The 72,089-nt window shown below is 39.2% G+C and overlaps 3 protein-coding genes across 6 annotated transcripts; 2 read left to right on the top strand and 1 right to left on the bottom strand.

The window, feature by feature from the left end:
• The first annotated feature begins 38,829 nt into the window (after positions 1–38,829).
• LOC138897489 (uncharacterized) lies at positions 38,830–40,482 on the top strand. The gene is made up of 3 exons (XM_070183463.1): positions 38,830–39,065; positions 39,174–39,519; positions 39,826–40,482. Exons 1-3 carry the CDS (start codon positions 38,830–38,832, stop codon positions 40,480–40,482), a joined length of 1,239 nt encoding a protein of 412 aa, XP_070039564.1.
• Positions 40,483–53,222: 12,740 nt separating this feature from the next.
• LOC138897488 (uncharacterized) lies at positions 53,223–53,690 on the bottom strand. The gene is made up of 2 exons (XM_070183462.1): positions 53,568–53,690; positions 53,223–53,525 (listed from the first exon to the last, which is right to left on the bottom strand). Exons 1-2 carry the CDS (start codon positions 53,688–53,690, stop codon positions 53,223–53,225), a joined length of 426 nt encoding a protein of 141 aa, XP_070039563.1.
• A 5,898-nt stretch (positions 53,691–59,588) lies between these two features.
• On the top strand, positions 59,589–61,590 carry LOC104116565 (protein RGF1 INDUCIBLE TRANSCRIPTION FACTOR 1-like). Of its 4 annotated transcripts, none has more exons than XR_011410346.1 (5): positions 59,608–59,784; positions 59,858–60,055; positions 60,157–60,372; positions 60,492–60,607; positions 60,985–61,103. XR_011410346.1 is itself a non-coding variant. In XM_070182350.1 (4 exons), exons 1-4 carry the CDS (start codon positions 59,782–59,784, stop codon positions 61,219–61,221), a joined length of 672 nt encoding a protein of 223 aa, XP_070038451.1. In that variant the 5' UTR covers positions 59,589–59,781; the 3' UTR covers positions 61,222–61,590. The 4 variants fall into 4 exon arrangements, 2 of the variants coding, with proteins under 2 accessions (XP_070038451.1, XP_009625749.1); XR_011410345.1 differs by having other exon boundaries at positions 60,967–61,103; XM_070182350.1 differs by lacking the exon at positions 60,492–60,607 and having other exon boundaries at positions 59,589–59,784; positions 60,967–61,590.
• Positions 61,591–72,089: the final 10,499 nt, after the last annotated feature.

The following is a 72,089-nucleotide window of genomic DNA, read 5'->3' as shown; positions in this document are numbered from 1 at the left end:
AGCATATGACACAGGTCCAGTAAAATGGCCATAACTTTCTGTAAAAATATCCAAATGACAAACGGTTTATTGCGTTAGAAACTAGACTCAAAGGGATTTAATTTGATAGATAGATAACCACCTATGTTATTATATTGAGGGAGTTAAATTCATTTTAAGTCGGGTCTTGTGCCAATTAAAACATCCTTTCCACTTAATGTGTCCAACTTGTTCCACACAAGTTCTTGCCATTCCCAAAACTCCTTAGCATATTCCAACACACCTTAAACATACATTATCAATTACATGATGTGGCTCTATCTCATAGGTCTCCTTTAATACTCAAATACGTTATTCCCAAATACCGTTGGCGCACTTTAAAATCTTAAATCATTAGAAAATATTTACGGGGCCTTACAAGCATAAGCTTTTATAAAAGAATCTGTAAGCATTTCAAAAGAATCAATGGAATGCTCAGGCAAAAGAGAATACTAAGTTAAAGCACCCTTCGTCGGGGTTTTGCCAAATTTCTTCAACAAGACAGATTCAATCTCGTGTTGGTCCAAGTCATTTCCCTTTTAGTGTAAGTCATGATATGCTCATGTGGATCCGAAGTCCCATCATACTTCATAATATTCGGCACCTTAAACATTTTCGGAATCAACTCAGGGGCCACACTTGGTTTGAACGGCAGTTGCATATATTTTTGAATCTGGTCCCTTCAACACTGATAGCACTCTCGGGATCTAATCCATCCAAGCATGGAATTCTTTAGCATTTTAGTCCATTCGCTCATTCATTTCCCTCATGAATCTCATGAGCTCGATTTTAAAAGGGTCGTTAGCATTGTTGTCATTCCCGGATCCACTACCGGTACGACCTGCCTCGTTAAAACCAAACTCCTCCCTTGGAGCATCATTTTTGGTTCTTTGAACTTTTTGATTTGCAGGGACAATGGGAGGAATCTGAACTCCTCCGTTAGAATTATTGGAAGCAACCGAAAGCACCTACTTTAATTCTGTCATCACCAGATCTTTTCTTGAGAGATGATTCATAATTTTTCTTTGTTGCTCTCTCAAGATTTTGACCGTTTTAACAACGTGTTCGTCATCCGCATCATCGAGAGTTGGACTTCTCACATGACGAGAATTTTGACTATGCAAACTAGAGTTGTTTCATCTCATTTATTGCGGGTTTCGCTAGTTAAATCATCACGTTGGTACACATCCTCACGTTCGTTGTGTGCTCTAACATTATAGGAATTGTTCACATCATTAGTTGACATATCTGACTTTTTCTTTTGCTAAGAAAGGAATCAAAATTTATTAGTAACAGATGAATGGATCAAAGCAATTACACAATTGTCTATGCCCCACGGTGGACGCCAAATTAATTACCTGTAAAACGGTACAGTTAAATTTGTAACGTAGTTATAGACACGTAAATTAATTTGATCCAAAAATATGAAATAAATAAGAATGAAATCAAGAATATAAAAATAACTTAGAGAAATACAAGCCTTGTTCTTCTCCGGAAGCAATAATATGAACAATATTAAGAACAAAAACAAGCGAGAAATTTTAGTATGAGAGCAAATTAGAGCCTTTGAGTGCAGATGATTTTTCGTGTCTTGCAATGGATAATAATTCTCCTATTTATAACTTTATTTAGGGAGACAATATCTCCAAATCAAGCTCCTCTTGAATGAGAATAAAACTATCATTTAAGACCGCATAACGGTTAGCTATAAATATAGAATTTTTTTGTAACGGCTGCTCATTTAATGATGTCTTTCCCAACCGACGTCTCTCTTTCAAATCTTTGTTCTCGGTTTTAATGCCTTCGGAATTCACTCAGTATCGGTCACATGCTTGTATATGGTGCCAACTATTTGCTGATTCACATCATACATGTCTTCAGTTCCACATGTCATCTCATCATTCATCCAACTGTCACTAACCAATTTTACCCCATACAAATTCCTTCAACGATTTTTTTTCTTGACTATCATAACCGATGAATATGTCATTCCTGACCCAAAAAAAAAAAAGAAACCCAAAATTCATTTTCCGTTTCTTATTTGCTTTTAAATTAATTGCTGCCTATGATGTTGGAAAATGCATGCACATCTTACTTTTATAATCGCATTCTTGCCAAATTGTTCAGTTTGTTGAATATATTTTTTACACTAATAGAGTAAAAATGTTAATGTTTTTACATAAAAGATAAGTATAAGCTTTGTCGTCAATAAGTGAGTTTACTAACCTTAAATATAAGGTAAGTAAATTACTAGTTTACAATAAGTTAAAATAAATTAATAGTATATGAAATCATTTCACTGTCAGTTATACAAGAATATGTTGGGGTTTATTTGTATCACCATAATTTGTTCCCCTAGGGTTCGATTTATTACTATAATATACTAATATATATTATATATCTATAACCCAGCCTAGAAGTGCTGGAACAGTAGAATATTGGTGTAGGAAAAGAAGGTATAATTAAAGCTGATTCCTGTCTATTGTTCTCTTTGCAAAAATGACATGTACATCGAAAAAGGATTCTCATGCTTTCTTGAGTAAATTACATTTTCTAAGATACTTATATCATTCTAAGCTATTTTACTTGATTCCCCTGTAACGATAACATTCCTTCTAAATGTTATTCCTTCTCTTCTCTTATTATCTTTTCCCCTTTAGTTAGACATAATACACCTGAGTTTTTCTAGGGCTGGATTCTTGAAAGGACATATTTATTATATCAAATCAAAGACAAAACATAATTCGACAAGTTACAGATTGCGATGAATCAAATGTCTTATTATCGAGAAGAACCTTTTTTCCTTACATTTGGAATTATATCAAGATAGTGCTTCATTAGCCTAATGCTCACAATAAAGAGAAAACAATAATTTTTGGAATCTTGGCATTCCACACTTTTTCTTATACTTTTTCTAAAACAAAATTATTTTGTACTATTAATTATTGAAAGTACATATTGACGCATCGCTGGTTTTGTAGTTGAGTTCAAATCCCGGAACTCTGGCCCTCCACTTTTCTCATGTTTCTTATATTTTCTTAAATATTTTTGTTTACCCGAAATTCGGATAGAGTTGAATTTATACACAGTTCCGAGGATATGTGGCGTAACTTAACACAAAATGTAATGATAAATAGAAATGTAAATATAGATTGCAGAGAATGCGAAATAGATAAGGTTATCAGGAACAATGAATCTTAGGATTCAACAAATATAATTAATCTAAGAAATCTGAAAGAACGATTCTTTACTGTAGAAGAATATAGCGCTTTTATTACAATGTAAGCCTGAGAAAAAACTTGTTTTACAGAAATGGTAACCAAGCCCTTTTATAGTGGAGAGATTTGGCTCTAAGCATAAGAAAATAAATATTCAGTGGGAGACCCATGATAAGTCAGCTTTTTCACAATTTCTGCCAAGATTCTCTCTAGTGGGATTGCAACGGCTTTTGTCTGCGAACTCGATCTTGCTTAGAACCCTCGATTTTGGTTTGAGCTTGATTTCGACTCGAGCTCGTGATCTTGGTTCGAGCCTGATCCTGGCTCGAGGCCTCGAATTGATTCGAGATCAATGTTGGTTGGTCTCTAGATTATCAGCATGATAGATCTACCCTGCATCATGGTTCGATTTCGATTCGAGCTTGATAATGATATCGAATTCGACACAGATCGGCATCCCCGGGTTCGAAGTTAATTTGTTCCACCTTCAGGATCTTACTTCGATAGATCATCGTTCGAACTCGATCGGACGTGCTAAGGCCGAAATTTATTTTGACCGTATACAGATAGTCCCCTCGTTTCTCAGAAAGAATGTGGCGAGAAGCGATATAATTTCTTAACGGCTCGATCGGATTATAACCTGACGTTTCCATCGGGTTTGACCATGACGCATCTGGTAGCTATCCCGTCGGTTTAGTCTTTCAAGGCATTTAATGCATGTCAGGCGGTGGTCGGCCACCGCTGATACTGAACCGCCATCGCTTGAACCTATAAATAACCCTTTCTTTTATCTTTTACCACTTTTACATCTTCTATCTTCCAAATTTCCCAAGTTCTTCTTCGTACTCTCCAACTTACCAGTAAATCTGTTATTTCTTTCTGCAAAAGCCCCTCTTCAATTCTACCAAATCTTTGTCACTTTCTTCTATTCCTCACCTTTGAATTCAAAAAAGGCGAAAACATCACAAACCATTCCTCAAAAAGAGAAGGCTTCATCTTCACAGTGTGCTGCCGATGAGACACCGGCAGAACCACGGCCTGAGGAGTGTATGTTCCCGGGGCGTGTGTTCTTACTTCAGATTTTAAGGTCGATAAAGGTTCATCGGTCCTTGGCCGGTGTGAGCCGGTATCGAGGTACATGTATTCGATAACCGAGAATCACCTCAAACAACTAAAGAAGGATTGCAATTGGGGTGAAAAAGAAATAATAATTCCTACCCCTGACGAAGATATCACTTCTTACGTGAAAGGGTTTTTGAATGTGTATACTTACCCTTTCACTTTAGGTCTCCTCGATTTCATTAATATTGACTTCTGTCGTCAATACCAGGTAACCCTAGGCCTGGTCCATCCTTCTTTGTGGCGGATCGTTATCCTGATCTGATATTTTGTGAGCAAAATCGAGGGGATGCCGTTCACCCTCGACCATCTTATCCGATTGTACCATCCTCGACTTTTTCGAGGAGGGTTAATAAAACTTCAACGTCGGGCTACCAAGGCTCTATTCTCGAGTATTGACGAGGACTGGGACCAGGGTTGGATGGGCAGGTTCGTTCGAGTAAGGACTTCGGACCTGATTCCGGCTGAAAAGATGCCCTTTCCCGAGGAGTGGAATATGAAACGTAAGTGTGATCTTGCTGTTACTTATACTTTGTTCTTTCATTTATTCTATCATAGACACTCCTCTTTTGGTGATGTAGCGGTTCCCTGGATGCCCGGAGCAGTTTCCGATCTCAAGAACTGGTACGAGCCCTTGTTTCGACCTCCACATACGCCGAGCGCTCATGGCGTGATTTGTCAAATGGTCGGTGGGAGGCCAAAAATCACGGTAACCTCATTTCTCGCACTCTTTGATGATGCGAACGAGGTGGTTTTCAAAATATTTTATTAAGGTTTTCCATATGCAGGTTTGGGTAAAGACGCGGTTTTGAGGCCCTTGTCCAATGAGGAGGAAATTTCGGCCTCTATCCTAAAGTCGGTGAAGGAAAATAAAAGGAAAAGAGCCTCCGTTCCCGAAGATCCAAAATCGAAGAAGTGGATGGCTCGTAAGCCGAACAAGAATGTCATTCCTTTGATCGTGGAATCTGTTCTGCACCTAAGTGATGAAGAAGAAGAAGAAGAAGAAAATGATGAGTCTGCGCTGGCGGTCCGAATGAAAAGAACCACCGATGCCTCATCGGCGGCTGGATCGATGATGCTCCATGAGGCTCTGCCTCGAACTGAGAATATACCGGAGAAAGATTCGGGTAGACTCCCCGAACTATCGGATATCGAAGACGCATCTCATCGGAGTCAACAGGCAGGGGATACGACCGAAGAGGCCCTCAAACCCCTTCAAACCGAGGAGAATGCTCCAGGCAATTCATTTGGGGCAGCAGCAATCAAGGATTCGCCTACCTTTCCCGCTTTTTTCGCAGGGGTGACTCGGGAAGCTCAAGCTCTGGGAGCCCTCGATCTAGACAGGCCTCACGATTACGAAGATCCCTTTCGTGACCTGTTTACCTGCATTGAGGACGTTGCCGGTGCTGGTGATGAATCGAATCTTTTTCACGAATTGCGGCAGGCTTTGAATCAGGTGAGCTTTTAAAATTATTTTGTCGGTACTATCTTTATGTTCATTTTTCGTTAACTTCGCTTCTTGTTTCTTTGTAGGCAGCGGCAGTTCATTAAGAACAATGTTCTCGATCCCAAAATGAGCTGCATCAATATGAGGCCGACCTACAACGAGCTACTGACGAGAGGAGCTCCCTTAGACTTTCCTTAGGGCAGAGAGAAGAGGAAATGAAAGACCTCCGAGCTGAGCTGGCCAAGGCTTATCGAGATCAGACCGATTTGTCTGAGCAGGTAATGATGTTTTTGAAAGCCTATAGGCTTGATACCGGAATGATAGCTAACATTTCGGTCTCACAGATGCAGCAAAAAATCGAGATAATCAGGAAGCTTCGTGAGGAGGTCGACATGATAAGAACGGAGTCTTTGCGGTGGAAAGAAGGTATGGACCGCTTTGCTGCAGAAAAAGAGGCTGCTCGAGCCCAATTATCATCGTCCGAAACCCAACTTCAGAAAATGAAGGAAAAAGGCCTGGTTCAAGCAAGAAGAATTGAGGAGCTTGAGGCTCGGTTGGCCTCTGTACTTGCCAAGGCCGAATCTGATGCCGAAAAGGCAAAGGCCGATGCGGATGCGATCGTGGCCATTTATCGGGACGATACTGAAGCTGCCCAAGTCCAGGAAAGAGAAGCAGCCGAGTCCGCCGATACTCGAGCACATTGGGTCGCCGAACTTGCTAAGTGCCGATCCCGAAGGGAAACTCTCGAGGAGATCCATGCTCGTGGTTTCGATCTCACTGAAGAGATAAAAAGGGCCAAAGAACTAGAAGCCGATGCTGAAGCTCTGGTTTCTGACGGCGATGATGATGATGATGATGATGATGATGGGAGCAAGAGCAGATCCGAAAATGGGGGGGAACCTGATAAAGAGGAGACCGCTCCGGACCGAGAAGTTTAGTTCTTAGTTTTTACGTTGTAATCACCCATGCAGATAAATTTGTATATAGATATATCTCCTTTTTTGCCGACTTGGTTCTGTTTTTGTTTCCTCTCTTGTGAGGACTTTATTCATGCCCTATGAATGTTTTCACAATGATTTAAATAACTTAATCAAATTTGGACTTCGTAGCCTCTGTAACCGAGCGAGCGCTTAATCAAACTTGGAGCGATGTAGCCCTTAGGCTTATTAGTTGAGTCAATGATTCAATCTTGAAGAAATATAGCTTGTAGGTGTAATGGTCGAGTGAGTGCTTGCTCGAACTCGAAATAAAAGTAGTCTGTAGGCTTAGTAGTCGAGTGAATGATTCGAACTCAAAGTAATGTAGCCCATAGACGTAATGATCGAGTGAGCGTTTGCTCGAACTCGAAATAAAAGTAGCCCGTAGGCTTATTCGAGTGAATGATTCGAACTCGAAGCAATGTAGCCCGTAGGCGTAATGGTCGAGTGAGTGTTTTCTCGAACTCGAAATAAAAGTAGCCCGTAGGCTTAGTCGAGTGAATGATTCGAACTCGAAGTAATATAGCTCGTAGGCGTAATGATCGAGAGAGCGTTTGCTCGAACTCGAAAAGTAGCCCGTAGGCTTAGTCAAGTGAATGATTCGAACTCGAAGCAATATAGTCGTAGGCGTAATGGTCGAGTGAGTGTTTGCTCGAACTCAAAATAAAAGTAGCCCGTAGGCTTAATGGTCGAGTGAGTGTTTGCTCGAACTCGAAATAAAAGTAGCCCGTAGGCTTAGTCGAGTGAATGATTCGAACTGGAAGCAATGTAGCTCGTAGGCGTAATGGTAGAGTAAGTGTTTGCTCGAACTCGAAATAAAAGTAGCTCGTAGGCTTAGTCGAGTGAATAATTCGAACTCGAAGTAATGTAGCCCATAGGCATAATGGTCGAGTAAATGTTTGCTCGAACTCGAAATAAAAGTAGTCTGTAGGCTTAGTCGAGTGAATAATTCGAACTCGAAGTAATGTAGCCCGTAGGCGTAATGGTCGAGTGAGTGTTTGCTCGAACTCGAAATAAAAGTAGCCCATAGGCTTAGTCGAGTGAATGATTCGAACTCGAAGTAATGTAGCCCGTAGGCGCAATGGTCGAGTGAGTGTTTGCTCGAACTCGAGATAAAAAGTAGCCCGTAGGCTTAGTGGTCGAGTTTATCTTAATTCTGATTGCATAATAAATCTCAAAACAGAGGAATTTTCCTTGGATATAAGATGCCGATAAAGAAGAGAACTTTCTTCGCACGTTATTACATGCCTGGGTTCGGGCCAATCTATATGAGCATGGTTCGCTTCGACCATTTGGCTCTTATAATTTTTCCTATTGGAACCCTATTGTAGTGAAATAACTCTCTTGCGAGGCCTTGGATATTGTTGTAAATGCTACACGATCAATGGTTGCCTCATTAAAAACCTTGCCGAAAAACCCATTTGGGATAAACTGGTCTAAGGGAAAAAGAGTGCAACGCGTGCTTTCAAGCGAGAGATCCATCTTAGCCCTTGTTCGGACTTCTGCTGTGTCAATTTTGAAATATAAACGAATATAGAAAGGTCGTACCTTAGCAGTAGTACCGTTTTAGATGTGATACATTCTAGCTACTTGATAGTTGTTTGCCGTTTATAATGCCGAGCCTGTACGATCCCTTTCCGATTTTCTCGAGCACCTGATATGGTCCTTCCCAATTCGGTCCTAGTTTTCCTTCGTTTGGATTTCGGGTATTGATGGTAATTTTTCTCGCCACTAAGTCCCCAGGCCTGAAATGGCGGAGCTTGGTTCTTCGATTATAATATCTTTTGATACGCTGCTTTTGGGCGGCCAATTGGACGAGAGCAACTTCTCGTCTTTCGCCCGATAGTTCGAGGCTGGCATTTGTTGCCTCGTTATTTGATTCTTCCATTGCGAATCTAAATCTGGCATTGGGTTCACCAACTTCGACGGGTATCAATGCTTCGGACCCATATACTAAGGAGAATGGGGTCGCCCCCTACTGGATTTTGACGTCGTCCGATATGCCCAAAGGACTTCGGGCAGGATTTCTCTCCATTTCCCTTTAGCGTCGTTCAACCTCTTCTTTAAGTTTTGAATGACAGTTTTGTTCGTTGATTCGGCCTGTCCATTCCCACTGGGGTGGTATGGCATCAATAGTATCCTTCTTATCTTGTGGTCTTCGAGGAATCTTGTTACTTTGCTGCCAACGAATTGTTTTCCATTGTCACACACTATTTCGGCGGGTATCCCGAATCAGCATATGATATGATCCCAAATAAAGTCTATAACTTCTTTCTCTCTTATTTTCTCGAACGCCTGCGCTTCAACCCATTTAGAAAAATAGTCAGTCATAAATAAAATGAATTTGGCTTTACCTGGGGTCGATGGCAGAGGGCCGACGATATCCATTCCCCACTTCATGAACGGCCATGGGGATAGGACTGAGTGGAGTTGCTCTCCGGGTTGGTGGATCATCGGTGCAAACCTTTAACATTTGTCATATTTACGAACAAATTCCTTCGCATCTTTGCCCATATAGATCCAATAATACCCTGTTCTGATTATTTTTCGAACTAGTGTATCGTCTCCAGAGTGATTCCCGCAAGTACCCTTGTGCACTTCCCGTAGGATGTAATCGGTATCTCCCGGACCCAAGCATACTGCCAACGGTCCATCGAATGTTCTTCGGTACAGCGTTCCGTCCGAAGCCAACGTGAATCGATGAGCTTTAGTCCGTAGGGTTCTGGAATCTTTAGGGTCCGATGGGAGTTTTCCGCTCTTCAAGTATTCAATATACTTGTTTCTCCAATCCCAGGTTAAGCTTGTAGAATTTATTTCGGAGTGACCTTCTTCGATTACCGATCTCGAAAGTTGAACAACATTCCCCGAGCCCGAGTCATCTACCTCGACCGACGACCCTAAATTTGCAAGCACATCGGCCTCATTATTCTGTTCCCGTGGTACATGCCATAAAGTCCATTGTTTGAAATGGTGCAAAGTGACAAGAAGTTTATCTAAATACCTTTGCATACTACCTTCTCGAACTTCGAAAGTTTTGTTTACTTGACTCACCACCAGCAAGGAGTCGCAATTGGCTTCAATGACTTCTGCTCCCAAGTTTCTAGCTAGCTCGAGACCTGCAATCATGGCTTCATACTCGGCCTCGTTGTTAGTCAACCTGATAGTTTTAATAGATTTCCTAATAGTGTTACCCGTGGGTGGTTTTAAAACTATGCCCAGCCCGGACCCTTTCACGTTCGAAGCCCCGTCCGTAAAAAGGATCCATATCCCCCGATGATGTGCCTGATTTCAACAGGAGTTCTTTTTCGACTTCGGGTACGAGGGTTGGCGTGAAATCGGCCACGAAGTCTGCTAAAATTTGAGACTTGATGGCCGTACGGGGTTGATATTTGATATCGTACCCACTAAGTTCGACAGCCCATTTGGCCAGTCGGCCTGATAACTCGGGTTTGTGCAAAATATTACAAAGCGGGTAAGTGGTTAACACACATATGGGATGACATTGAAAGTACAGCCTTAACTTTCTTGAGGCGCTTATTAGTACAAGTGCCAATTTTTCTAGGAGCGGATATCTAGTTTCCTCTTCTCCTAAGGTTTGACTCGTATAATAAATGGGGAATTGCGTACCTTGCTCTTCTCGAACTAGGACACCGCTTACAGCGACTTTCGATACTGCCAAGTACAAACAAACTTTTTCGTCTATTTTTGGAGTGTGAAGTAGTGGTGGGCTTGATAGATATCGCTTTAGTTCCTCTAATGCTTGTTGGCACTCCGGGGTCCAAGCAAAATTGTTCTTCTTTTTTATTAGAGAGAAAAATTTGTGACTTTGGTCAGATGATCTTGAAATGAACCGGCCTAAGGCTGCAATCCGACCCGTTAGCCTTTGTACGGCCTTCACGCTGTCCACGACGATGATGTCTTCGATGGCCTTGATTTAATCGGGGTTAATCTCTATTCCCCGATGTGACACCATGAAGCCGAGGAACTTGCCCGAACCGACCCCGAAAGCACATTTTTCGGGATTGAGCTTTATGTTGTATTTCCTCAAAATTTTGAACGTTTCCTGCAAATGGGTAAAATGGTCCTCTGCGCGCAGGGATTTAACTAGCATGTCATCAATATAAACTTCCATTGATTTTCCCATTTGTTCTTCAAACATTTTATTTACTAGGCGTTGGTAAGTAGCCCCTGCATTTTTTAGCCCGAAGGACATCACATTATAACAATACGTTCCATATTTGGTGACAAATGAAGTCTTTTCCTGGTCCTCCGGGTTCATCTGGATTTGATTATACCCGGAATAGGCATTGAGAAAAGTGAGGATCTCGTGGCCGGCCGTGGCATCGATCATGCGATCGATGTTGGGTAGCGGAAAGGAATCATTGGGGCATGCTTTGTTCAAATCCTTATAGTCCACACATATTCTAAGTTTGTTCCCTTTTTTAGGGACTACAACTACGTTGGCTAGCCATTCGGGATATTTTACCTCCTGAATGGACCCTACTTTGAGAAGCTTGGTTACCTCGTCCTTTATGAATGCGTGCTTTCTCTCGGACTAGGGTCTTCTCTTTTGCTTCACCGGTCTGAACCTGGGGTCCAAACTTAGTTGATGCGTCGTTATGTCCGGCGGGATACCTGTTATATCTAAATGGGACCAGGCAGAACAATCGATGTTATCGATAAGAAATTGAACGAGTTTCTTCCTGAGTTTGGGGCTTAACTCCGTTCCCAAGTATACCTTTCGCTCGGGCCAGTGCTCGATTAATATGACTTGCTCTAGCTCCTTGATTGTTGATTTGGTGGCGTCAGAGTCATCGGTAATCACGAAAGATCGAGGGACCCTTTGATCATCATCCTCTTTGATTTTTTGGTTGTCTGGCTGGGTTGAAGCCGATGTTTGTGATTGCTATTTGGTGTCCCGTTCTCCTTCCGGGCCCGATCCTTTTATCGGCGAAAGTGAGGATATTGATTTAGTTTCGTCGACGGCGAACATTTCCTTTGCGGCTGGTTGTTCTCCGTACACCGTTTTGACACCTCTCGATGTCGGGAATTTGAGGGCCTGGTGTAGGGTCGAAGGTACAGCTCTCATGTTGTGGATCCATGACCTTCCAAAAAGGGCGTTGTATCTCATATCGCCTTCGATCACGTGAAACTTTATTTCCTGGATGGTTCCAGCCACGTTTATTGGTAGGATTATCTCACCTTTGGTGGTTTCACATGCAATATTGAACCCGTTTAGAACCAGAGTTGCGGGTACGATCTGATCCTGTAGGCCGAGCTACTCTACTACCTTCAATCGAATGATGTTGGCCGAGCTACCTGGATCGATTAACACACGCTTAATTTTAGTTTTATTCATGAGTACGGATATTACCAGTGCATCATTGTGAGGTTGGATGACCCCTTCTGCATCTTCATCATCAAAGGACAAAGTCTTCATGGGTGCGTAATCTTGAGTCCGAGATCGCTTTTCCCTCACCATCGATGTTTTAGTGCATTTAAGCACTGGTCCCTGAGGGGTATCGATGCCACAGATGATCATGTGGATGATGTGCTGCGGTTCTTCGTGCTCGTTTTGCTTGCTGAAATCCCTGTTTTTAAAATGGTTCTTTGCCCTATCACTCAGAAATTCCCGAAGGTGCCCTTTGTTAAATAAGCGAGCTATTTCCTCTCTTAGTTGCTTGCAATCTTCCGTTCTGTGGCCATGGGTACCATGATATTCGCACGTTTGATTGGGATTTCTTCGGGTAGGATCGGTCTGCATGGGTCGAGGCCATTTAGTGTCTTTGATGTGTTCGATGGCTGACACGATAGCGTATGCACCAACGCTGAAGTTATATTCTGATAATCGAGGTGCTTCTATAGGATCGGTATATTTTTCGAAGCCGCTCTTACTCATAAGCCCCCGAGAATTTTGTCCTCGATCAATCCTTCGATTGTTTCGAACTGCATTGTGTGCTGAACCATTGTTTACCCGATCTGCAACGTACGGTCGATATCGGTCTATGTTCATCCTTTGTTCTCTATCGATCTCCTTTTGGTTTTTAGTAATTGTCTTGTTCTGATGAACGGGTCCTTACGGAGCCCCCAACTGATCATCCTCGACACTAATTTTCGATTGGTATCGGTTGTGTACATCTTCCCAAGTTATCGCTGGATACTCGATCAAATTTTGTTTCAGCCGATGTGATGCTATCGAACTTAGCTCGTTCAACCCTTGGGTGAAAGCTTGTACGGCCCAATCATCTTTGACCGGGGGTAATTCCATGCGTTCCATTTGAAATCGGGATACGAATTCCCTTAGCATGTCATTCTCCCTTTGCTTTACTTTGAAGAGGTCTTATTTCCTTGTTACAACCTTTATGGCACTAGCATGTGCCTTTACGAACGAATCTGCTAACATGGCAAAAGAATCGATGGAATTCGGCGGTAAATTGTGGTACCAGATCATCGCTCCCTTCGAGAGGGTCTCCCCGAACTTTTTCAACAACACAGATTCGATCTCATCGTCCTCCAAATCGTTGCCTTTTATGGCACATGTGTAAGAGGTGACATGTTCGTTAGGATTGGTCGTACCATTATATTTGGGAATTTTGGGCATACGGAATTTTTTGGGGATTGGCTTCGGCTCCGCACTCGACGGAAAAGGCTTTTGTATGAGTTTTTTCGAATCAAGCCCCTTTATCATTGGTGGAGCGCCCGGGATTTGATCGACCCTAGCATTGTACGTTTCCACCTACTTGTCGTTGGCTTCGACTCGTTTTGTGAGTTGCTCGAGCAATTTAGTAATTCCGGGAGTAGTCCCCGATTCTTGCTCGTTAGACTTCACTATGGCAGGCTCTGTTCTGGGGGTGACTTCTCGAAGTGGATTGGAATCCGACCTGCTTTGTGCACGAGTTTGGCTCTGTAGCTGAGCTATCGCTACTTGTTGGGCTTGTAGCATCTCGAAGATCATACGTAAGCTGGCCCCGATTTTCCCTGTGTTTTGGGTGTCTCGGGCTACGGATCGAGTACCGCCCTGAATGCTTCTTTCCGGGTCGGAACACAAATTCGCCTCCAAAGCTATTTGTGAATTGACATCCAATGGTATTTCGGCTCGAATTTTGGGTACTTCGATTCGAGCCTCGGTGCCATTGTTAATTGGCCTTCCGGCCCCGGGTGCCAAGTTGTTGGTTTTATCTTGAAGGCCGGCTTCGTTATCGATCGGTGAAGCCATTTGATTGGTGGTTATTCGTAGCTGATCCGAAATTCAAGATGTTTTTGGAAATAAGCGCAAAGCACAATGGCGTGTTTTTTTCAGATTTGTATCAAATAACCACTGTTATCCTCGGCCCCACGGTGGGCGCCAAACTGTTTACCCGAAATTCGGATAAAGTTGAATTTATACGCAGTTCCGAGGATATGTGGCGTAACTTAACACAAAATGTAATGATAAATAGAATTGTAAATATAGATTGCAGAGAATTCGAAATAGATAAGGTAATTAGGAACAATGAATCTTAGGATTCAACAAATAGAATCAATCTAAGAAATCTGAAAGAACGATTCTTTACTGTAGAAGAATATAGCGCTTTTATTACAATGTAAGCCTGAGAAAAAATTTATTTTACAGAAATGGTAATAAAGCCCTTTTATAGTGGAGGGATTTGGCTCTAAGCATAATAAAATAAACATTCAGTGGGAGACCCATGATAAGTCACCTTTTCCACAATTTCTGCCAAGATTCTCTCTAGTAGGATTGCAACGGCTTTTGTCTGTGAGCTTGATCTTGCTTAGAACCCTCGATTTTGGTTTGAGCTTGATTTCAACTCGAGCTCGTGATCTTGGTTCGAGCCCGATCCTGGCTCGAGGCCTCGAATTGATTCGAGGTCAATGTTGGTTGGTCTCTAGATTATCAGTATGACTGATAGATCTACCCTGCATCATAGTTCGATTTCGATTTGAGCTTGATAATGATATCGAACTCGACACGAATCGGCATCCCCGGGTTCGAAGTTAATTTGTTCCACCTTCGGGATCTTACTTCGATAGATCATCCTTCGAACTCGATCGGACGTGCTAAGGCCGAAATCTATTTCAACCGTATACAATTTTGTTAATATTAATTAATATATAATATATGTGATATAACATAAATTTAAGGAATATCAGTACAAAATAGTCCAAGCCTTAACTTTAATTATTCGCGTGACTTGCATCTAATACTCCATTAAAGAGCGCAGGATGCCACATTACTGTGGGTGAGCCCATCCAAAATTAGGTTATGGCTTAATATATGCGAGCAAATGTTGGAATACACTTTAAGTACTTTAATTTGTCATTTTTTATAAAAACGTAAGTGTTTAGGTTTATTATTTGGTACAACAGGAGTTCATGGCGGGATACTAATAATTGTTGGACAAGGCATAGTCTAGCAGTCAATGTTATTGAATGGAAATTATAAAAGACTAGGATCTAAATTTTATTAAAAACAAAAAACAATAAGTGATTTTTTTGCTAACCCGACTATAAAAACCAATAATAGTACTGCAGGCATGTTTTACTTCAATGGAACCATGAAAACAGAAACCATGCTCATTTTTTCTTTGGGGGTAATATTCTAATATAAACTTTTCATCATGATTATTGAGCATGATCCTTTTAACTTTGAAGTCAATTGCTTTTCTTATTTTTCGTTAAACCATTAGAAAACCAAGGTTAAATAACTACAATGCTCGTTTCTTTGGTTCAATTATAATTAAATCACCTACTAAGGGTGGAAGCTTGGACCATGCCACTAGCTTATCTAAATCTCCAGAAGAAAATAATATCAATAACAATAATATCTTCAAATGTCTAAATTGGCCCCACAAGTTATTAGACATAAAGCTTATAGGAGGTGGATTAACTTGTCAACACTTATTATAATAGGAAATCATATGTTTTAAGGAAAAATTACGCGAAACAACAAATATATATATTGTATTTATCATTCGTATAGCTATACTTTTAGAAAATTACTATTCATAATTATATTTGAATTTTATAGCAAATCCACTTGAAAGTATTGAAATAAGAGATCAATTGTTTTGAACTGAAACAAGAGAGCAACAAGCTCTCGTAGCTCAGTTGGTTAGACCACCCGCTTAGTAAACGGAGGTCTTGAGAATTTGACTCTCAACGGGAACATTCTATGTTTCTGTATTTCGCATTGGTTGTTTCTGTTGCACAAACGAGTACAGTCGATACAGGCTGTATCCTTTGTATATATCCCTGCATTTCGCCTTGATTGTATCTGTTGCACGATGAATACAATTGATACAAGTTGTATACAGTTGTGGGAATGAATACAGTTGATATAGGTTGTATTCGTCGTGCGAACGAACACTACTAAAAATCTGCTAAAAAACGACCAACTATTTCCGACCAACGTTGGTCGGTCAAAAAAAGCGACCAAAAACCGTCCAGGTTGGACGGAAACTGGGGAAAAAAAATATTTACATTTTTTTTAAACTAAATACCAACCAACGTTGGTCGATAAATTGGTCAACGAATTGACCAAGCTGGTCAGACAAGAAAATTTTGGATTACCGACCAACGTTGGTCGGTAATCTGGATCCAATTTTTTAAATTTTAATAATTATTTTATTATTTAAAATATTTTATAATATTTAAGAATTTATATTTAAAATTACCGACCAACGTTGGTCGGTTAATGTAGGGAAAGCATTTACCGATCAACTTTGGTCGGTAATTGTTATTTTCTGCAAAATAACCGACCAAAGTTGGTCGGTTATTACGTCAACATTGATCAAACTTTCGAATTACTTTTATATTTACTATATAAATAATATAAATGTAATTTGTTAACACTTTTGTAATACAAATAATTAATACACTAACATATACTATATATAACATGCTATTTTTAAATTGATTCATCGACTTATAACTTACTTAGATGCATCGATGAATATTAAAAACAAAACGTTTGACCTATATCGACTAATAGTAAAAACAAAACGTCTCGACTTATATCGATTAATCTAGCTATGCCATGTATTATTAGTGATGAATGAATGAAAAATAAAAGAATTAATACTAAACATCTGTGACATACATATATATGACATACATATATATATATATATATATATATATATATATGGATCACAAATTAAATAAACGAAAGAAGATATTAGTATTAAGTAAACGAGTTAAATTAATAGGTCAAACATGGTCAAACTTTAACAAGCTATATATATACACACTAACATATACTATAACAAGCTATATATATAGTTAAAGTATTACAGTGAAGTGTGTTTGTATGTGTATATATATATACACATACATATATAAGAACACGAAGCGCTAGGACCACAGGGTCGGGTTCTTTTAGGGATAGACTTGGGAAGATACTAATTAGTATATATACTTTATCATCAAATATATCTATTGTAAATTGATTCATCGACTTATAACTTACTTAGATGTATTGATGAATATTAATCGATGATTCATCAAAACGTCTCGACCTATATATCGATTAATCTATGTCATGGATTATTAGTGATGAACGAATGAAAAAAGAAGTTATTAGCATCAATTACAATATAGTGTATTGTGTGTGAGAGAAATTACTCACATACTTAATTATAACTTAGAAAATTTACTTAGATAGATGCTATTATAATTTATTAAAATTAAATAGTTAATATAATTATTTATAAAGATTATGCTTATAGTTTATAATTATTTATAATAATTGCATAGTTAAATAAAATAAATGCTTGTAGTTTATAATATTTTTTTTATAGTTTATAATATTTTAAGAAAAAAACACAAAAAAAAAAGAATTTAAATTTTTTTTTAAAAAAAACCGACCAAAGTTGTTCGGTTTTTGGTCAAACGGTCAGCACTTAATGTACCGACCAAAATTACCGATCAACTTTGGTCGGTAATTCTAAAATCAGAGAAGTGAAAAACGGGGGAAACCCCCATTTCTCTGAAATTTTTTCCTCTTCACTCTAAACCTTCCCCGTCTCTCCTTCTCCCAGCCCTCCCCCTCGCCGTCCAGCCCTCACCGTCGCCGTCGCCGCTACCACTGCCGCCCCTCTCCTTCTCCATCTCCTAAAATTCTAGGTTTGAATTACAACCCATTTATTTATTATTTCTAAGTTTTGTTAATTAGTTATGAATTAGTTTCAATTGATTAGTGTTTCAATTATTTGAACATTGCATTTTATTGAGGATTAGGGTTTAGGTCTTGTTTTAATTAGTTTTATTAACTAATTAGTTTTGTTAATTAGTCAATTAGTTATGAATTAGTTTAGTTTAGGGTATGGGTTGAATTTCTTTAGTGTAGTTAGTTTATGTTTAAACTCGTAGGATATGAATTGTAATTTTAGTTTTTAGGATTTGTTCTTGTGAATTGAACTTTTAGGATATGAATTGAACTTTTAAGATATGAATTGGACCTTTTGGATATGAATTGAACTTTTAGGATATAAATTGGTGTAATTAGGAAAAAATAATTATCTTGAATTAACTAAAAAAGATATAATTAATTTATAATTATAGAATAAATTAATTTGTTGTTGTGAATCGAACTTTTAGGGTATGGATTGAATTTCTTTAGTTTAGTTAGTTTATGTTTAAACTCGTAGGATATGAATTGAAATTTTAGTTTTTAGGATTTGTTCTTGTGAATTGAACTTTTAGGATATGAATTGAACTTTTAAGATATGAATTGGACCTTTTGGATATGAATTGAACTTTTAGGATATAAATTGGTGTAATTAGGAAAAAATAATTATCTTGAATTAACTAAAAAAGATATAATTAATTTATAATTGTAGAATAAATTAATTTGTTGTTGTGAATCGAACTTTTAGGGTATGGGTTGAATTTCTTTAGTTTAGTTAGTTTATGTTTAAACTCGTAGGATATGAATTGAAATTTTAGTTTTTAGGATTTGTTCTTGTGAATTGAACTTTTAGGATATGAATTGAACTTTTAAGATATGAATTGGACCTTTTGGATATGAATTGAACTTTTAGGATATAAATTGGTGTAATTAGGAAAAAATAATTATCTTGAATTAACTAAAAAAGATATAATTAATTTATAATTGTAGAATAAATTAATTTGTTGTTGTGAATCGAACTTTTAGGGTATGGGTTAAATTTTTTTAGTTTAGTTAGTTTATGTTTAAACTTGTAGGATATGAATTGAAATTTTAGTTTTTAGGATTTGTTCTTGTGAATTGAACTTTTAGGATATGAATTGAACTTTTAAGATATGAATTGGACCTTTTGGATATGAATTGAACTTTTAGGATATAAATTGGTGTAATTAGGAAAAAATAATTATCTTGAATTAACTAAAAAAGATATAATTAATTTATAATTATAGAATAAATTAATTTGTTGTTGTGAATCGAACTTTTAGGGTATGGGTTGAATTTCTTTAGTTTAGTTAGTTTATGTTTAAACTCGTAGGATATGAATTGAGATTTTAGTTTTTAGGATTTGTTCTTGTGAATTGAACTTTTAGGATATGAATTGAACTTTTAAGATATGAATTGGACCTTTTGGATATGAATTGAACTTTTAGGATATAAATTGGTGTAATTAGGAAAAAATAATTATCTTGAATTAACTAAAAAGATATAATTAATTTATAATTGTAGAATAAATTAATTTATTGTTGTGAATAGAACTTTTAGGGTATGGGTTGAATTTCTTTAGTTTAGTTAGTTTATGTTTAAACTCGTAGGATATGAATTGAAATTTTAGTTTTTAGGATTTGTTCTTGTGAATTGAACTTTTAGGATATTAATTGAACTTTTAAGATATGAATTGGACCTTTTGGATATGAATTGAACTTTTAGGATATAAATTGGTGTAATTAGGAAAAATAATTATCTTGAATTAACTAAAAAGGATATAATTAATTTATAATTGTAGAATAAATTAATTTGTTGTTGTGAATCGAACTTTTAGGGTATGGGTTGAATTTCTTTAGTTTAGTTAGTTTATGTTTAAACTCGTAGGATATGAATTAAAATTTTAGTTTTTAGGATTTGTTCTTGTGAATTGAACTTTTAGGATATGAATTGAACTTTTAAGATATGAATTGGACCTTTTGGATATGAATTGAACTTTTAGGATATAAATTGGTGTAATTAGGAAAAAATAATTATCTTGAATTAACTAAAAAAGATATAATTAATTTATAATTATAGAATAAATTAATTTATTATTGTGAATCGAACTTTTAGGGTATGGGTTAAATTTCTTTAGTTTAGTTAGTTTATATTTAAACTCGTAGGATATGAATTGAAATTTTAGTTTTTAGGATTTGTTCTTGTGAATTAAACTTTTATGATATGAATTGAACTTTTAAGATATGAATTGGACCTTTTGGATATGAATTGAACTTTTAGGATATAAATTGGTGTAATTAGGAAAAAATAATTATCTTGAATTAACTAAAAAGATATAATTAATTTATAATTATAGAATAAATTAATTTGTTGTTGTGAATCGAACTTTTAGGGTATGGGTTGAATTTCTTTAGTTTAGTTAGTTTATGTTTAAACTCGTAGGATATGAATTGAAATTTTAGTTTTTAGGATTTATTCTTGTGAATTGAACTTTTAGGATATGAATTGAACTTTTAAGATATGAATTGGACCTTCTGGATATGAATTGAACTTTTAGGATATAAATTGATGTAATTAGAAAAAAATAATTATCTTGAATTAACTAAAAAAGATATAATTAATTTATAATTGTAGAATAAATTAATTTATTCTTGTTTTATTTGTATAGATGGAACATCGTACTTGGATGTACAATAGAAATTATCCTAATCGGCGGGGATTGTGGGAGGATTTTGTAGAAGGGGTTGATGACTTTATTAGACATGCAATGTCACTTCCACCATACCAAAGTGAAGGAGTAATTAGGTGCCCTTGTGTCAGGTGCGATTGTATGAAGTTTAAAAAATCGGAGGAAGTTAAGCTTCATCTTTATAGGAAGGGGTTTATAGAGAATTACTTTGTGTGGACTAATCATGGAGAGATCGATGGTAGCCGTGGGATATTTCATAACATGGTTGTTGGTGAAAGTAGTAGGTCGGTGGAGAATACAAATCTTGATTCTAGAATTCAGGATATGGTTGCGGATGCTTTTAGGGGTGAGCCCAATGAAAATGTTGAACAAACTCCTAATGATGACGCAAAACGTTTTTATGAACAGTTAGAGGAAGCTAGTCGTCCACTACGTGAAGGAAGTCCGCACTCTGAGCTGTCTGTTGCAGTTAGATTACTAAGTATCAAATCTAATTGGAATATTTCTCAAGCAGCCATGTACTCTTTCATTGACCTTATGAGTGAACTAGTTGACCCTAATATCAACTTACCTGGTGATTTCTATAAGGTGAAGAGATTGGTTTCTAAGTTAGGACTTTCGTCAATGAGAATTGATTGTTGTGAAGATGGTTGCATGTTATATTATAAAGATGATGCAACTTTAGACAGTTGTAAATTTTGCGAAAAGCCTCGTTTCAAGAGGCTTTCTAGCGGGAATATGGTCGCTGTCAAGGCAATGCATTATTTACCTCTTATACCTAGGTTAAAGAGGTTATATGCGTCGATGAGTTCTGCTCCTCATATGAGATGGCACTTTGAAAATAGAAGACCACCTGGTGTTATGTGTCATCCTTCAGATGGAGAAGCTTGGAAGCACTTTGATAGGACATATCCAGATTTTGCTAGTGAACCAAGGAACATTCGGTTAGGTCTGTGTGCCGATGGCTTCACGCCTTTTTCTATATCTGCGACACCATATTCATGTTGGCCTGTCTTTCTTACACCTTATAATCTACCACCTGAGTTGTGTATGACTAGTCCATATATATTCTTAAATTGTATTATCCCCGGTCCACGTAATCCGAAAAGTTTGATTGATGTATATTTGCAACCTTTGATTGATGAGCTAAAACAATTGTGGTATGATGGTGTTGAAACATATGACATATCAACCAAGCAGAATTTTAATATGCGTGCTAATTTAATATGGACTATTAATGATTTTCCTACGTATGGAATGTTGTCTGGGTGGATGACTGTTGGGAAGCTAGCTTGTCCTTACTGCATGGAAAATAGTAAAGCGTTCACTTTGAAACATGGCCGAAAGCAATCATGGTTTGATTGTCACCGTCAATTCTTGACTGATGATCATGAGTTTAGAAGGATGAAAAATGCATTCAAAAAGAATAAAGTGGAATATGATTCTCCACCTCCGATACTTTCAGGGGAGGAAATTTGGGAGAGGTTCCAGAACTTCAGTAAAGTTACTGAGGCTCCACCTTATAGATTCCCCGGATATGGTGTTAATCATAATTGGACGAAACAGAGTATATTTTGGGAGTTGCCTTATTGGAAGGATAATCTTCTCCGACACAACCTTGATGTCATGCATATTGAGAAGAATTATTTTGATAATTTGTTCAACACAGTGATGGATGTTAAAGGTAAGACAAAAGATAACCCGAAGGCTAGAATGGACTTACAAGAATATTGCAGGCGGCCTGAATTATACTTGCAGACAGCAAACAATGGTAAGGTGTTCAAGCCCAAAGCAAGTTACACATTCACTTTGGAGGAAAGACGACAAATTTGTGATTGGGTTACGAAATTAAAGATGCCTGAGGGTTATGCGTCGAATCTTGGAAAAAAAGTAGATATGGAGGTAGGGAAGTTGAGCCATTTGAAAAGTCATGACTGCCATGTTTTCATGGAGACCTTAGTGCCTATTGCATTTTGTGGTTTGCCTGAAAGAATCTGGAAACCCATCACAGAGATTAGTTTGTTTTTCAAAGACTTGTGTTCTACCACATTAAGGGAAGAAAACCTACTTCGGATGGACCAGAACATCCGTGTAATTTCTAGTAAGATGGAAAAAATATTCCCATGTGGTTTCTTTGATGTGATGGAACACCTTCCAATACACCTTGTACACGAGGCACGACTTGGAGGGCCTGTTCAATGCAGATGGATGTATCCCTTTGAGAGGTAATATTATAAGTTTGATGTAATATTCTATTTTATTTGAATGTTCTTGGCTAACATGAGATTATGTAGGACAATTGGCAAATGCAAACAATTTGTTAAGCAGAGGAATAAGATTGAAGGATCTATATGCGAAGCCTATCTTGCAAAGGAAACTGCACATTTTTGTTCTTATTATTTTGAGAGTAACGTGCCATGTTCTAGGAATAGGCCCAATAGGCACACGGTCGAATGTGTGAATGATCCATTATATCCACCAATGTCCATATTCAATCAACCAGGCCGATGTTCTAAGGATGTTAGAAAGAGAAGTTTGAGTGATATGGAGTACAAGTCAGCTACACTTCATGTGTTGCTAAATTGTCCCGAAGTTGTACCATTTCTCAAGTAAGTATTGATTTATTAGTTATCAAAATGTAAAATTTACTGTGACTACATATTGATGCAACTACTAAAAATATTTGATATGTCACAGTCACTTCGTGGGTCAATTTGGCTATGATGCTGTATATACGAGATTTGATACGTGGTTCAAACAGTTTGTAAGTGTATATATATATATATATATATACATATGTAGTGAATGTATAAAAATTGATTCATAAGTTGTGCTAACTTATGAATTTTTTTAACTCTATGTAGGTAAATAATCCAAATAATTGTGTAAATCAATTTTTGAAAGATATATCTTGGGGACCTGGGCTTCAGGTCACAACAATGTCTAAGTACGTAGTGAATGGTTATAAGTTTCATACAGAGGATTGCTCTAAAAATAAAAATAGCAACAACAGCGGGGTGTGGGTTTAAGGTGGTGATGGCAACCAAGTTGGAGATATTGATTATTATGGTGTGGTCAAAGAAATATTACAGCTAGAATATATAGGTTGGCCATATAAGAAATTGATACTCTTTAGATGCAAGTGGTTTGACCCAAATCCAACAAGAGGTACAAGAGTACACAACCAATACAACATAATTGAGGTTAATCATACGAGGGAGTATGATCGCTATGATCCTTTCATAATTGCACATAACGTTAGGCAAGTGTATTATGCTCCTTATCCATTGCGGCAGAATAAGTCCGATTGGTGGGTTGTAATAAAAACTAAGCCTGTAGGTAGGGTGGAAGTCGAGAATGTGTTAGATGTTGCATATCAAAACGATATCTCCAATGTTCACCAAATAGTGGACGATCAGTTAGAAAATGATTTGGAACATCCTGAACGCATATTGGAAGAAGTTGATATAAATGAAGTAACAATTATAGAAAATGAGGACGAAGAATCAACTGATGAAGCTCAAACAAGTGAGGACGAAGAATTCTCGGACGAGGAACAATACGTCGATGAGGATTAAAAAGTTGGTTTTTTAAAGCACTCTCGTTTTATAGCTAGTTTCTTATATGTTTCAATCTAAATGTGTATTATATTATGCAGATGGCAGGCAAGGGTCAAGGTAACAATGACCCTACTAGTTCTCGGGGTCAAGAAAAGGGTAGGAAGGGAAAGAGGAGGGTAGAAAATAATACTCCCTCTTGTCCACCCTTTTCAGAGATGCCTATGTCTTATCCTCCACCACACGGCTATACTGAGCTGCCACAGCATCACGAGCCGTACACCTTCATTCAGACACCCAGTCTTCCATCACAGGGCCATAGGACTATACGTCCGACATACAGTCCAGCTGCCTCACAGCCATCTACATCACATCCACATGGATCACATCCCTATATATCACAGCCACATGGATCGCATCCACCCATGTCACAGCCACTCGGGTCACAGCCACTCGGGTCACAGCCATCGGTATCACATCCACTTGGGTCGCATCTAGCTATGTCGCAGTCACAGGGATCGCAACTATCTTCATCATCGACTCCATCTATTGCAGGCCTTCGCCTGCGAGGCATTAGCTCTGACCCGCCTACACCGTCTTCACATGCCTCTGATACACATGCTTCGGATGGTGATGACGAGGTAGTGCATTATGATCGATATGGCAGGATCATCATAGTCCCTGAAGGTGATGGGTAAGTGTTATTCATTATTTTTGCGTCTATTGATTTGTAACATTTTTACTAAGATATTAATGTGTTTTTATTGTTAAATTGCAGGTTCAGGCCGGGTAATAAGACTACGAGGATAATCACCAATGCCATCAGAAAGCTTTATGATGGCCCTTATGCGACTTGGACTGATTGCCCATTCTCACTGAAGGAGCAAATTTTCAATCAATTTAAGGTATAAATGTTCTTTTAAACAGTTTAATAATTTATATTTATGATGTTTCCATCTAATATTTAACTTTTGAAATACAGAGCAAGTGTGTATGGGAAGACCGCTATAGCGCGGAAGTGGCTACAAATTTTCATCATAAAGCTCGCAAGAGATTGGCGGATGCTTTCTCGGATGCTAGAAAGAAGAACAAGAGGCCTGGCTGGTTACTTGAGAATTTGTGGAATGATTTGCAAAGGCAATGGCTTACCGCAGAGTTCTTAGAGAGGAGCGAAAAAGGAAAGAAAGCTCGCGCATCCGAGAAGGGAGGCTCCTTGCACACTGGAGGTGCGATCAGCCTAGGGACAATAAAAAGAAGATTGGTACGTAATTGCTTAAATTATTTTACTTTTCTAAGTATATCTATTCTGTTTATTAACTAAATCAATTTGTTTTCAGAAAAAGAAGTATGGGCGTCCAATGAGTCATGATGAGCTATTCAAGGAGACACATATTGTGAAGAAGAATAAAGAGGGGGATCAAGATAGGTGGGTCGAGGACCGGGCCTCGACTGCATATGTAAGCTTTCAATTTTATTTAAGTATTATAATTTACTTTTATAAAAAACTTGAAATACTAATTTAATTTAAAATAATATAGGGTTGCTACCAAAGTAACGTGGAGGAATTCATCCGTAATCATCCAGCTGATGAATCGGGTGAGCCAACCCAACCTTCGGACGAGGATGCTGAAAGAATATGGTTGGAGTCTGTTGGCGGTCCAAAATGGGAGAAGGTATACGGGCTTCCTACTAAAAACTTTCATCGCTATAAGTGTGGAATGCGAGCAATAGGGACTTCCTCGCAAGGCGAGCAACTTAATAGGGAGAGCCTCTCCGCTATGCGGGAGATAGTGACAAAGCTCACATCAGAGCTAGAAGCGGCCAAGGAAAGAGAAAGGCTTAGAGATGCTCAATTCCTTGGCATGCAAGCTCAGATCAGAACTCTCCTATCTAGTGGAGCTTTTCCGTTGCCCCGATCTCGTGAGTCATCTCCAGAGGGTCGACCTCCACGTGATCGTTCCTCCCGCCCTGCTCGTGATCGTTCCTCCCGTCCTCCCCGTGATCGTGCTTTCCGTCCTCCACAAGACCGTTCTCTATATCATCTTGTAAATGAAAGTTCATCAGACGGTGATGATAATGTTGTAGAAAATACCCCTTGACTTTTATATACTTTGAACTAGATAAATAGAACCAGTTTTGAACTAGTTGTAATTAGTTTTAACTTGGTTTTGGATTTTTATGTTCAATTGAACTTTAATTTGTTAGTTTTAAAGTATTTATTGAATGTTTTGGTTGTTGTTGTTGTGTTGTTGTTGTTGTTGTTGTGTTTTTGTTATTGTTGTTGTTGTTGTTGTTGTTGTTGTTGTTGTATTGTTGTTGTTGTTATGTTGTTGTATTGGTATGCTGGCAGGTGGTGTAGCTGCCAAAACAGGCATTTTATGCCAAAATTAAACCCAGAAAAACCGACCAAAGTTGGTCGGTTTTTAATAAAAAAATAAATTATTCCAAAATACCGACCAAAGTTGGTCGGTTAATGAATATTGAATTCCCAGAATTCAACACTACCGTCCAACTTTGGTCGGTATTTTGCTTTCATTGTTGAGATTACCGACCATAGTTGGTCAGTAATATTTATTTTTAATTATTTTTAAAAAATATATATTTTAAATTACCGACCAAAGTTGGTCGTTTTTTTTTAATTTTAATAATTAATAAAAAAAATATAATTTAGTTAAACTGACCAACTTTGGTCGGTAAAATTAAATTAATAAAATATGTTTCCGACCAAAGTTGGTCGGTAAGTAATTAAACTTGTCAGGTGGTCGTTTTAATATACCGACCAAAGTTAGTCGGTAATTTCCGACCAACTTTGGTTGGTAAGCCATTCCGACCATCAAAACACCGTCCACACCGTAATGGTCGCGTTTTGGTCGGTAATTTGTCATAACCGACCAACGTTGGTCGGTATTTTTGGTCGGTTTTTAGCGAATTTCTAGTAGTGGAATACAGTTAACACAAGTTGTATTCGTTGCGCGTCTGGATACAAGTGATACAAGCTGATACGGATAGTATTAGGTAAACTGTAGTTACTTATGGTAATTAGGTTCTAAACTATAATGCTTTATGAATTCCTTCATTTTTAACCAAATTGGACTAAACCATAGGCTATCAGAGGCCCAACTTTAAACCCAACCCGACGAGTTCTGTCCGATAATAAGCATATATATATATATATATATATATATATATGCGTGTGTGTGGGGCATTTTGCCGAACGTAGAAACAATATCTAGTCGCTTCTTTTTTTCGGTATGCCGCTCCGCGAGCAAGGAGTGCCACGCACGAGCGGAGCAAAAAGAAAGCAAGGGGAATTCTTCTCTTTTTTGGGGAGGAGGATTCCCCGAATACCTGAAATAGAGATAATCATAGAAAATGTGAAATATTTGATAGGATCGCCCCAAACCTTACGCTGACATTTAAATCGGAAATCAACATCGGGGACTTCGCTAATCATAATAAGGTTGGTCTCACCTTCGTCCGGGGACTCGAACGAGGTATTTTGTGCTTGCCCTATTGAGGTCTGAAACATTTCATTAAAAGAAATTATTTAATTGTATTGAAGATAAACAAAAAGAAAAGATCTACAATGTGGGCTGAAACTGTTGTTAGCCAATGCAGTCTATCTTGTGGATCGATTTATTTTATTTTATTTTTTCGCATTTTTCTTTAGCATCCTTTTTTTCCCTCCTTATCGTGACGTGTCCTGTAATGTTGACAATGAAGCTTTACTTTGAAAATTTGTTAAATAGAATCAAAAATTAGGGTTACCAAAAAGTGTCGTTATGTAGTTCATGAAGTACATGTGAATTGTCATTTTGTATGCTTCAAGCTTTCTTTTTGTATTTTTGGGAAATTTCTTGCTTTTTCTTGGTTGTATAACGGTTTGAAAAGGTATATCCTGGTGAAGAAATTTTGTTGCTCTCGCGTTTGTTCATTTTGTCTCTTTTTCTCCTTGTTTTTTCCCCGGCAGAATCATAGATTCATCGGAAATTAACAACAATGTAATATTAATTAGTGTTGCATCCTAATGTATATAAAAGACACATACGCAATAGCACATTATATAAACGAAGAACCATGATGGACAACAAGATATAAGTCAAATCTCTCTATAAAAGCATAATTTTTCCAAATCTCTCTATATTATTATATACCTATAACAATATTTAATAATTAAATTTTATTTGACTGTTATCGTCAAAAAATTATAATTTAAATTTAGAATCTTAAAAGATATTTATTTTTCATTAATTAAATTTTTTAAAAAGTAATACAATATTAATAAGATGGAATATGTGAAATAATGGCAGAATAAAGTACCCAACTTAATCTTCTAATGTTTCATGTTCCATGTTAACAAGAGTTTTTTGATGATCTAGCTTCTTCGTTGGAACTTACAAAATTTATCAAAGTTATGTAATCAATAAAATATAATTAATAAATTAGTTATTAAAAAATAATAAATATTTGAATAAGGTTATTATAAAGAGATAAAATATAGTATAAGCAATTGGTTCCAAAATAAACTTGACTATTAAATTAAAATATTGATTTAGAGAGTAATTATTAATTTATTATATGTTTATATGCAAAACGATACAATTAAATTTGTTATGTGGTTTATAGACAAGCGAATTTATTTGATCCAAAAATGATAAAGAGATAAGATTAAGATTGAGATTTAATGATTGAAATTGAAAAAGATAACAAGCCTGGCTCCGAACTCAGCGTCTCCGAGAGCACAAATAGGAATGACGACAAAGTGAAAGAAAGTTGTTAATTTCATAGCAAAATAGTAAAATATAGCCTTTGTTGTATCGAATATTTTGTGTCCTTACAATGGCTGCTGAGCCTGCTATTTATAGCTTTACTTACGGAAACAAGATCCTAGGATCAAGCTCCTCTTAAACGATAATAAAAGAGTCATTGATGAACGCGCAACGGCAGACCATGAATGCAAATATGCTCTGCAACGGTCGCTCATTTAATGTTAGCGAATATTTTCTCATTGAATGCTATCCGATGGCAAACCCTTGACCTTCTTCCATCGACTACGCTCTCTTCAGGATTTACCCGATATCAATTACATTCGTTGTATCCGGCATTGGTTGTTCCTTGACTTGCCCTTTGCCTATCTTCGATTTCACGTGTCATGTTATCATTCGACCATCCGCTATAAACCAATTTTACCCCATACAGATAGTCCCCCTACTTGCCGGTGACATATCATAGTATTACCGGAAAGTTGCTGAAGATTCCTTTCTTGGTGGAAAATTTTCACAACAGTCTCTGACGCTTGAAAGGACGCATGTCTTCTCGCATTTAATATCCCGAACACGTGTTGCCCCGTGATTCAGCAAATATTTTTGCCGGTTTTTAAGGTAATCATGACCATGATTTTTGTCGTCTATAACTTCCTTGCTACTCAACATTTTTACTTCTTCACTTTTACAACTTTCATAAGTCTTTCTTCTTCTCTGCATTTGCTTAGAAATTATTCACAACCTTCAATTTTTTTATCAAGAATTTATTGACCTTTTATTACCATGGCTTCCTACTGCTTTCTTCGGAAACACTGGTCTTCTCTTTGGTGGAGACCCAAAGAAAAATAAGGACAATGAGGTTGATGTCGATTCTGATCCTCCCACTGTTAGCACCATCATACCACATCATCTCAGCACCGCAAATGACTTTCAAGATAAAGCTCCTTCTGCATCTTCACGGACTTGGCCAGTTAGTAGGTATCCCTCCTCCATTCGCCCTTATGGTATCCCAACTATGAAGGAGGACTGCAACTCACCCAACCTTGAAATCCTCGCCCCGGATATGATAGAACGGTTTACCTTCTCCAAGGAGGGGTTTACGTTTGTCTATACGTATCCCTTTACCTTGGGTCCATTCACCTAGGGTCGAGTGAAGGGCTCGACCCAATAATTTTGGAGTTTCTCCACCGATATCAGGTCTGCTTAGCATAAGTAGGCCCATCTATGTGGCGGACGCTGGCCTGCCTTCGCCAACTGTGCACGGAGACCGATGAAACCCTAACCCTTGCACACATGATGAACCTTTACTCTCCAAATATTTTTCATGGGGGAGTAATAAATTTTAGCAAGTGTGGCCACCACACTCTCCTCACCAGCATAGACGATGACAACGATCGCGGATGGATGGAACGATTCATCATCATTGCTACTAGGGACATCATCCCGACCACAACTCCAGCTTTTTCCGAGTCGTGAAATCGCTTTCATAAGTTTTCGGTCTTTCATTTCCTTCCTTCGTGAAAATATTGTTTTTCGTTGTTGCTGATTTTCTAGTTTCTTTTGCTTCAGCTACCCGATGGGAACCACCACGGGTTCAAGACCTGGACCAGTGGATTCAAAAAATTCTGAAAATCATGACTGTAAAATCCTGTCGGTGGAAGGAAATGTCCCCCAAATACGGGTGGAAGGCCAAGCATCATGGTAAGTCAAGCCCTTCTTTGTTTTACCCTTACTTGAGCACAAGAAATCTACATGAACAAACTACTAACTCTATTTTCTACCCGATACAGGACTTCTGCGGGGTTCTGTCACCTGCCCCCGAGGTCGACGCCTTAGTTAATCCCGAGGAGGCCAGGATGTTGATACCCAATTTTGCCCTCATATTTTCTCAAATAATATATATACTTTCAAAATATCATTTTTTGGTATCATTATTTAGCTTACAAATCTATACAAGCATTTTCTATAATGTTTCATAATTTTTAGAGCTTTTAAATTGATTTTCTTGTACTTATATTACTTGTATAATTATTAATTACTCCTTCAAATTATTTTGTGATGACCTATTTACCTAAAATTATTATTTTTCACCTATAATACATGTTTCAAATATTTTTACTTCATTATATATAATTACATTAGCATTTTTTAAGCTATTTGAATAATTTTGCAGTAATAGCCTATACTCATCCATAATTACTTTTATTTATATTATTTGTGTCAAAATAGCATTTTTATATTTTTATAACACTAAATTATTATTTATAATCATTTTAGTGCATAAATAGTATTTTTATTTATTTATTAATCATTTTTATAAATTATTTTTAATAAATTTTGCATATTTAAATAGTAGCCCAGATTTAAACCAATTTTTCGGACCAAAATGGCCCAGCACCTTAGCCCAATAAACCCCAAGCCCAAACCAGGTGACCCTTGTACCCAACCCTGTCGCGACCCGCTTAATAACCCACCCCGCTTCCACGTTTGATCTTCGACGTTGATTTTAAATGATCAATGACCCATAATTAACCTACCCGTTCCTTTATATTACCCTTTACCCAAAACCCTAGCCCATTTCTACCAACCTGCCGCCCCTAAATGCTCAATCTCCCCTTCACTCTTCTGAAGAACCCTAGCCGCCTCCCCTTAATTCCCTCTCCTAATCCCACTGATAATGGAATTCCCCCATTATTTACTTACCATACCAGTGTTCCTTCATTACTGGGTGTTTCTCCATGGTGTTACATAATTACTTGCTCTATTTTTTCAAGTGTAAACCTCCGAATCAAGGGAGATTAGCTTCACCCTTCAAAATCTGGACGATATCTCGTCCATATGCATCATGGCGAGGCTATACGAGTTCGATTAGCCAAGATCTCTGGCCAATCTCCGATTTCTGTCAACTAGGGTTTACCTAATTTTCCCCTAATCTGACTTTTACTGATTCTGCTTGATATTATTACCTTATTTATGTTAAATTTATAGTATTATCTTGTTTGTTTGCTGGATTTCTACAACTATATAAACCCCTCCCCATTCCCCTTTAGGAGGGACCTTAATCGCTAGATTTTCACTAAAAATTAGAGTTATCACTTTATTGTTCTCTCGTTCTCTTATTCTATATCTTGATTCTTGGCCGGCTAAAAGCCAAGGCCACCGGTATTCGACTTTTCAACCTTTTCTTGGTGCGAGCACTGCCCGAGTTTCCTTTGAAGCCCTTGGGAACTTTGACGCATTGAGATTCTGGGTTCTTATTCTTTGTTGATACTCAGAAACATTATGGAATTTGTTCTTTCTTATTGTCCGTTTAACTGGTAAGTCACTTGGCTTTGCAATTTTGTTCTTATGTGTTTATGATTTGCACATTCTTACCTTTGAAATTCATGGCTTAATGTGTTTTTGGGCTAATTTTGTGTGCAACTTTGATTAGTTTTGCATTTGTTTGGAACCCCTTTAGTATTTAATTTTACCTAATACTGCCAGTTTTGAGTCATGTTTATGCCTAATTTGAATAATTTGAGCCATCTTAAGTGCATTAGTCTACTATGTCAATACCTGAATGCCTACGTTTGTTATTTGACATAAGCTTGGTTTCCCACTCTGTTCTGAATCTCTGTAATGATAGTCTTGCATATGTAATGTTTTCCAATCTGTGCTAAGACCTTTTCTATCAACTATGATCTACTCCCTCACAGCATGTTTCTCTTTTGCTTAGTCTTATATCCTTAATGACTGTTTGAAACCTTTAGAATGTCCATCTTAGTTTGTGTTTCCATATCATGTTTGATACTTTTCTGCCTCATGATATAAAGTTAACATGGCTGTCTTATGATATTGTGATGAATCCTTAGCATAATTTGGACCTTTAAGTTTTAAACCTTTTAAGTTGGTGCCCCACTTAGACTTGTTTGAAAATATGCACCTTAGTATGATAATCTGGTTGATCTTGTAATCTCAGGGAACTTGATTCTCCTCCAACTCCCAATGTGCTTTCTGCCAATGTGTTGTTTTTGCTAAATATTGCACCTGCTTCTAAATCTTCTTGACCTTTTAGATTAACTGTTCTGTGTTCTCAACTTTGCTATGTCTGCTTTCTAAACTATAAGTGTATTTCCTTAACTTCTGTCCCTTCACCACTGTCCACTCCCTCTCATTTGTTACCTGTGATATTTTGAACCTATCATTCTTGGCCGGCTCTTACTAGTGTGAGCACTGCTCGGGGTCCATTTGAGACCCTGTGAACTCTAACACACTAGGATTTGGAGTCTTTTAGCCACTCTCTTTACTACTGAGACCTGAGCTATCTCTGACACTCAGCTCTTTCTTCCTACTGTCTACTGAATATGTAAACTGGTTGGTTTAAGTGATTCAATGTCTGGTAATATTGGTCAATTTATGGCTATTTGGTTTGGCTTGAGTTCTCCTATGGCTTATGGGTTGTGGTGATGAATATAGTTCCCTGTTGGGAATCTGGGTATGCTATGTGAGAGTTGTTGAAGGCCCCAGGCAATGCTGTGTATTTCCTTTTGGGCCCGCTGTGGCTTACTGTCATTGCTTGTATAATAATCCCTCCGTTTCAATTTATGTGAACCTATTTTCTTTTTAGTCCGTGCCAAAAAAGAATGACCACTTTCCTTATTTGGAAACAATTTACCTTTATGCAATGATTTATAGCCACACAAAATATATATGCCTCATTTTACACCACAAGTTCCAAAGTCTTCTCTCTTTTCTTAAACTCCGTGCCCAGTCAAATGGGTTCACATAAATTAAAACGGAGGGAGAATTTTGTAATTACGTTTATCATTGGGTTTGTAATAACTCTGTAATGAACAATTGGGGTGATAGAGAAACTGGGGAACGGGTATACTCTGATATTTGCATGCAAGGGTAGAAAACATGCCCATAGGATTCATGTGATTTACTTGTTATCCAACTTGCTGTATATGCCATTAAACCTCCACTGGTAGAAATCATGCCTTTAGGAAACTCACATACTCACATAACTTGTCTACCATCAAAGCACGGGTGTAAACCCTCTATTTATTCTACTGCTATGTGCTACTAGACAGCATACAGGAAATAAATGCCAGTGAACTTTCTTTCGATTTGTATGATTATAGCATATTCATTAGATACCCTGCCTATAGGATCTCACTAGCTTATGTTCAATTTTTACCTAGAAATCATGCCTAAAGGACCTTGACTAATCAATTAGCTACTGTTATTGTTATTGCTCCGCCTAGATAACCTGCTCATAGAGGTAAAGTGTTATAAAATCAAGGTTCGATTGTCAATTGTTAGAGATCTTGCCTATAGGATACTGTCATTCGCTTAATATTGTTTATCCCCTTGTCAAGGCTGGGTTCCCAGAACTATTTTCATTTGCTTAACTATGCCACTATTAGATATCATGTCTGTTGGACAATGTCACCTTTCTAAAACTAGTATCTAAAACCAGCATTAACAGCAAATGGTTTACTGCTTCCTCGTCTAAGCCTCTAGAATCAGTAATGTCATATATGCGAGTTTGAATCCAAGGTCACATAGAAACCATGTCTATAGGGCTTAATGATTTCTAATTGGCTTCAGTTCTGAAACTGTCCAATGCTCAATGTAAGAACCTATTTTACGTGCATTTGTTGTCTAATTGTGGAGGCTAACTTGAGCCTTTAACTGCTCTCATTTGAAGTCCAATTTATTTTATATGTCGCCTAGTTTTATCATTTTGAGCAGCCTAAGTTAAGTCCAGGACCATCCTAAATAGAGGTCCAATGCCTCCTGGACCATAGGTATGGGACGGGTAGTGCACACATAGGGCACGACTTAGAATTGAATTAGAGCGCTTAGGTAAACAACTTTAACATAGTAATCGGGTAGCAGGAGATGATAGTCTGTGCCCGTTGAATAATATGAGTAACTCCCTACCTCAAAGGAGTTGCGAAGTATTATTTATGTTGCACGGGGTGATCCTTTAGGCTAAAAAACTTAGGACCCCCTTCTCTTCTTTATTCGTTTAACATCTAATATAGGTTTAATAGTTATATCCTTGTAATCCTTACTTCTCATTGTGTTAATAAATTCATTTGACCCGTACTCTCTTTGTTTATCTTGCCTAATTATAATCCACATAGTCTTAAGTTCGGTCGGGACCAATAATTATAGACCTCGAAGAGTGCCTAACACCTTCTCTTTGAGGTAATTTAAGCCCTTACCCGATCCTTGGTGGCATTGACTAGTCAAACAGAGTTATCTGCATGATAGGTGCCCTAACGCACCTTAAAAATCATTAGGTGGCAGCTCTTATCTTCTTTAACACTCTATCTCCCATCTAAAAGAGTTGTCACGATGTCGATGCCCGCTTTCGCGAGAAAACGGGGCGTGACAGCATAGCGACTCTGCTGGGGAAATACTTAGGCTCCTACCATAATGAACTTGGCTTATCTGGATTAGTTTTCTTTGTTATAAAACGCATATTCCTTTTCCATCTTTATTTGTTAAATTTTGCTATTACATGCACATCCCTTTCCTGTTCACCTTTACTTGTTTAAACCCGTTATAACATGCACATCCCTTCCCTTCTCCACCTTTATTTGCTTAAATTTGTTATAACATGCACATCCCTTTCCCTATTCGCCCTTATTTGCTCTAACTGCTCTTCATTTGTTTAAAGACCGCTATATCATGCCTCCCCCGTCCCTACTCCCTTGCTTGATTTATTACATTCTCATATATCGCACGAACTAATTTCTTCCCTTTTCTTTCTTTTATGCCTTTCATGTTTTACCTTAATACTGTATTTACCGCTTTTACATATTTACCATGCAAATACTTGGCAACGTGTTATTATCTCTGCATAAAGCATGCTCCACATCATACTCCACTCGTGCCAATTATTAACATAGCGGCACTTGATGAGTGTCCGCGCTATTCCAAAATTACCCTTTTTGAATCGGAAAGGCTTATTTGCGGTAGACTAGTCGATCAGCGGTGCAGTCGACGGTCCCGTGCCTTTCCCTCTCAAGTTTTCCACTTGAGAGTAACAGTCTAGACCATTCTAGAAACCTTACTCCACCATCAAATGTACATGCATCATATTAAACCTAGTACAGGTTATGACGTTATTAACGTAATAGTCCGCTAAGATAAGCCTTGTCCAAAGTCCGACGGGATTTCCACAATCCCAATGGACACTACCATGTTATGTGCATTACTTGGAGAAAATGTGCTAATATGTTGATCATTATTGTGTAAATGGTCGAATTTGGAGGGGGAGAGGGCTAACTCTATTTTCTCACATAAAATGAAGCACGAAGTCCCCAGGTTCGGCATGGTCCAAAACATCCCACCTCTGCTACGAAAAATCTCATGCCTTGCGACAAGAATCATGTGAGAACGGTCCTTGGTAATTTGCCGTCCTTGCTAGACATCCGACCAAATAGGGCATTGATTGAGGCCGCTACCATGTTCTGGGATGAGAAAAGGGTCATCTTCCGCTTTGGTGACATAGAAATGACTCCTCTCCTAGAAGAAATAGGAGGCTTCGCTAAGCTGCCATGGTATAGTCCAAGGTTATTAGTGCCAGAGAATCGCACCCCTCGCAGTTTTCTAAAAATGCTAGGTTTCAAGAAAAATGATGAGTTACTTTGTTTGAAGAAGTCATACATCCCATTTGAATTCCTTTATGAGCGTTACGGGCATAGTAAGTCATATCGTCTTCATCATGAGGAACTTGCCATTACCTCCTTAGGTTGGACGCACCGCCGAGTTTATGTATTCATCATTTGCTTCTTAGGTTTGTTGATATTTCCAATGAAAGGGGGAAGGATTCACACTCGTTTAGCTATGGTTGCAAGAACTTTAATGGAAGGCCTCGAGGGGCAAACCTACACCATCATCCCTATGATTCTAGCTGAACTGTACCGCGCTCTAGATCAGTGCAAGTAGGGGTTCGGACATTTTGAAGGTTGTAATCTATTATTGCAAGTCTGGTTATTGGAACACTTTCAGAAGGGAAAATACCGCCAAGAGCTTCTACGACGACCGTTGGATAACTACATAGCTTACCATCACCCAAAGAAAATGACATTCATCCCAGATAGGTTTGCACAGCCCGGAGGTGCTGTAAGTTGGGTACGTTTCTTCAGCAATCTGACAGACGAGAAGGTACATTAGATGTTTGAGTGGTTTCCCAGCAGCAAGTTCATCATCAGGTCGAGGGATACTACTCATTTGGTATTAATCGGGTTGCAAGGCATTTATCCTTATGCTCTTATAAGGTTAATGAGACAAGCAGGAAGAAAACAGGTCATACCTTGGGTTTCCAACATGGTCCAGTACAAGGCAGATTTCAAAGGGGACATCATTCCTTTCAAGTTCGAGGAGCAACACATGTGGAACCAGAAAGTCATTGTAGAAAGAGAGACTATCGAGCCAGACAGGTACCATGCCAGTCATGTGTATTTTTATCCATCATAATTGGTAGATGATATAGCGGGAGATGTCAAGCCAGGGGTCAATTTGGAAAATAGGATCATTGATGATGATGCTGAGGCACAGGTCAAGTATAGAAGGCTTCGCAAAAGGGTTTTTGAGTCTGAAGCTAGACATCTAGAACAACATAAAGTGGACATGGAGGCAATTAATGAATGGAAGGAAATCGCCACTAAGTTCACCGAGAGATTGGAATATTTAGAGCAAGGGTTGATGGAGTTTGAATGAAAGATAAGGAAGAGGCTTTCAGATTGTCAGAACACGGATGGCAATGAAGGAGGGCATCTAGCAAAGGTTTACCTATTGTTGGATATGCGCGACCTGGGAAACCTGATTGACTGAGTCAAGAGAGCCAAGCATGGAGAAGGTCCCTCAAGGACCAGATAGATTTAGCAAATGATATTCTTTACTATTTTCTAGCTTAGTTTAGATTTCAATTGTAATAAGGCTAAATGCCATTAGTAACTTCATTATTATTGTTGATTTAGTAAAAGTTTGGCTCGTTTTCACATTAATGAAATGACGCAATATTGGCATCAATTTTCTCCGAGTCTATGTGTCGCTTAGGCCTACCTCGGGCACAATGAGGTCCCCAATTAGGACGCGAATTATTGCATGATTTTACAGAACATGTTTAAATACTGCAAGCATTCTTTCAAATATCCCTACTGACTTGGTTACCTTTGTTTGTTTTTCTTTCTTTTGATTATTCCCATTCCCCAAGGTTGGTTCGTGCATACAGGTATCATCTGCATATCACACTAGATCCAGAGGTCCTCCGCCTCCTCCTCCACCAAGTGATCTTAAAGGCAGAAGCAAAGGGAAAGGAAAAATGGATGATTTGAGCGGTATCAGAAAAGACAATGCTACTATAGCAGAAAACGTTGAAACTTTAGATGGCCAAAGTATTCTGGCACAGAACGAATTGGTCTTACGCCTAGAATAGAAAATCCTGGAGCTACAAGGAGAACTTGAGCAGGTCCGAAACTTGGCAAATCTTTCCCTCACCCTAAACATCCCTGATATCAACCAACAAAATCCAAATGCCCAAATCCCGACACCACCCCAAAGCATGCAGAACCAAAATCCACCGCTGAATCCTCCCGCACCACATCAATACACCACAGCTCCTCAAAATCATAACCCTCCACCAGTACCTACTCCTCAACAACACCACCATCATCTAACTCAATACCCGCAAACCACCACTTATCACGCTCCCCATAATGCGCCACAACCTACTCTTGATCCCCAAAACTCAACCAATGACCATCCTTATGCCCAGATTCCCGGAGTTCACCAAAGCAATCCCATATATATGGAAACTTTACCCCATACCCCACAACAAACCCTATATATACTGGAATCCACCGAGAAGGACCTACTCATCAAGAACATGGCAAAAGAACTCAAGAACCTCATTGGCAGAGTTCAGAGTGTCGAAGGTGGAAAGGGCATTGAGGATTTGAATTATGAGGACTTGTGCATTCAACCATATGTAGAACTTTCGGAGGGTTACAAACCTCCCAAGTTCGAAATGTTCAACGGAACTGGTGATCCGAAAGTGCATCTAAGAACATACTGTGACAAACTTGTAGGGGTTGGCAAAGATGAACGAATTCGTATGAAGCTGTTCATGAGGAGCCTCACTGTAGATGCTTTGTCTTGGTACATCAGTCAGAACCCAAAGAAGTGGGTAAATTGGGTGAGCATGGCATCAGATTTCATGGATCGATTCAGGTTCAACACAGAAAACGCACAAGACGTTTTCTATATTCAAAATCTCAAGAAGAAACCAACTGAAACCTTCCGCGAGTATGCTACTCAGTGGAGATCTGAAGCTGCGAAAGTAAGGCCGACACTTGAAGAAGAACAGATGAATAAGTTCTTCGTCAGAGCTCAAGACCCGCAATACTACGAAAGGCTGATGGTTATTGAAAACCATAAATTTTCTGACATCATCAAGCTGGGAGAAAGAATAGAAGAAGGGATCAAGAGCAGAATAGTGACAACTTTCGAAGCACTCCAGGCCACAAATAAAGCTTTGCAGTCAGGAGGTATCTCCAAGAAGAAAGAAGTGGATGCAGTAATGGTAGCCCAAGGTCCGAAGTCTCCCCTCACATACCAAACACCTCCACCCACATACCAGCCTTCACCCCCCAGATACCAACAACCCGCTGCCACCTACCACACTTATAACACCCAACCCACATATTACCACTCACCACCACCAGCCCGCCAAAATTACCAAAAACCAAGACCAAATTTTGACCGCAGACCACCCAGACAATACACTCCGATTGCTGAACCCATAGACCAACTATACGAGAGACTGAAAGTTGCAGGTTATGTCACTCACATTCCCACTATTGGTATGGAAAACTCTTCTTAGTGGATTAACCCAAACAAGACGTGTGCCTATCACTCAGGCATGAAGGGTCATACCATTGATGAGTGTCGCACTCTGAAGGACAAGATTCAGACATTAATTGACACTAAAGTCATACAGGCAAAGGAGGCTGCACCCAATGTTCGTAACAATCCTCTTCTGAATCACAGATGTGAGGGAGTAAATGTGATAGAGACCGATGTAGAATGGGATTCGAAAGGGTCAATTGGACTCATTCAGGAGGGGGATGATCCTAAAACATCTCCAGTCACCCTCACGCCCATTGTGGTACAAACCCAAGCACCGCTTAAAGTCGAGGTAACCGCACCAACACCGTTTGAAGTTGAGGTAACCACACCCTTCACTGTGATGGTATCACCCACGCCATCTTACAAGTCTGATGTTATACCATGGGATTATGTTGCAGAAGCGAGAAGGAAAGGAAAAGCAAAAATGGAAGAAACAGGTACAACACAAGGCATGACCAGAACTGGAAGGGTTTATACACCTGAGCACTTGGGAGGAACAAGCAAGGAAGCTGCATCTAAGCCGCCTGTCATTGAAACTGGTCCTGACGACCTTTGGAGAAAAGTGCAAGCAAGAGAATACTCTGTGGTTGAGCATTTGAACAAAACTCCCGCTCAGATATCTATCTTGTGACTGCTACAAAACTCTGAGACACACAGGAATACCCTGATGAAGGTGCTGAGTGAAGCTTATGTACCCACCAACATCACTAGTGGGAAAATGACCAACATGGTCGGGCAGGTACTGGAAAGCCACAAAATCACCTTTCATGAAGAGGAGATGCCACCAGAAGGACTAAGTCACAACAGGGCACTACATATCGCAATGCAATTTGAATATAAATTCATCGCCAGGGTCCTGATAGATGGGGGTTCGAGTCTCAATATATATCCATTGACCACTCTGAAGAGATTGGGTAAAGGCCTGCACGAGATACGAGTAGGAAGCATGAATGTAAAGGCTTTTGATGGATCTCAAATAGCCACAATCGGAGAAATCAACCTCAGCCTATAGATGGGCCCAACCTGGTTTGATATTGAGTTTCAAGTGCTGGAAATATCTGCTACCTACAATCTATTGTTGGGATGACCCTGGATACATGCCACTAGGGTAGTGGCCTCTACTCTGCATCAGGCCGTGAAGTTTGAATGGAACCACCAGGAGGTGATCATCCATGGAGACGGAAATAATCCGATTTATACCAATCAGATTGTTTCGGTTATCGAGAATAGGAAGAAGTTAGGTGGAGAAACATACCATCGCATTGAGCGCGTCAACGCAATTGAAAAGGACCAATAGTGGAGCAACAAGATAGAAAGCATACTGCTATGGACATGGTATGAACTTGGCAAGGACCTCAGCAAGAACCTCCAAGGGATCACCAAACCGGTACAGCCGAAGCATCATGGTACAACTTTCGGACTTAGGTATGAATATACTTGGCAAGAGTGCCAGGATTGGTCGCCACCATGGCGCGGTCCTTATTATCTGCTGGAACAACCGGTACCACATTTGCACCTGACATTTCATCAAACTGACATGATATGGGAGTCTGAGGAAGATGAAGCCTTAGCTGGCATAAGGAAGCTATTTCTGGATGACGAAAACATGGATTGCAGTGCGATAGTTGAGGAGGAGGAGGAGGAGGAAGACCTTACCATTCTGATCGTTGAAAAAGGAGCTGCTCTCAAGAATTGGATTGCTGCACCATCTCGTGCCCGTCGAGTTCCTGGGTAGCCTGGCAATTAGCATCAATTATTTTAAAGCAATCTTTTGAGCATCTAAGACATTTTCAGTATTTTGTTTTGAATGTATTTTGTTTTAAAATAATTGCTCGAGTCATCGAGCCGTACTTGTTGACGTTTTTCAAATTTTATTAATGTGTTGCTATTTTTAGTATTTATTGTTATTCTTTACATTTTTTCTCTCTACAACATTATTATTACCTATCCCGATGAACCTACGACTGTGACATGTAATGAGGCAACGCGACATAAGGATAATGATTCAGAGGATCTGGAAGACGACGTAATACCTAAAGAAATTGTCAGAGAAGTGGAAAACTTTGAAAACAAGCCTAAGTCTAATTTTGACGAGACTGAGACAGTTAACTTAGGGGACTCCAAAATGGTCAAGGAAACACGTATAAGCATTTACCTATCACCATCAGAGAAGGAAGAGTATGCCTGATTCCTAAAAGAGTATGCAGATATCTTTGCATGGTCCTACGATGATATGACTAATTTGAGCACATCCATAGTGGCTCACAAGCTACCTACCAATCCCATGTGTCCACAGGTAAACCAGAAGCTCAGAAAATTCAAGCCGGATATGAGTTTGAAGATAAAAGAGGAGGTCACCAAGAAAATCAAAGCCAAGATTCTCATAGTGGTTGAATATCTGACTTGGTTGGCCAACACTGTGCCGGTTCCGAAGAAAGATGGGAAAGTCAGAGTGTGTGTTGATTATTGAGACTTAAACAGGGCGAGCCCCAAAGATGATTTCTCATTGCCCAATATACACATATGGATTGACAACTATGCCAAGCATGAACTCAGTCCTTTGTGGATTGCTTCGCTGGGTATCATCAGATCTGGATGGATGAAGAGGATTCCTAAAAAACAGTCTTTATCATACCATAGGGAATATACTGCTACAAAATGATGTTGTTTGGTTTGAAGAATGCTGGAGCCACTTACATGAGAGCCATGACAACCATTTTCCACGACATGATACACAAGGAAATAGAGGTATACGTGGATGATGTCATCATCAAATCTAGAAGAAGCACAGATCATATAGCAAACTTGAGGAAATTCTTTGATCGGATTCAAAGGTACAATCTGAAACTGAATCCTACAAAAGTGTGCCTTCGGAGTCCCTGCCAGAAAATGACTAGGATTCATCGTCAGTCATCGAGGGATTGAATTGGACCCGTCAAAGATCAAAGCTATCCAGGACTTGCCACCGCCAAAGAATAAGAAAGATGTGATGAGCTTCTTAGGGTGTCTCAACTACATCGGTCGTTTCATAGCACAATCAACCGTGATCTATGAGCCGATCTTCAAAATGCTGAAGAAAGATGCTGCAACAAGCTGGACTGAAGAATTTCAGAAATCCTTCGACAAAATCAAGGAGTATTTATCCAAACCGCCCGTTCTGGTCCCACCAGAGCCAGGAAGACCACTGCTGCTTTATTTGTCTGTACTGAATGGATCTTTCGGTTGCGTTTTGGGACAACATGATGAAATTGGAAGAAAGGAGCAGGCAATATATTATTTGACCAAGACAATTCACACTGGGGCAGTTAGTGCTAAAGCGGATCTTCCCACATCAGAATGAAGCCAAGGGGAAGTTCTCACCCAATTGGCAAGGTCCCTACATGGTTCATCGAGTACTAACAGGAGGAGCACTCATATTTGCAGAAATGGATGGAGAGATTTGGCCAAAACCTATCAACTCGGATGCAGTCAAGAGATACTATGTTTAGGATTGTTTACATGTCTTCATTTGATGTAACTGAACGTAGGCAACCCTACGGGTTCGGTTACATCTTAATAAAATTTTCATTTTTTCCACGATCAGAAACTGGGGCAAGATCGCAAGTTCAGCCAACTTCATCATATGCGGAACAACCAAAAGTATTGTCAGAAGTATGCATTTAAATTGGGGCAGAATTTTGAGGGGGACCACCAAAATTCTAAGGCAAGGAGGTCGCAATGTCTCTAAAATGTGTCACAGTCACCGATTCATCTAAATTATTTGATGTCGCATACTACTATATTTCAAATAACTATATTTATCAAATACATTGTATATTTTTCAAAAAAATTATTTCTATGACAGCCAGATGTTGCCCAAGGTAATTTAAATGGGATCCCAAGACAGGAGCAAAGGCCGAGCAAGAAGACAAAAGTACGAACCAAACTTCCCCCAGAAAATTCACGATTTTTCTTTGGATGCAGGCACGATAAAACAACATTATCCGCAGATACATCAAGTCACTACCTTCATGGCGACAAATTACCAAGCGCAAACATCTCCAGCTAAGAAATACTTTACTTTCTCACCGCCCTCTCATCATTTGCATGAGGTTTAAGCTCTACCTCCTCTTCTTGCATGAGGCTAAGCATTGCCTCCCTAATTGCATAAGGCTAAGCATTGCCTTTCTTCGCATGAGATTAAGCATTGTCTCTTCTTCTTGCATGAGGCTAAGCATTGCCTCCCCAATTGCATAAGGCTAAGCACTACCTGTCCCCGCATGAGACTAAGCATTGTATCTTCTTCTTGCATGAGGCTAAGCATTGCCTCCCTAATTGCATGAGGCTAAGCACTACCTTTCCTATATGAGACTAAGCATTGTCTCTTCTTCTTGCATGCTGCTAAGCATTTCCTCCCTAATTGCATAAGGCTAAGTACTGACTTTCCTTGCATGAGATTAAGTATTGTCTCTTCTTCTTGCATGAGGCTAAGCATTGCCTCCCTAATTGCATGAGGCTAAGCACTGCCTTTCCTGCATGAGACTAAGCGTTGTCTCCTCTTCTTGCATGAGGCTAAGCATTGCCTCCCTAATTCTATGAGACTAAGCATTGTCTCCCCTAATCGCATGAGACTAAACACTATCTCCATGAGACTAAGCATTGTCTCCTCTTCTTGCATAAGGCTAAGCACTGCCTTTCTTGCATAAGGCTAAGCATTGCCTCCCTAATTGCATAAGGACTAAGCACTGTCTTTCCTGCATGAGACTAAGCATTGTCTCCCTTTTCCTGCATGAGACTAAGCTTTGTCTCCTCTTCTCGCATGAGGCTAAGCATTGCCTCCCTAATCGCATAAGGCTAAGCACTGCCTTTCCTGCATGAGACTAAGCATTGTCTCCTCTTTCCTGCATGAGACTAAGCATTGTCTCATCTTCTCGCATGAGGCCAAGTATTGCCTTTCCCCACACGAGACTAAGCATTGGTCCCCCTTTTTGGCATAAGGCTAAGCATTACCTTTTCCTTGCATAAGATTAAATATTATCTCCACTACGCTATCTAAAACCTCGCACTATCCTCTGTTCACCTAGGGCTAAGCACTGCCCTCATATTATACAAGACTAAGCCTTGTCTTGTCTCATCTTCGCATATGCCCAAGCATCCTATCTGTGCATTTCATAGGCCAAAACATCGCCATTTTGTCCAAAGGCATCATAGTCCAAAGGCATCATCCTCATAGCCGGGAGACACTATTCTATGGCTTGAGGATCTCTCAAAATTGCACATCATTATTCAAAGGCGTCATAGTCCAGAGGCACCATTCTCATGGCCCGAGGACATCATTTCATGGCCTGCGAATCCCTTGTCATACACTTCATGGCCTAGGACATCATGGTCTGAGGACGTCATCTTCACCGTCCAAAGACAACCTTCATGGTCCAAAGGAAATTTGCATCACGTTTAAATTGTCGCAATAACCCATATATATTCGCATGCGCCATGTTTTAAGTTTTGCGGGTAACCCAGGAAGTAACCGTTCTTCAAACAGGAGCAATATTCGCTCTGGTTTCCGTTCACAACGTTCACATCCTGCAATTGTTTCAAACATAACCGACCACCATCAATTACCCGCCTTTTACTCTATGACCGTTCAGATATTTTCTCGGTGATACATCCGTAACGTTTCAAATTCACATTCATGACTTCGCATAAATTCATCCAATACTATCCTACCTAAAAGAACCCTTTCCGAAACATACGACCATTTCTATAGCAACTCCATCGGTTTCGCTCACCGTTGGATCCAGAACTACACCCAGCCTGATTCCCGTAACACCAGGGATATGTAGGCAACTCAGGAACCAGGGTTCGACCCCCAATTTTTTAAATCACATCATTCCTCACTCAATTCGGCCAAAATTGGTCATCACTTTCCTTACCCGACAACTCTTTCATCATTCCCGGGTAAAGAGGGACAGCTGTTGATACCCAATTTTGCCCTCATATTTTCTCAAATAATATATATACTTTCAAAACATCATTTTTTTTTGGCATCATTATTTAGCTTACAAATCTATACGAGCATTTTCTATAATTTTTCATAATTTTTAGAGCTTTTAAATTGATTTTCCTGTACTTAAATTACTTGAATAATTATTAATTACTCCTTCAAATTATTTTGTGATGACCTAGTTACCTAAAATTATTTTTTTGCACCTATAATACATGTTTCAAATATTTTTACTTCATTATATATAATTACATTAGAATTTTTTAAGCTATTTGAATAATTTTGCATTAATAGCCTATACTCATCCATAATTGCTTTTATTTATGTCATTTGTGTCAAAATAGCATTTTTATATTTTTATAACGCTAAATTATTATTTATAATCATTTTAGTGCATAAATAGTATTTTTATTTATTTATTTATTATTTTTATAAATTATTTTTAATACATTTTACATATTTAAATAGTAGCCCAGATTTAAACTAATTTTTCAGACCAAAATGGCCCAGCCCCTTAGCCCAATAAACCCCAAGCCCAAACCCGGTGACCATTGTACCCAACCCGGTTGCGACCAGATTAATAACCCGCCCCGCTTTCCCGTTTGATCTTGGCCGTCGATCTTAAATGATCAACGGCCCATAATTAACCTACCCGTTCCTTTATATTACCCCTTACCCAAAACCCTAGCCCATTTCTACAAACTCGTCGCCCCTAAACGCTCAATCTCCCCTTCACTCTTCTGAAGAACCCTAGCCGACTCCCCTTAATTCCCTCTCCTAATCCCACTGATAATGGGATTCCCCCATTATTTACTTACCATATTAGTGTTCCTTCGTTACTGGGTGTTTCTCCATGGTGTTACATAAGTACTTGCTCTATTTTGTCAAGTTTAAACCTCCGAATCAAGGGAGATTAGCTTCACCCTTCAAAATCTGGACGATATCTCGTCCATATGCATCATGGCGAGGCTATACGAGTTCGATTAGCCAAGATCTCTGGCCAATCTCCGATTTTTGTCAACTAGGGTTTACCTAATTTTCCCCTAATCTGACTTTTACTGATTCTGCTTGATATTATTACCTTATTTATGTTAAATTTATAGTATTATCTTGTTTGTTTGCTAGATTTCTACAACTATATAAACCCCTCCCCATTCCCCTTTAGGAGGAACCTTAATCGCTAGATTTTCACTAAAAATTAGAGTTATCACTTTATTGTTCTCTCGTTCTCTTATTCTATATCTTGATTCTTGGCCGGCTGAAAGTCAAGGCCACCGGTATTCGACTTTTCAACCTTTTCTTGGTGCGAGCACTGCCCGAGTTTCCTTTGAAGCCCTTGGGAACTTTGACGCATTGAGATTCTGGGTTCTTATTCTTTGTTGATACTCAGAAACATTATGGAATTTGTTCTTTCTTATTGTCCATTTAACTGGTAAGTCACTTGGCTTTGCAATTTTGTTCTTATGTGTTTATGATTTGCACATTCTTACCTTTGAAATTCATGGCTTAATGTGTTTTTGGGCTACTTTTGTGTGCAACTTTGATTAGTTTTGCATTTGTTTGGAACCTCTTTAGTATTTAATTTTACCTAATACTGCCAGTTTTGAGTCATGTTTATGCCTAATTTGAATAATTTGAGCCATCTTAAGTGCATTAGTCTACTATGTCAATACCTGAATGCCTACGTTTGCTATTTGACATGAGCTTGCTTTCCCACTCTGTTTTGAATCTCTGTAATGATAGTCTTGCATATGTAATGTGTTCTAATCTTTGTTAAGACCTTTTCTATCAACTATGATCTACTCCATCACAGCATGTTTCTGTTTTGCTTAGTTTTATATCCTTAATGACTGTTTGAAACCTTTAGAATGGCCATCTTAGTTTGTGTTTCCATACCATGTTTGATACTTTTTTGCTTCATGATATAAAGTTAACATGGATGTCTTATGATATTGTGATGAATCCTTAGCATAACCTGGACCTTTAAGCTTTAAACCTTTTAAGTTAGTGCCCCACTTAGACTTGTTTGATAATATGCACCTTAGTATGATAATCTGGTTGATCTTGTAATCTTAGGGAACTTGATTCTCCTCCAACTCCCAATGTGCTTTCTGCCAATGTGTTATTTTTGATAAGTGTTGCACCTGCTTCTAAATCTTCTTGACCTTTTTGATTAACTGTTCTGTGTTCTCAACTTTGCTATATCTACTTTCTAAATTATAAGTGTATTTCCTCAACTTCTGTCCCTTCACCACTGTCCACTCCCTCTCATTGTTACCTGTGCTATTCTGAACCTATCATTCTTGGCCGGCTGAAAGCCAAGGCCACTAAGACTCTTACTATTGACCTCCCTAGTGTGAGCACTGCTCGGGGTCCATTTGAGACCCTTGTGAACTTTGACACACTAGGATTTGGGGTCTTTTAGCCACTCTCTTTACTACTGAGACCTGAGCTATCTCTGACACTCAACTCTTTCTTCCTACTGTCTATTGAATATGTAAACTTGTTGGTTTAAGTGATTCAATGTCTGGGTAATAGTGGTCAATCTATGGATGTTTGGTTTGGCTTGAGTTCTTCTATGGCTTCTGGGTTGTGCTGATGAATATAGTTCCCTATTGGGAATCTGGGTATGCTATGTGAGAGTTGTTGAAGGCCCGGGCAATGCTGGGTATTTCCTTTTGGGCCCGCTGTGGCCTATTGTCATTGCTTGTATAATATTTTGTAATTACGTTTATCATTGGGTCTGTAATAACTCTGTAATGAACAATTGGGGTGATAGTGAAACTGGGGAACGGGTATACTTTAATATTTGCATGCAATGGTAGAAAACATGCTCATAAGATTCATGTGATTTACTTGTTATCCGACTTGTTGTATATGCCATTTAACTTCTAGTGATAGAAATCATGCCTTTAGGAAACTCACACACTCACATAACTTGTCTACCATCAAAGCACGGGTATAAACCCTCTATTTATTCTACTGCTCTGTGCTACTAGACAGCATACAGGAAATAAATGCCAGTGAACTTTCTTTCGATTTGTATGATTATAGCATATTCATTAGATACCCTGGCTATTGGATCTCACTAGCTTATGTTCTATTTTTACCTAGAAATCATGCCTATAGGACCTTGACTAATCAAGTAGCTACTGTTATTATTATTGCTCCGCCTAAATAACCTGCTCATAGAGGTAAAGTGTTATAAAATCAAGGTTCGATTTCCAATTGTTAGAGATCTTGCCTATAGGATGCAGTCATTCGCTTAATATTGTTTATCCCCTTCTCAAGGTTGGGTTCCCAGAACTATTTTCATTTGCTTAACTTTGCCACTATTAGATATCATGTCTGTAGGACAATGTCACCTTTCTAAAACTGGTATCTAAAACCAGCGTTAACAGCAAATGGTTTACTGCTTCCTCGTCTAAGCCACTAGAAGCAGTAATGTCATATATGCGCGTTTGAATCCAAGGTCACATAGAAACCATGTCTATAGGGCTTAATGATTTCTAATTGGCTTCAGTTCTGAAAATGTCCAATGCTCAATGTGAGAACCTATTTTACGTGCATTGGTTGTCTAAGTGTGGAGGCTAACATGAGCCTTTAACTGCTCTCATTTGAAGTCCAATTTGTTTTGTATGTCGTCTAGTTTTATCATTTTGATCAGCCTAAGTTAAGTCTAGGACCACCCTAAATAGAGGTCAAATGCCTCCTGGACCATAGGTATGGGACGGGTAGTGCACGCAAAGGGCACGACTTAGAATTGAATTAGAGCGCTTAGGTAAACAACTTTAACATAGTAATCGGGTAGCAGGAGATGATAGTCTACGCCCGCTGAATAATATGAATAACTCCCTATCTCTAGGGAGCTGCGAAGTATTAATTATGTTGCACGGGGTGATACTGTAGGCTAAAAAACTTAGGACCCCCCTTCTCTTATTTATTCATTTAACATCTAATATAGGTTTAATAGTTATATCCTTGTAATCCTTACTTCTTATTATGTTAATAAATTCATTTGACTTGTACTCTCTTTGTTTATCTTGCCTAATTATAATCCACATAGTCTTAAGTTCAGTCGGGACCCACAGTTATAGACCTCGAAGAGCGCCTAACACCTTCTCTTTGAGGTAATATGAGCCCTTACCTGATCCTTGGTAGCGTTGACTAGTCAAACAGAGCTATCTGCATGATAGGTGCCCTAACGCACCTTAAAAATCATTAAGTGGCAACCTTTCTCTTCTTTAACACTATATCTCCCATCCAAAAGAGTCGTCACGACGTCGAGGCCCGCTTGCGCTAGAAAACGGGGCGCCACACAGGAGAGTGCTGGAAAATGATCTTGCCCGGAACAGAGCTCGTGGACCTGCCGAGCCTCCGGTGAGGGTGCCTCCTCTCGGATTCCCCAGCCCGAGAGCAAGAAACCAAAAAAAAGACGCTCCTCCTCGGCTGGGACTCAAGAGAAGAGGGCAAAGAAAGTGTAATCTGAGCCGACCATAGTGGTCCTCATTGGTGAAGGGAAAGCTAGTAATGAAGAGGTTTCCCTTCAAAGGAGAAAATGATCTTCATCAGCTCAACCGGATGCTCAGCCGGGAGAGCTTCAAAACCTGACGTCAGATGAAGTTGAGGCCCTTTGGGGGGGAGATAGGCTTGGTCGAGAATACTGATTCTCTCTTCCCAGCCCACATTGATGTCTCCGGTCTAAGGAATTCGGACCCTGGGCCTCTTCTGCCCATTGAGCAAATAACAATCAACATTTCTTCTGCCACAGCCGCTTCTTCACCTTCCACACCGATGGGTTCACGCCCATCGACACCAGCTACTCCTTCGCGACCAGCAACAACTAAATCTCCTCCTCGGTCTCCTGGCCACAGGAACTTGGGTAGCAACTATGATATACCTTCCCAAGACCCTCAAGGGAGGCGAAGCGCCACCCTTTCAGTTTCACAAGATTGCCACGTCCTCTCAAGGCTGGTGGAGCTCGTCAATTATATGAAGCCGCTGGCTTCGACGAAAGACTAGAAGAAAATACGTTCCCTTTCTGGGGAGTGTCTGATAAACAATGCCATGCATAATGCGGCGCAGGTATCATACTAGTTTCCTCATATTTTCTTTTCTGCTTACATGTTGCAATGATAATCTTAATTTCAAACTTCTCTTTCTAGGCCAACCTTCTCGCTTCTGAGGGCCTGTAGAAGTTGATCCTTGATAAACAAGGACTTGCTTTCGAGCAGGATCAACTCTTAGTTGAAAGGAACCAACTTGTTGTGCGCCTTCCAGTGCTGGAGGCAAAAGCTGCAGAGATGGGAGAGCTTGATACTCGGTTGCAACAGAGTGAACAACATAAATGGCACATAGCCAAGAAGCTGCTCAATTACATGAAAAGCTTCAAGAGGCTAAGGCTAAGTGGACAGAGCTCCATGACGTTGTACTCGCCGATGCCGAGTACAATTCTGCCTTTGAGGAGAAAATCAATAATTTGAAGACAGACTTATGCTCCAAAACTGAGGAGGCCAATGTTGTCGAGGAGAAGAGGGCCAAAATGGAAGAGAGGTTTAAGAGAATCATGGAGAAAAATCGGATCCACTTAACTACAACTATTGAGCTTGACTCTCGCCTTAGCGCCATGAGATCTTAAAGCGATAGTCTTCAGGCCAAAATTGATAAACTCCGAGCTCAATTCCAGTATCAAGAAGATTCCCTTGTCTTAGAAAAAACCTATGCCATATATCTTATGAAGAGGAAGACTTTGGAGGAGGCCAAAATGGACATCGCTAACATAGATGATTGTATTGCCTAGGCCTGAGAACTTGAGTTGTCTGTTGGTGAAAATCTTCCTCCCAGCCCGATGTGACTGACTCCTTGAGTTCTGGTTCCGAGTACACGAGAACTGAAGGGGAGACTGACGAAGATGAAGGCCCTGAACCGGTAGTGGAACCGCCTTCCTCTACCGAAAGAAACATAGATCCCTCTCTCCCTTCGGGTTCTGGCGGCAATGATGCATAACTTCTTTTCCTTTTCTTTTCCTTTTTTTTATACTTTGTAAATATACCAAACCTTTCATCGAGTTTGGCACTTTATAAATAAAGAATTTTTTGCTTAGGTGTTGTGCAAAAATATTCCTTTTATATTTAATCGATTAAAGCTTCAGGTATATTTTCATCCGATAGCTTTTGATCCTGGGCATAAACTCTTCCGGAATCTATCCTTTGCTATGAGGGCTTCATAATAGAGGGCCCTTATATTTACGGTGCTCTTGAAGAGAACGTCTCCTGTTCATTCCGGTACAAGCGTTTGACGTTTTTGTTAACTTTCTAACGATAAAATTAAGTCATCATTTGGACAAGAAATTAGATAAAAATAAAATGACTTTGTTTTATTCCCTCTATTTTTAAAAGTACATAGGCATTTGTTTGCTTAATTAAATAAAGTTGCCAATACATGTGGTCAATTTATACAACTTCTTTCTACAGGGATGATCATGCAGTCCCCGGCCCTGATGAAACATTATTGCTCCCGGTTCTAACAGTCCCTGATTTTGATGGAATTCTTGGTGCCATATCATATATTATTCCCCCCTCTAGTGTTCGAATGCGAAGCATGCGAATTCGAACACTGGAAGTCTTGTACCCAGATTGCTACTTCACTGGTGGAAACAACTTGTGAATGGTTAAATAATCTTTTTTTAATAATGGAAGACAAGGATGGCCATCGAGTCAAAGATTATTTAACCATCTACATAGCTATTTACCATCGATATGAAAAGTTTTACTGCCTTGATATTTAAAGGTCTTTCCTTTGCCGATGACGCTCCCTTCGTAGTATGTTTTTCATTGCTGCCTAGTTAAAAACCTTGCCAGAATAATCCGATTGGGACAAAACTGGACGAAGGGAAAAAGAGTGCAGAACATACTTTCAATATTGGTAGGCTCCATCAGCAATAAAACCTTTTGAGGTGAATCGCATTCCAATTGCTGGGTAATTTGACTCCATCTTGATTTTCCAACTCGTATGACCCTTTACTAGTGATAGCTAAAACACGGTAAGGACCTTCTCATGTCGGTCCAAGTTTCCCAGCATTGACTTCCCGAGTGCTCTGAGTCACTTTTCTCAAAGCCAAGTCTCCTACCTTGAAGTATCGAAGATTGGCCCTACGATTATATTATATTTTCATCTTGCTTTTGAGCCACCATCCTCACGTACGCCAAGTCACTATGTTCATCAAGCAAGTCCAACCTCACCAGCAACGCTTCATTATTTGATTCTTCCATTGTTCGGGAAAACCTTAAAGTCGACTCCTCCGCTTCCACCAATATCAGAGCTTCTGCGCCATACACAAGAGAGAAAGGTGTTTCTCCTATGCTCGACTTCATCATTGTGCGGTATGCCTACAACACTCCCAGTAGCTCATCGAGCCATTTTCCTTTAGCATCTTCTAACTTCTTTTTTAGGTTCTGAATAGTTATCTTGTTGGTTGACTCTGCATGTCCGTTAGCACTGGGATGGTACGGTGAAGATGTAATTTTCTTGACTTTCAATCCTTCCAAAATTTTTGTGACTTTTGAGCCTATGAACTGCGGCCCATTGTCACAAGCATTTTCCTTCGGTATTCTAAATTGGCAGCTTATGTGGTCCCATATGAAGTCGACCACTTTGCGCTCACCGATCTTTTGATAAGGACTTTCTTCAACCTAATTAGTGAAGTAATCAGTCAAAACTAAAAGAAATCTCACCTTTCCGGGACCCGGTGGTAGAGGACCAACTATATCCATCCCCATTTGATAAATAGCCACAGGGAAAACACCGAATACAAAAGTTCTGCTGGTTGGTGAATCAACTACGTATGTCGTTGACATTTGTCACATTTTTGAATGAATGCCATTGCATCCTGCTCCATCCGCGACCAGTAATAACCTTCCCTGATAAATTTTAGAACCAACGAATCTGCACCAGAGTGATTCTTGCAAACTCCTTCGTGAACTTCCCTCGTCACGTAATTTGCCTCCGAGGCCCCCAGACACTAGGCCAACGGTCCTTGGTATGATATTCTGTATAACTGTCCATCCACAAGGCAGTAGTGGGTTGCCTTGGTCCATAGTGCCCGGGACGCCTTTGGGTCTTCGGGTAATTTGCCATGCCGAAGATACTCGACAAACTAATTCCTCAAGTCCCAGATTAAGTTGGTTGAATTGACTTTGCAGTAACCCTTCACATCCAATACCGAATGTAGAAGTTGAACGACAGTACCGGAGTTAGATCCTTTCATCTTTGTGGATGACCCCAAATTAGCCAATGCATCTGCTTCCAAATTTTCTTCCCTTGGAATATGTATGATTGACCATTCCCGAAATCATGCAAGCAATGCATGAACCTTATTCAAATACTATTGCATGCACTCTTCCTTTGTGTCGAAAATCCCTTACACTTGGTTTACTACCAGCTGGGAATCGTACTTTATCTCAATGACCTCAGAGCCTAGTCTGCGGGCTAGTTCAAGTCCGTCTTCCTCTCGGACCAAAATGACATTTATCGCTACCTCCGAGACCGCTAGATATATCAACAACTGTTCGCCTTCCCCCGATTTTTCAATAACGAGGGGCTGGGCAGGTACCTTTTAGGTCTTTAAGTGCCTGTTGGCATTCCAGAGTCCATGCAAAATCGTTCTTAGTTTTTAAAAGCGAAAAGAAGTGGTGGCACTTTTTTGAGGATCTTGAGATGAATCTTCGTCCTTCACACTTGTCAATTGGTCTGGAATGTCCTCGATATCTTTGATTTTATCAGGATTTACCTTGATCCCTCTTTGCGAGACCAGGAACCCCAAGAACTTACCGGAACCGACCCCGAACTCACATTTCTCTTGGTTAAGCTTCATATTATGCTTCCTCAAAATGTCGAAAGTCTCTTGGAGGTGTTTCAAATAATCTCCTGCATTCAAAGACTTGACTAATATGTCATCAATATATACTTCCATTGTTTTACCTATCTGACCCTCAAATATTTTATTAACGAGGCTCTGATAAGTGGCTCCGACATTTTAAAGCCCAAATGGCATCACATTATAGCAATATGTGCCAAAGTTTGTTATGAAAGAAGTTTTTTCCTGATCCTTTAGGTTCATCTTGATTTGATTATACTAGAAGTAAGCATCAAAGAAGCTCATTAGCTCTTTCTCCGTCATCGCGTCTATCAATTGATCAATGTTTGGCAATGAAAATGAGTCTTTAGGGCACACCTTATTTAGATCTTTATAGTCTACACACATCCTAAACTTATTATTCTTTTTTGGTACTACAACTACGTTGGCTAACCATTCTGGTATTTTACCTCCCGGACTGAACCAATGTTGAGTAATCGGGTTACCTCTTCTTTAAGTAACTTGTTCCTGATCTCTACTATCGAGCATTTCTTTTGTCTTACCGGTGGAAAGTTTGGGTCCAGACTTAGCTTGTGAACCGCTGCCTCTAATGGGATACATGTCATATCCGAGTGCGACCACGCAAAGCATTCAACGTTAGCTTTAAGAAAAGTAATAAACTCTAACCTAAGCTTGGGATTATTCCTGTCCCCAGGTGAAATTTTCTCTCCAAAATTCTTCGAATAAGGCCACTTGCTCAAGTTCCTCCGTGGTCAACTTGGTCACATCCATCTCCTCTGGTACCTGAAAATATCTCGGAACCTGATAGGATTTCGATGACTCCTCTCTCTTACCGTCTTTATTTGGGAAGGGAGAAGGCATTGGTTCCTGTAAATGCTATTTGTTGGACTCTCTCCCTTTGTTTCTGGAAACAGTTACCGCATTCATCTCCCTTGCTGCTGGTTGATCTCCTCTTAGTTGCTTGATTCCTTTTGGCGTTGAAAATTTCAATAACTGGTGATATGTTGAAGGTACGACCTTCATCTAATGTATCTACGGTCTTCCGAGGATTGCATTATAACCCATATTGCCATCTACCGCTTCGAATAGAGTAGTCTTGGTCACTCCTTCGGCGTGTGTGGGCAGCAAAATCTCTCCTCGGATTGTCACGCTTGTCAAGTTGAAGCCAGCTAAGAGTTTTATCATTGGAACGATATTCCTATTTAATTTTGCTTGCTCCAAAACTCTCCATTGTATTATGTTGGCTGAGCTTCCTGGGTCAACCAAAACACATTTAATTTTGAAATCTAAAATATTGAGAGATTACCAAAGCGTCGTTATGCGGCAGAAGAAGTTCGTCAGCATCTTCCTTCGTGAAAGTGATATCATCTTCTGTGACTTTCCGAAGTCTCTTGTTGTGTGTCACCGATATCTCCATTTTCTTCTTTGCTGAAAAGGTTACATAGTTGACTTCATTTCCTCCGAAAATCATGTTGATAGTCAGTCGATGGGAGCCTTCTGCTACCTTCAAAGGCTCCGTATTATCCCGGCTTCGGTCGTAGTTGTTCTTGGCTCGATCACTTAAGAATTCCCTAAGATGGCCATTCTTCAACAATGTCGCCACCTCTTCATGATGATGCCGGCATTCCCCAATTCTATGGTCGTGAGTCCCATGGTATTCACGCCACAAACTAAGATCTCTCTGGCTAGGATCTGATTGGATTAGCTTCGGGAACCGCGCTTCTTTGATATTCCTTATTGCCGATACCAACTCTAATAAGCTGATGCTAAAGTTATAATTTGATAACCTGGGATATGTAGAGTTTCGGGCCCATGGCACCTCCTTCTCCTGTAACGACCTGTTGTTCCGACCATGATCGGTTCTTCTATCGGGAGCAAAATTATTCGATGATCGAAACCCTTTGCTGCTACAACCTTCGATTCTGTCATATGGCAGAAAATGACCTCTAGAGGACCGCTGATCCGCATCAAAGTCGTTTTTAAATTTGTCGTGATTTTTTTCTCGATCCCTTCCCTTAGTTGATACCGGGGACCCAAGCTGATCGTATTCTATCCTTATTTTTGACTCATAACGGTTATGGACATCCGCCCATGTAGTTGCTTGAAACTCGAGCAGGCTTTCCTTCAGCTTTCGGGAGGCGTCGAGCTCCGTAGATTTAGACCCTTTGTGAATGCCTCCATTGCCTACTCATATGGTACCGTAGGTAACATCATCCTCTCTTTCTAGAACCGAATCATGAACTCTCGTAGCAGTTCGGACTTGCCCTGCGCAATCCTGAATATGTCCGCCTTTCTGGCTTGAACCTTCCTTGCTCCAGCATGGGCCTTAATGAACGAGTCTGCAAGCATGTCGAAAGAGCCGATTGAATGCTCGGGTAAGAGAGAATACCATGTCAGGTCCCCTTGGTGAGGGTTTCAAAAAACTTCTTTAGCAAGACCGACTCAATCTCATGTTGAGCCAAATCATTCCCTTTCACAGGCGTGGTTTAGGTTATGATATGCTCATGCGGATCCGAAGTCCCATCGTATTTTAGTATGTCCGACATCTTGAACCTCTTTGGAATTAACTCTGGTACTGCGCTCGGCTTAAATGGCAATTGCGTGTATTTTTTTGAATCTGGGCCTTTTAGTGCTGGTGGTGCGCCCGGAATCTGATACATCCGAGCGTGAAACTCCTTCGCATTTTGATCCATTCGTCAGTTCATTTCCCTCATAAACCTCATGAGCTCGGTTTTGAAGGGATCATTCTCGTTGTTATTCCTAGATCCGCTACCGGTCCCTCCGGCTTCGTTGCAACTTCACCCCTTGGGGTGCTGTTATCGACCCTTTGAGCCGTTTGGTTTGCAAGAACGCTGAGAGGAATTGGGCCCATTTCGCTCGCATTATTGGAGGCGCCTATCAATGTTGGTTTTAACTCTGTCATCAGCCGATCCTGCCTTGAGAGGTGTTTCATGATTGCTTTCCACTCTTCTCTCAGGATTTTAACCGTTTCCACGACATATTCCTCCCCTGCATCATCAGGAGTCGGTTCCCGCACATGCCGGGGAAACTGGCCATCTCGAACTGGGGTCGTCTCATTTTCTTCGTTGTGATTCTCACTGATTGAGTCATCATGTCAGGACAATCCTTCGTGCCCCTCAGTGTTGTGTATGATGTTGACATCATTAGCTGTCATATCTTTTTTCACTAAGGAAAGAATCAAAACAAGTTAGTAATAAACGTAAGGATTAAAGCAATTACGCAACCGTCTAAGCCCCACGGTGGGCGCCAAACTGTTTACCCGTAAAACTGTACAGTTAAATTTGTTACGTGGTTTATAGACAAGCGAATTGATTTGATCCAAAAATGATAAAGAGATAAGATTAGGATTGAGATTTAACGATTGAAATTGAAGAAGATAACAAGCCTGGCTCAAAACTCAGCGTCTCCGAGAGCACAAATAGGAATGACGACAAAGTGAAAGAAAGCTGTTAATTTAAGAGCAAAAAAGTAAAATATAGCCTTTGTTGTACCGAATATTTTGTGTCCTTACAATAGCTGCTAAGCCTTCTATTTATAACTTTACCTAAGGAAATAAGATCCTAGGATCAAACTCCTCTTAAATGATAATAAACAAGTCATTGATGAACGCGTAACGGCACGCCATGAATGCAAATATTCTCTACAACGGTCGCTCATTTAATGTTAGCGAATATTCCCTCATTGAATACTATCCGATGGCAAACTCTTGACCTTCTCCCGTCGACTACGCTCCCTTTAGGATTTACCCGATATCGATTATATTCGTTGTATCCGGTATTGGTTGTTCCCTGACTTGCCCTTTGCCTATCTTCGGTTTCACGTGTCATATTATCATTCGACCATACGTTATAAATCAATTTTACCCCTACATTATAGAGAGCAGATCAAACAGACACAATATATATATATATATATATATATATATATATATATATATATATATATATATATATATATATATATATATATATTTTATTTTATTTTGAATGGTTGTATTCACCTATGGAAAGAGCTGTTAAGAGCATATATATCATTGAAACAAGAAATTTCAGCATATTATTTTTGCTAAAATAAGTGCTATAAATGCTAGCATCCCCATTTTATTTTAGTGATGAAATAATTTTTCCTATTTCATGTTTCTACCTACTGCTTACTGGTAATGTGTTAATGGTTGCAATCTTGCCAAATATTAGCGTCCTCCTTTTGTCTCACACTACAGGTTAACAAGGATATCAAATTCTAATTTTGCATTAATTGATTTGTCATTTCAAATAACCATTTATTCATGGATTTGCTTAAATTTTGAAAACATTCCTCTTCTTTTTTATTTTCAAAAGGAGGAAAAAGCAAGAAAATGAGGTAAAAATAAATGAAAGAAAATGATATTCCCAAGTGGGAGGATGGTGATTATTAAATTTAAAAAGGATATTTAATTTGTTTCTTACACAAACCCCACTTAGAACAACTAACTAAATGGCCAATAATGGACCAAAGATACCAAATTTGTTAAAAGAGAATAATGTGCCAACTCACTATTGAAAATACCCACCTTCCCCTCTCTATTAATTAAATATGATAAAAATAAAAATAAAAATAAAAATAAAAATAAAAAGACATAAAAGTAAAGAAACTAATCGACATGATTATTTTGAACATCAATATCAATAATATAAAGAATAAAAGAAAAAAATGGAAAACATGAAAATGAAAGGGAAAATAAAAGGAAAGAAGGAGGTCGGTTCCTTGCAGCCAACGTATCTATAGGTTTTGCCTCGGAGCTTGCTTCGGAAACTTTGTTTATGTATGTATGACCTTTGAAAGGATAAGAACGACCCCTCTCCCTCCTGAACCCACCCACCCGACCTTTTTTCCCTCCCCCTTACAAGTACCCTCATATTTCTCACACCGCCTCCAATTCCTATATTTCACAAACCAAAATTTTTTCTCTTCACCAATACATAGCGTTACTACTAACAACAGTTTCATTCAAGCTGGCGATCGATAAACAAGAAACAAGTGTCCGTGAATTCAAGCCTAAGAACAGGCGAATCATGGTAAAATATTTTGGTTGTCGATTAATCAATGTTTGTTGTGTTTTAGTTTTGCTGATAGTGTTAAAATGTGTAGGGAGCTGGAGGGCCAGATGAAGAGGAGAATAGGTGGCCACCATGGTTGAAGCCATTGTTAGAGGGACGTTTCTTTGTTCAATGCAAGTTACATGCTGATTCCCACAAGAGTGAATGCAATATGTACTGTTTGGACTGTATGAATGGCGCTCTCTGCTCTCTTTGTTTATCTCATCACAAGGAACATCGTGCCATTCAGGTATTCTCTGTTATTCTTTCATTTTCAATTTCAGGGGTTTCTGCCATTTTTTTCACCGTTGACTTCAAAACTGAATGTGGGTTGCTCTGTTTTTGGAACAGATAAGGAGGTCATCTTACCATGATGTGATAAGGGTGAATGAAATACAGAAGTATTTGGACATCACTTCAGTTCAGACCTACATTATCAACAGTGCAAAGGTTGTGTTCTTGAATGAGAGGCCACAACCTAGGCCAGGCAAAGGTGTCACTAATACCTGTGAAGTTTGTGAAAGGAGTCTCCTCGACTCATTCAGATTCTGCTCTCTTGGCTGTAAGGTAATTACTTACTAATTGCTTTTTGCTCCATTCTTACCCCCTGCATAAAAATTTTATTGCATTTATTTTGACTTTTAATGGTCACTAAATTGAATATTTGGGTCCTGAATACCGTATAGGCTATTTTCAATTGCTGTTTGCTTTTGACAAAATGTGAAGCTATTGAATGGTAGTGTGGAAATTCCACTCACATTACTGGTCCATTATTGGCAACAAACTTTGGCATTATCAACAGGTGGGTTTTATAGATTGGGGATAGATACTTATTAAGCATTTAATATATTCCCCATTAGCAATTCTTGGAATGTTGTACTCCCTCTCCCTCTCATATTATGTGTTTCTTATATTAATTAGGAAAAGAATTATTCTATTTTATCCATATTTATATTTTAGATATAATCTCTTCATTGAATATTTATTCTAATTATGTGTTATCTCTATCTTCAAGAACAATTATTACTAAGGGTAAAAAAATAATTAATTTTGTCTTGAACTTCTAAAATGACAAATAATTTGAGACAACTATTTTTAGTAATCATGACTATTAATATGAGACGGAGGAAGTAATTAATTTTTAATTTTGATTATTTATAGATTGTTGGGACTTCACAGAATTTCGTGAAGAAGCCAAAACAGTCATCGGAGAAGAAGATGGCGGCGGCGGCAGCAGCAGCAGCAGCCTATGACTCGGAGGACTCTTATAGTAGCAGCAACCATAGCCGGCGAAACAAGGTTCAAAGTTTCAGTCCGTCAACGCCCCCTCCAACTTCTGTTAATTACAGAACAGCCAAACGAAGAAAGGGAATTCCACATCGAGCCCCAATGGGAGGATTAGTTATAGGATATTAAGTTAATCGAGTCCAACTTCAAGACCTTCAGTTGCTCCTAATTAGCATATCAGCACCACGTATGTATACAGACTTAGTAATCAGAATGCAGCTCCTCCAATTCCCTTAAAACACTAGTGCTTTCTCACGAAAAGGCCAGTGTTTGATAGCTCTTGAGAAGAGCAGTACTGTATATAGTTTTAGTGCTACTAGTATATGAAGGGAAAAGTTGGAGGATGGAAGTTGAAATAAGAATATGTGAAGGGGACTAAAAGGGTTACAAATTAGGAGTTGGGCTTAGAAAATAAGTATAATATATAGTAAGATGAAATATCAGATACTGTGACTCTTGCCTTCTTGGAGTGGTTATACATATGTTTTGTTTGGTTTTTTTCCTCCTGTAATCAAAATGTAAATATACTTGTTTACCCGAAAAATAGATATAGTTGAATTTATACGCAGTTCCGAGGATATGTGGCGTAACTTAACACAAAATATAAGGATAAATATAAATGTAAATATAGATTGCAGAGAATGCGAAATAGATAAGGTTGTTAGGAACAATGAATCTTAGGATTCAACAAATAGAATTAATCTAAGAAATCTGAAAGAACGATTCTTTACTGTAGAAGAATATATCGCTTTTATTACAATGTAAGCCTGAGAAAAACTTGTTTTACAGAAATGGTAACCAAGCCCTTTTATAGTGGAGGGATTTGGCTCTAAGCATAATAAAATAAACATTCAGTGGGAGACCCATAATAAGTCAGCTTTTTCACAATTTCTGTCAAGATTCTCTCTAGTGGGATTGCAATGGCTTTTGTCTGCGAGCTCGATCTTGCTTAGAACCCTCGATTTTGGTTTGAGCTTGATTTCGACTCGAGCTCTTGATCTTGGTTCGAGCCCAATCCTGGCTCGAGCCCTCGAATTGATTCGAGGTCAATGTTGGTTGGTCTCTGGATTATCAGCATGATAGATCTACTCTGCATCATGGTTCGATTTCGATTCTAGCTTGATAATGATATCGACCTCGACACGGATCGGCCTCCCCGGGTTCGAGGTTAGTTTGTTCCACCTTCGGGATCTTATTTCGATAGATCATCGTTCGAACTCGATCGGACGTGCTAAGGCCGAAATCTATTTCGACCGTATACAGATAGTCCCCTCGTTTCTCAGAAAGAATGTGGCGAGAAATGATATGATTTTTTAACAGCTCGATCGGATTATAACCTGACGTTTCCATAGGGTTCGACCATGACGCATCTGGTAGCTGTCCCGTCGGTTTAGTCTTTCAAGGCATTTAATGCATGTCAGGCGGTGGTCGGCCACCGCTGATACTGAACCGCCATCGCTTGAACCTATAAATAACCCTTTCTTTTATCTTTTACCACTTTTACATCTTCTATCTTCCAAATTTCCCAAGTTCTTCGTACTCTCCAACTTACCAGTAAATCTGTGATTTCTTTCTGCAAAAGTCCTTCCTCAATTTTACCAAATCTTTGTCATTTTTCTTTATTCCTTGCTTCTGAACTCGAAAATGGCGAAAACGTCACAAACCATCCGTCAGAAAGAGAAAACTTCATCTTCACAGTGTGCCGCCGATGATACGCCGGCAGAACCACGGTCTGAGGAGTGTGTTCCTGGGGCGTGCGTCCTTACTTTTGATTTCAAGGTCGATAAAGGATCATCGGTGCCTGGTCGATGTGAACCGGTATCGAGGTATATATGTTCGATAACCGAGAAGCACCTCCAACAGCTAAAGAAAGATTGCAATTGGGATAAAAAAGAAATAATGATTCCTTCTTCTGACGAAGATATCACTTCGCACGTGAGAGGATTTTTGAATGTGTATTCTTATCCTTTCACGTTGGGTCCCCTCGATTCCGTTATCATTGATTTATGTCGTCAATACCAAATAACCCTAGGCCAGGTCCACTCTTCTTTTTGGCGGATCATTATCCTGATCCGATATTTCGTAAGCAAAATCGAGGGGATGCGGTTCACCCTCGACCATCTTATCCGATTATACCGTCCTCGACTTTTTCGAGGAGGGTTAATAAAACTTCAGCGTCGGGCTACCAAGGCTCTGCTCTCGAGTATTGACGAGGACAGGGACCGGGGTTGGATGGGCAGGTTCGTTCGAGTAAGGACTTCGGACCTGATTCCGACTGAAAAGATGCCCTTTCCCGAGGAGTGGAATATGAAACGTAAGTGTGATATTACTGTTACTTCTACTTTGTTCTTTCATTTATTCTCTCATCGACACTCCTCTTTTTATGATGTAGCGGTTCCCTGGATGTCCGGAGCAGTTCCCGATCTCAAGAACTGGGTACGAGCCCTTGTTTCGACCTCCACATACGCCGAGCGCTCATGGCGTGATTTGTCAAAGGGTCGGTGGGAGGCCAAAAATCACGATAAGCTCATTTCTCGTACTCTTTGATGATCCGAACGAGGTGGTTTTCAAAATATTTTATTAAGGTTTTCCATATGCAGGTTTGGGTAAAGACGCGATTTTGAGGCCCTTGTCCAATGAGGAGGAAATTTCGGCCTCTGTCCTAAAGCCGGTGAAGGAAAATAAAAGGAAAAGAGCCTCCGTTCCCGAAGATCCAAAACCGAAGAAGAGGATGGCTCATAAGCCGAACAAGAATGTCATTCCTTTTACCGTGGAATCCGTTCTGCGTCTAAGGGATGAAGATGAAGAAGAAGAAGAAGAAGAAGAAGAAGAAGAAGAAAACGATGAGTCCGCGCTGGTGGTCCGAATGAAGAGAACCACCGATGCCTCATCGGCGGCTGGATCGATGATGCTCCATGAGGCTCCGCCTCGAACTGAGGATATACCGGAGAAAGATTCGGGTAGAGTCCCCGAACTATCGGATATCGAAGACGTATCTCATCGGAGTCAACGGGCAGGGGATATGACCGAAGGGGCCCTCGAACCCCTTCGAACCGAGGAGAATGCTCCAGGCGATTCATTTGGGGCAGCAGCAATCGAGGATTCGCCTACCTTTCCCGCTGTTTCCGCAGGGGTGGTTCGGGAAGCTCAAACTCTGGGAGCCCTCGATCTAGACAGGCCTCACGATGAAGAAGATCTCTTTTGTTTCATGTTTACCGGCATTGAGGACGTTGCCGGTGTTGGTGATGAATCGGATCTTTTTCACGGATTGCGGCAGGCTTTGAATCAGGTGAGCTTTTAAAATTATTTTGTCGGTACTATCTTTATGTTCATTTTTCATTAACTTTGCTTCTTGTTTCTTTGTAGGCAACGGCAGTTCATCGAGAACAATGTTCTCGATCCCAAAATGAGCTGCATCGATACGAGGCCGACCTACAACGGGCTACTGACGAGAGGAACTCCCTTAGACTTTCTTTAGGGCAGAGAAGCCCCGTCCGTAAAAAGGATCCATACCCCCGATGATATACCTGATTTCAACTGGAGTTCTTTTTCGACTTCGGGTACGAGGGTTAGCGTGAAATCGGCCACGAAGTCTGCTAAAATTTGAGACTTGATGGCCGTACGGGGTTGATATTCGATATCGTACCCACTGAGTTCGACGGACCATTTGGCCAGTCGGCCTGATAACTCGGGTTTGTGCAAAATATTACGAAGCGGGTAAGTGGTTAACACACATATGGGATGACATTGAAAGTACGACCTTAACTTTCTTGAGGCGCTTATCAGTGCAAGTGCTAATTTTTCTAGGAGCGGATATCTAGTTTCCGTTTCTCCTAAGGTTCGACTCGTATAATAAACGGGGAATTGCGTACCTTGCTCTTCTCGAACTAGGACACCGCTTACGACGACTTCCAATACTGCCAAGTACAAACAAAGTTTTTCGTTTGTTTTTGGAGTGTGAAGTAGTGGTGGCTTGATAGATATCGCTTTAGTTCCTCTAATGCTTGTTGGCACTCCGGGGTCCAAGCAAAATCGTTTTTCTTTTTGAGTAGAGAGAAACATTTGTGACTTCGGTCAGATGATCTTGAAATGAACCGGCCTAAGGCTGCAATCCGACCCGTTAGCCTTTGTACGGCCTTCACACTGTCCACGACGACGATGTCTTCGATGGCCTTGATTTTATCGGGGTTAATCTCTATTCCTCGATGTGACACCATGAAGCCGAGGAACTTGCCCGAACCGACTCCGAAAGCATATTTTTCGGGATTGAGCTTCATGTTGTATTTCCTCAAAATTTCGAACGTTTCCTGCAAATGGGTCAAATGGGTCTAAGTTCGATCTGCGACGTACGATCGATATCGGTCTCTGTTCGACCTTTGTTCTCTGTCGATCTCCTTTTGGTTTTTAGTAACTGTCCTGTTCTGATGAACGGGTCCGTACGGAGCTCCCAATTGATCATCCTCGACCCTAATTTTCGATTGGTATCGGTTGTGTACATCTTTCCAAGTTATCGCTGGATACTCGATCAAATTTTGTTTCAGCCGATGTGATGCTGTCGAACTTAGTTCGTTCAACCCTTGGGTGAAAGCTTGTACGGCCCAATCGTCTGTGACCGGGGGTAATTCCATGCGTTCCATTTGAAATCGGGATACGAATTCCCTCAGCATTTCATTCTCCCTTTGCTTTACTTTGAAGAGGTCTGATTTCCTTGTTGCAACCTTTATGACACCAGCATGTGCCTTTACGAACGAATCTGCTAACATGGCAAAAGAATCGATGGAATTCGGCGGTAAATTGTGGTACCAGATCATCGCTCCCTTCGAGAGGGTCTCCCCGAACTTTTTCAACAACACGGATTCGATCTCATCGTCCTCCAAATCGTTGCCTTTTATGGCACATGTGTAAGAGGTGACATGTTCGTTAGGATCGGTCGTACCGTTATATTTGGGAATTTCGGGCATACGGAATTTTTTGGGGATTGGCTTCGGCACCGCACTCGACGGAAAAGGCTTTTGTATGAATTTTTTCGAATCAAGCCCCTTTTATCATTGGTGGAGCCCCCGGGATTTGATCGACCCTGGCATTGTATGTTTCCACCCTCTTGTCGTTGGCTTCAACTCGTTTTGTCAGTTCCTCGAGCAATTTAGTAATTCCGGGAGTAGTCCCCGATTCTTGCTCGTTAGATTTCACTATGGCGGGCTCTGTTCTGGGAGTGACTTCTCGAAGTGGATTTGAATCCGGCCTGCTTTGTGCGCGAGTTTGGCTCTGTAGCTGAGCTATCGCTACTTGTTGGGCTTGTAGCATCTCGAAGATCATACGTAAGCTGGCCCCGATTTCCCCCACGTTTTGGGTGTCTCAGGCTACGGATCGAGTACCGCCCTGAATGCTTCTTTCCGGTTCGGAACGCTGATTCGCCTCCAAAGCTATTTGTGAATTGACATCCAATGGTATTTCGGCTCGAATTTTGGGTACTTCGATTCGAGCCTCGGTGCCATCGTTAATTGGCCTTCCGGCTCCGGGTGTCAAGTTGTTGGTTTCATCTTGAAGGCCGGCTTCATTATCGATCGGTGAAGCCATTTGATTGGTGGTTATTCGTAGCTGATCCGAAATTCAAGATGTTTTCGGAAATAAGCGCAAAGCACAATGGCGTGTTTTTTCAGATTTGTATCAAATAACCACTGTTATCCTCGGCCCCACGGTGGGCGCCAAACTGTTTACCCGAAAAATGGATAGAGTTGAATTTATACGCAGTTCCGAGGATATGTGGCGTAACTTAACACAAACACTACTAGAAATTTGGTAAAAATCGACCAAAAAAACCGACCAACGTTGGTCGGTAATGGCCAAAAACCGACCAAAACGCGACAATTTACGTATGGACGGTGTTTTTGTGGTCGGAAAGGAATACCGATCAAAGTTGGTCGGAAATTACCGACCAACTTTGGTCGGTCAACTAAATTCAAAAAAAAAAAAATATTGCAAAAAAAAACCGACCAAAGTTGGTCGGTTTTTTCCGACCAAAGTTGGTCGGTATTTTAATTATGTAAAAAAAAGATTCACCATCTGGGAATCGAACCGGGGTCTGTACTGTGGCAGGATACTATTCTACCACTAGATCATTGGTACATTTTGTTTTAAGACTGTCTTTTATTTGATTTATACTCTTCAATTGTATTTTCGCACGAAAATAACCGACCAAAGTTAGTCGGTTTTATTAAAAAGTAAAATTACCGACCAAAGTTGGTCGGTTTTTTTAAATGACCCGCCGAATTAACCGCAATTTTGGTCGGTTTTTTTAATATTAATTTTTATTTATATTAATTGAAAAACCGACCAAAGTTGGTCGGTTTCTTGAAACATAAAATTCGCGGGACTCAAAAATAGTTTCCCGCATTTTTGCGCCAAAGAAAACCGACCAAAGTTGGTCGGTTTCGTAAAAAAAAAAAAATTTTGAAAAACCGACCAACTTTGGTCGGTTTTTTGGTCGGTTTTTTTACCGACCAAAGTTGGTCGGTCGACCTTGGTCGGTTTTTGCCGAATTTCTAGTAGTGAAAATGTAAGGATAAATATAAATGTAAATATAGATTGTAGAGAATGCGAAATAGATAAGGTTGTCAGGAACAATGAATCTTAGGATTCAACAAATAGAATCAATCTAAGAAATCTGAAAGAACGATTCTTTACTGTAGAAGAATATAGCGCTTTTATTACAATGTAAGCCTGAGAAAAATTTATTTTACAGAAATGGTAACCAACCCCTTTTATAGTGGAGGGATTTGGTTCTAAGCATAATAAAATAAACATTCAGTGGGAGACCCATAATAAGTCAGCTTTTCCACAATTTCTCTCAAGATTCTCTCTAGTGGGATTGCAACGGCTTTTGTCTGCGAGCTCGATCTTGCTTAGAACCCTCGATTTTGGTTTGAGCTTGATTTCGACTCGAGCTCTTGATCTTGGTTCGAGCCCGATCCTGGCTCGAGCCCTCGAATTGATTCGAGGTCAATGTTGGTTGGTCTTTGGATTATCAGCATGATAGATCTACTCTGCATCATAGTTCGATTTCGATTCGAGCTTGATAATGATATCGACCTCGACACGGATCGGCCTCCCTGGATTCGAGGTTAGTTTGTTCCACCTTCGAGATCTTATTTCGATAGATCATCATTCGAACTCGATCGGACGTGCTAAGGCCGAAATCTATTTCGACCGAAACAATACTGTTTTATAGTTCAGATATTTTAACAAATGTGTCTATCTACTAGCTGCATCTTCTTGAATAAATTTTGTGGGGTGTTGAAACTCGTTGATTTTTGAGCAGTACGCTATCTTGCTAATCTAGGAAACTTTGACTGGGTGAGGTTAATTCCAGTTGGTGGGTCCAAGGTGGGCCCCTCTTGGGAGAAAGGCCGAAATGGTGGGCAAACATCACGCTACGTGGCCAGCGATAATTGGATGAAAATATGCCGTGTGTCTTGGTTCTTGGGATTCTGGGTGTAGGTTAGCCGTCCCCACTGGAAGGGGGTTGGTTTCTTGGTGGAGGGGTTTTGGTTTTTTTAGTGGAGATAGGGTTGATTGATGGCCGTTGGATTAATGTTTGATTTGACGGTCGTAATTCTGCAATGATGTTCAGCAGAAAGATTCTAGAATTCTATAGTTGTCCTGATTCGGACTTGGGGCAGAATAGCAGGCCGGGTTCTGCCGTGACCATGGGTCTTGCCGTTTTTCCATACACAAAAACGTCCATTTACTTGTGCCCTTTTAATTTTATAATAATTGAATATTGTGGAAGAAAGGGCGATGTGTATTGGGGAACCAGATGGCTCTGAGGAGTATTCGAAGTGACAATTTGAGCTATTAGCATGGATGAAATGTTGAATATTTATATTAATTGACTAAAGTGATATTTTTTTGAGTTCGAACACACATAGCAACTTACTCTGTTTGTGTAAGCTTCTGGAAGTCAAAAATATTTTTTTTAAATTTGAAAATAACTTTTTTAAGAGGATTAATGTGTTTAAACGAACTTTTAGTAAAAACTAGTACTGTGCTTTGAAGTGTTAGCAAAAGATATTCCTAGAATGTAAAGTAGTTTTCTTTGTAGTTTTGGTGAATCACAAATTGCTATTCTAATATTGGTAAAAATTATTTTTAATTTGATTGTTTTTTAGCGCTTTTCGAATTAGGTATTTGAAAAATTGGCCAAATAGACTATTTTGTGTGACTTTTCTTGTCATTTACTTTTTGTTCTTTTGCTAAACTTGTTGCATTTCCTTCACTATGTTTGGGGATTTTTCAATTTTGAGAAATATTGGCATGGAGGAGGCAGTTTGTTTTCTCTTACTTTATTAAAACACGTGTTTGGGTTAGCATCTGATCGGATACTTATTCTTCTAAAAGTAAAAAAAATCACTTGCGCAATCGTGTTTATTTTAACAATTCAAAAGGCTATTCTACCTATTATATACAGCTCCAGACGCAAAAAAAATATTTATTCCCCAAGGAAAAACTGATTGTCAAAATGTTATAATTCAAGACTCTGTATGGAAGTTTGTGATTTTCACTATTCTTCCGTTTGTTAAATAAGTATGTGTATTAATGAACTTTATATTATGTGCTATCCTGAGTCTTGATTGAAATAGTTGGATGGCTGGTGTGTGTGTGTGTTGGGGGGAGGGGGAGGAGGGGGTAGATGAGAGTGAAGACAAAGAAGCATGTTTAGTGTGAGTTGGTGCGTGGTGCTCGTGTGATGATAAATTCAGATAGGGGCACGTGAAACATGCCCGAATTAGCTATTTGCAACCCAAGTCCAAAAAGATATGATTGACTCCTTTTAGTTAACGGCAAAGGCCAAATATACCTCTTACTTTTGAAAATGGTCTAAAAATACCCCTCTTTATACTATTGGGTTATATATACCCCTCTCGTCATACTTTGGAACAAATATACCCTTATTTTGGATGGAGTGCCACGTGTCAGCACCAGATGAAAATGACTCATTTCTTTTTTTTTACCCGATCCATTTTAAAAAAACCCACCACCCGACCCGTTTTAAAATTCATTTTTTTAAAGCATATATTTTGTAAAAATTGGAATTTCTTTTTTGTAAAAACTGATAAAAAAAAGAAATTTGTAAAATATATATTTTTAAGTCTTTTCAGTTTTTTTAAAGTATTTTTTTTTGTAAAAACTGAAAAAAAATATTTTTTTAAAATATCAGATTATCAAAAAAAGAAATTTGTAAAATATATATTTTTCAGTTTTTTCAGTTTTTAAAAGTATTTCTTTTGTAAAAACTGAAAAAAAAAAGATTTTGCAAAATATTTTTATTTTTTTTAAACTAATGCATATATAGTCCACTGCTTTAGGAGAGTCTTTTTTTTTCTTTTCAGTTTTTAAAAAAATATTTTTTTTTTCAGTTTTTACAAAAAAATACTTTAAAAAAAACTGAAAAGACTTAAAAATATATATTTTGCAATTTCTTTTTTCAGTTTTTACAAAAACAATCAGTTTTTACAAAATATATGCTTTAAAAAAACTGAATTTTAAAACGGGTCGGGTGGTGAATTTTTTTTGAAAATGGATCGGGTAAAAAAAAAGAAATGGGTCGTTTTCATCTGGTGCTGACATGTGGCACTCCATCCAAAATAAGGGTATATTTGTTCCAAAGTATGACGAGAGGGGTATATATAGCCCAATAGTACAACGAGAAGTATTTTTAGACCATTTTCGAAAGTATAGGGGTATATTTGGCCCTTTGCCGTTTAGTTAATTAACTACTCCCTGTGTTCCTGTTTACGTGAACCTATTTTCTTTTTGGTTCGTTCAAAAAAGAATGACCCATTTCTAAATTTGGAAATAATTTTGCTTAAACTTACAATTCTACCCTTAATGAGAAACTTTTATTACCACACAAATACTATGAGCCCCTTTTTGACTTGCTTAGGACCATAAATCCAAAAGTCATTATTTTTTCTTAAACTTCGTGCCCAGTCAAACAGATTCACCATTCACATAAATTGAAACGGAGGGAGTAACATTTTTGAGCGCTTTCTTTGGCTTTGCTTCTCATGAGTTTCTAGAGCCTTTGACTTCTAAGTTCTAACTACAATGTACCTTCCTTTTTCCCTTTTTCTTTTTTAAATAACTTGAGGCTACAAAAATGTTAAGACTTCCTCACCATTTTAACTTTTTAGCCATTGATACCGCAGTAATATAATAGATGAAGCACTAACACAAAGTTTGACTATGTCGGTGAAAATCAAGTAACAATTTTTAATTTAGTTCATCAATGTCTCTCAGAGATTGTGAACGTATAATTTCTCGAATAGTTTTTCGCGTATCTTAGACATACTCCATCCGTTTTAATTTAGATGAGATAGTTTGACTCGGCACGGAGTTTAAGAAAAAAAAAAAAGACTTTTGAAACTTATGGCCTTAAAAGCTTAAGAGGTAAAGTTTTGTGGGGCCATGACTTTTGTGTGGTTATAAAAACTTCTCATTAAGGATAAAATGGGTAAAATAAAAATTTTAAAGTTGAATTATTTTTAAATTTAAAAATGTGTCATTTATTTTGAAACAGACTAAAAAGGAAAGTAGCTCGTCTAGTATAAGGTATGTATGTACATATTATGACTAATCTTTTATTCACAGTTACTGATTATTTTCCCTTTTCCCGTATGTTTTATCCCTTTTGCTTTGCGAAATGTGTGATCGTGAGTTGCGACATTGGACCGGTATCTATATAAACAACTAGTAAATTTGTTCGCGCTTCGCGCGATTATCAAAATGAAAAACTAAAATATGGCTAAATAAGTAACGGCATATAAAAGAAAATTAATTTTTACTAATTAAAAATTTCGCGGTGATTCTACTATGAATATTACAATGGATAAATGACCTATTAAAATTGATAAACGTACAATTACGTTAAAAGTCTTTTACACGAACAAAAATTAAAATTCCATTTGTACTCACTTGAAAATGAAAGCCGTAACTTC

This window comes from Nicotiana tomentosiformis, chromosome 8 (genome assembly GCF_000390325.3).
Source record: "Nicotiana tomentosiformis chromosome 8, ASM39032v3, whole genome shotgun sequence".
NCBI lineage: Eukaryota > Viridiplantae > Streptophyta > Magnoliopsida > Solanales > Solanaceae > Nicotiana > Nicotiana tomentosiformis.
Note: the sequence above shows the minus strand (reverse complement) of the source record. Positions and strands in the feature narration are given on the sequence as shown.

What these genes read in the sequence shown, in the direction of transcription:
- LOC138897489 (XM_070183463.1), top strand. Translation starts at nt 38,830, where the DNA reads ATGGCAAAAGAACTCAAGAACCTCATTGGCAGAGTTCAGAGTGTCGAA. An exon ending in GAACGAATTCGTATGAAGCT is followed by an intron (nt 39,066 to 39,173) that starts GTTCATGAGGAG and finishes GGATCGATTCAG; the next exon opens with GTTCAACACAGAAAACGCAC. An exon ending in AGAAGAAAGAAGTGGATGCA is followed by an intron (nt 39,520 to 39,825) that starts GTAATGGTAGCC and finishes AACTCTTCTTAG; the next exon opens with TGGATTAACCCAAACAAGAC.
- LOC138897488 (XM_070183462.1), bottom strand. Translation starts at nt 53,690, where the DNA reads ATGTCAACGACATACGTAGTTGATTCACCAACCAGCAGAACTTTTGTA. An exon ending in TACCACCGGGTCCCGGAAAG is followed by an intron (nt 53,526 to 53,567) that starts GTGAGATTTCTT and finishes TTCACTAATTAG; the next exon opens with GTTGAAGAAAGTCCTTATCA.
- LOC104116565 (XM_070182350.1), top strand. An exon ending in AGGAACATCGTGCCATTCAG is followed by an intron (nt 60,056 to 60,156) that starts GTATTCTCTGTT and finishes TTTTTGGAACAG; the next exon opens with ATAAGGAGGTCATCTTACCA. An exon ending in TCTGCTCTCTTGGCTGTAAG is followed by an intron (nt 60,373 to 60,966) that starts GTAATTACTTAC and finishes GATTATTTATAG; the next exon opens with ATTGTTGGGACTTCACAGAA.